Consider the following 72,089-nt stretch of genomic DNA (forward strand, 5'->3'; position numbering starts at 1 on the left):
ATCGCAGTATTATAAGGATAAAAAACATCTCCGATGCCTCAAGCGGAACCAATTTTCGATGCTGGTACTCTCTTGGTCGCCTTCTCTTCTCCTCCTGATGGATCGGCCCTTCTGCGCTCCCTCACAGTTCGAAACATACTGAATGCGTTTCACCACCAGAATATCGCCTCAGTATGCTTTTGGTTCGTGATTGAATCGAGAGAAGGTGTGGTTTACTATGGTAATTTGGAAGGCAAACTGGAGGCGAATGAACTCTCTGAGTTCGAAACATTCAGCGACTGAGCAATAATCGATGAAAAATTATGATTTTCGCGATGCGAAATATTTTCCGTTTTTCACTTCATGCATCCAATATTGGAAACGAAAATATTCTACTAATGGGGAAGAATGATCTTCAGAAGTTTCCTGCTAATTGACTTGATTGAAAAATCACAAAACAAAATGTATTTGGTCGCATTATTATATGAATAGAAAACGTTAAAATAAACTCTTTCACTTGAATGTAATTTACTGTCCCAAGGGACGACTGGCAGATTTTTTTTAGCAACGATGACATTTTTCCGGATTCTTTTCGAAGAGTTGCGCGTGTGTATGTGTGTGCGTGGTGGCTGCTCTGATGCCTCAAGCGGAACCAATTTTCGATGCTGTTACTATCTTGGTCGCCTTTTCAGTGGCATCACTCTCTTCCTGATGGATTCCCTTCTGCCCTAAGGTACACAAACAGGCTCTTGGTGACAACGTTCATCAGCGCTTCCATGATGAATGAAGTTAGCTTCACCTCAACAGCGACAACATGCTCCAATCGCTGTTCAATTATAACTGAGTGGATTTCGGTTCGGCTCTTGTTTTTAAAGGGACTTTAACCCAAAGGTCATTCGTCGCTACTGAGTGGATTTCCGAGCGGTACTCGCTTATATACCGAATGGTGATTTCAATAGCCTGTTTTGAAAGCAATTTCAAGGCTATTGAAACAAGTTTTTGGGTGAAAATCAAAAGGTATATAACGCGTAGACATTTTATCTTTCGAATGAATATCATTTCGTTCAGTTGTTTAGGAGCTATTAACGCTCAAAATCTCGTCCTCCAGCGTAACGCTTTCGTTTTCGAAACTTTGAATTTACATCCGGTATAGAAATGAAAGACATAGTCCTTCGTCAAAATATAGCGCCCTTAGTGTCGAAAACATGTAAACTCAGAATGGCTGATATAATATTTTTTTATAATTCACTTCTGCCCGTCAGTGCAAGCTCTGCATTATGCTCATCACGCGTATATTCTGAGAATTCATTCAGAGGCGTAAAATTTTACACGTCCGTTTAACACGGCGAAATAGAAACTGAGGTTGACCAAGGCGAAATCTACGTTTATTTACGTAATCACCGACCAATCTTGAATTCGATGGATCTTCAAGCATATTTATAGATTTTTGGGATTTCAACAGCTGACTTTCAAAGCAGTTTTTGAGCTCTGGAAGAATGTTTTTAGGTCAATCAGTAACTAATATAAATTGAAAACGGGCGGAGATTAAAATGCAATATTTTCTCTATCCACATTGTCCGTAGAACGAACGCTGCATTTGCTATTTCTATTTCATAAAAATGTGTCCTGTTTTCCTATTTGGCACCATTACTGAAAGACGTAGACTTAGTTAACAAAAATAGGTAATTATTATTAGTAGCACTAGAACATATCGGGCATTTTTAGGAAGTGTAAACGTTTCTAATTGTGCTCAGTATATGTCATCATTTGTTCCAACAAAGATGCACTTGCGGAAGCTTTGCTATATTGTTTTAATCTGAAGAAAAGAGAAGTAAAAAGACAATCCAGCTCTTTCAATACTTATTTAGACAGTTCAAAAGAGGAAATTTCGACAACAATTTCGGTGTCGGTTCGGTGTCAGTCTCGAGAGGAATCCGCCAAATGTTTGAGAGTAACTCAAAAATCCATAACATTGCATCTGAAAGCATTAGTAAGTGGACACGTGGCAGTCCCGAAGTTCGTTATCAATTAACTGTGAATAATAAGGATTAAATGGATGCAATGAAACAACAAAACGAAAATTTTCCTTGATTTCCAATTTTAATTTCATAACATTTACCAAGGTTATCTCAACAAAACCTAGTTTATAGAATAGTATGTTTTGCTTTGAATTCTTTGTCATATTGATTAGTTCTCCGGGATTGAACCATTTGTTCGGAAGGAAACGGGAGAAAACGACAAAACTTCAAAGAGTTGTGTTGTACTCATGTTTGTTTCATCGTTTCCGCATGTCTCCTTCTGCTTCATGATTCGTATGAATTATTGTATTTTCAATGGAAAGGACTTGTGTTTACTTACTTCAGCTTAGTTAACTTTGCCTACTAGAACTGAATCTGCCTCGCAAACGTTGAAATATCAACGATCGGATTATTATAGATCGCACACTCTTACTGTTATCATCTCATGCACACGCACTCAGACACGATGCTCTACTGGACATTTGTTTGTAAATTATTTAAATATTCATCTTCTCTCACGTAACGTAAAACTGATTAGGACTTATGTGTCTCTGGAACTAAACTTTAAAATAAAAACACGAGGGACAATGTTATTGGCGCACGATTGATTTAACTTAACGTCGTTGTTAAAAACAAAAATTGACTAAACCCAGTTTGGACTATATTCGTTTTCAATTATCTTGATTAGTGTTCTTTTCATAAATAAGGAATAAACTGGATATATGCTCTTATGAAATTGAAGTATACTCAGTTTTTTTTTGTTTCTCCACCAGCAGAACTTAATAGTTTAATGTATAGCGTCCATTCCCACTACTTGTTAAGTGCTGTTTACTTTCTTATTCATAAATACATCTCCATGCATTTGCATTGAACTTCCCGCTCGGCTTCTACGTCTTGGTGGTCACTAATGGTAGCTATCTGTGTCCGTGTACTCGCGTGTGTTTCTGTGTTTTATATGTAGGTGTATCTGTTCGTGTTTTCAGAGCTGCATTATTTTTTGTTTGTTTAATATCGGTTACTTTCATCTATTTGCTAATTACTATCCTTCTGCTTTGTAGCTCTTTAATCAATAGAGTGTGTGTCAATGCCGTCCATCCGATATCCATTCCATCTCAAACCAAGCACTGCACATTATATGATACCCAAATACCATTATATTCGCTGCTCCGTTCTATTTAATCCGACTCGGCTCGCATGCCACGCACCTCACCAACGTGGCGCTGTTTGTCCAACTCTTCTTTGGTTTTATCCTCCAGCTGACGGATATCCTCCATGGTCAGACCGTGCCAGCTGTCCATCCAGCAGAATACTTGTCTAGAATTAAAAGGAGAGTAATTAGAAACCTGTTAAGATTAGGAAAATTTATTTATAATAGTCGTTGGATTAACCATTATTATTTGCCGTCAACAAAAAAAACAATTTTTCATCCCTTCCTGATGTTTTTCTCCACAACACATACATCAGGTTAAAAATATGTACTTACGGAATTTTTAGACTGAACCTCTTCGGAATAACGCATATCTCATCTTCATGTGTTCATTTTTCACGAAGCTTCAGCGTTTCAAAAATAGTGAGAATTTCGGGTACTTTGACTTTGAATATATTAAACTAACCACACGATGAATGTTTTTTGTCTGTGGTTACTAAAGAGTGACAATAACAAGGCTAAATTTCATATAATACACAACAATTTTACAGTCAAAAATAGCGCTGAATAGTTGTACTTGACTTGAATTGACTTGAATTTTATGCCATTCATGATTTGAATAAAATGTTATTAAAAAAATATTATTAACCCTTTGCGTTCGGAATTAATTTCTCTTGAAAGAGATCCTCATATCTATCTTCGCTAATAAAATTTTGTTTACACCGATTATTGTTATCGATAATCCATAGAAATTGAGTATTAATTCGTGAACAAGTTCATGAGATATTAAAACTCGTTTAGAAAAAGGGTGAACTGTTATATATGATTGGATAAAGTTATTTGTGAGAATCCTTGCTGTGGTGGCTGAGAGCAGACATACGACCGCAAAGGGTAAAATTCCCTATTCACAATAGCTGTGCCATCATTTAGCATTTTAGGAAAAGTTAAGTATTCTACCATACCAATCAATGCACACCGAACCCTGAGTTTCTGTGGGTACAATGGTAAATCATAAATCACTTGTGGGATTTCATCCTTCCAAAGCTCAAAGCCTTCCATCTATTCCAAACCCCAATCTAGGACCTCTTGAAACAATCTTATTTTAAATGCAAACTGAGAATGTAAACAATGATTGCCGATGTCAAATTTATAGAATTTCAGATGTACCCTATCCGCGTTGACGGCATTGAGCTTCGTATTACGAAATGGGGGAGTAGGCATGACAATATGGGTTTGCAGAAGGAATGAACAATTTTTTAAAATAAAAATTCTGAATGAAAATTATTTTTCCCAAATCAAATTAGTACTCTATATAAATGAAAATCACTTTTGATTGCACGAAGTGAAAAAGTATCATACAACAATTGTGTCTAAAGATAATTTTACATTGGGCCTGACCACAAACGTCACTTCACGGTGAAAACGGAGTGAATTGTATACAACCTTATTACGGCTGCCACCGTGTACAGAATCCGGAAGAGTTCATCCGTCGCGACAACTTTGATGAACTCGGTGTTGTTATGAATACCACGTTACTGTCATGTCACGGAGAAAAACAGGTATATTTGTCACTTGTGTTTTGGATAGTGAAAGCTAGTCACGCAAATGGAGTAAGTTTAATTTCGTATTTGTTTAGCTTTCTTGCTAACATTTTGAATCAAGTCTTGTGTTGTTTAGGAAAGAAAAGATAAACAAACAGCAATTTACCCGCTTGGTGGCATTTTTAGACGGAATCCTGACGTATCCAGAGGACGTAAATTTGTTTATTTGGACTCGGATGATTATTGTTATTGATGATGTATAATATTGATTTGTTTATATTTTGAGTATTGAATAATAATCGTGAAGTTTTTTCAACATTGTAGAGCAGGTTTTTGTAATTCAAACATTCGCATGATAGTTATAACGGACGATAGTTTTAAAGAATTAGGCCATTTTTTTTCCTTTTTACGTAATAAATATTTTCAACGATATTGTTTTGAAGACATGTTTCGAATAAAAAAATATTTGAAAAGTGACAATAGATTTAGGAGCCAAATGAACTGCAGAGTTTAATGTTTCTTGAAAACAAAGGACTACTGAACTGAATGATAATAAGTTTCAAACAAGAGAAAAATGAGTCTATCATTGCAAAGCATTCACAAGATACGGTTTTGAAATTAAAGAAAATCTGTCTTGAAATTTGAAATTAAAGAAAATCTGCTTTGAAAAAAATCCTAGAAATCCATCAGATGCTTTATATGAAGATATGTTTCTGACCGATGCCGTTAAAATAATTAAATCAAACCTCGTATCCCGTATATCAATTTACACGAGAATAGGAAGGATAAAAGGATTGAAATTCATAATCACATATGGAAGTAGCTCAGATTGTACTGATCGTGATTCGGGTTTTCTATGAGTTAAAGAAGGTATTATTATTTACAACAAAATTGTAGAAATGGTTCTTACGAAATGATTCTAACCTTGACCTATACTAAATGCTTCTCACTATCCAAAAGAGTTAAGATAAAAAATATGCCAAATGTTCATTATTATACGTAATAGTCATGTTTTATCTCTAGAGTAATTTATAGAAAGAGAACATAAAATTACATTCCCATATATTCAACAACTACATTATTCACGATCAACCAAGTTTTCTTCCTCGTCTTCGAATCAGCATTTGATTCAGCAAACTAACGCACCAAACAAATCAATCATGGGATGCGCTCGAATCGTTGGCATTGAAATACCAATTCATCGAGGTATAATCGAAAACTTGTCATTCTAAAACATACGCTTAATTAAATGGAATATTATTTCATACCCTGTATTAATTTTACCTACATAACGTTTAAACGTCCGAAATTATGTAACCGACATAACGTTCGAACGCTCGAAATTATGCAACTGGCATGTCTCTTATAAACGGGAATGAACACTTTCACTTCACTGAGTTTATTTTTACACGCAACTGTCTGTGACAATGATGACATACACAAAAAGATGTGAAAAGAAAGTGAAATGTAAGTGACGTGAAAGCGTAAGTGGCAGTGATGTTCGTGATCAGGCCCATTATAATGGTAAGTTTTGATGAGAATATCTGAAAATTCATACAAAATAGTTTAATTTATGGCCAGAACATCGTACTTCTCGTAGATAATTAACACATAGAAAAATCTTTCATACAAATTTTAGCAATTTAAAACTGCCTTAGGGCCGACTTGATAGAGAATAGTTGGCCTCATACAAACTAATGTCGTATCCAGATGGCGACACCATTCCGCCATCAACGCGAATGAGCAATCAGAATCTTGTTATCCCCCATCCGCGTTGACGGCATTGAGCTTCGTATTACGAAATGGGGGAGTAGGCATAATAGTATGGATTTGCGGAAGAAAAAAATACACTTTTAAAATCAAAATTATGAATGAAAATTATTTTTTCCAAATCAATTTAGTGCTCTATGTAAATGAAAATCACTTTTGCTTGCGAGTAGTGAAAAAATATCATACAAAAATTGTGTCTAAAGATAATGTTATATTATAATGGTAAGTTTTGGTGAGAATATCTGTAAATTCATAGAAAATAATTGAAACTGGGGTCAGACAAACGTATTTATAGTGGGCAAATAACGCAAAGAAAAAAATTTCATACATATTTTAACAAATTAAAACTGTCTTAGACCCGACTAATCTGATAGAGAATAGTTAGCCTCGTACAAACTATTATCGTATCTAGATGTCGACACCATTCCGCCGTCAACGCGAATAGGTAAACACCGAGAACCGAGATGTAGATGAATTCACCATAGTTCACCGACCTCGGTGAACGTGAACGTGAAAACAGTGGTGAATATAGACGTCAAAATATTCTCCGTTCTTGTTCACGTTCGAATGTCCCAAGGCATTTTATTTCGCCGTGAACTGGATGGATATTAGGGTGCCAATAAAAATGGTCATCTCGAGTTTCAAAAAGTTACCCCATAAAAAATGTTCACCACCTCAAATCAAAACACCCTATGCAAAATATCAGCTCAATCGGACTTAAAGGAGAGTGTTTCAAAATTTGAAATTGTTATAATCCAGACCTTCTCTGGATTATAACATTTTCAAATATTGTAAACATCATTCTTGCACACCATTTGTATCAGATTTACATAGCTAAACGATTATATGAACGTATTTCGATGACCTCAATTCTGATCATGAGTTGTCCAATTCAATAATGTTGTTCTGTCCTCATAATTTCTATGGTAACCGCTTGGCGCGCTGCAGTTTGTTTATGGTGTCCTTCGCGCATAGCAGAATTAAAGTTTCTCTGTATTGAGTGCGTCGAGGTGAACACCTTTGAAATGTCCAAGAAAATGCAATATTCTGAAGAATGCATAATTTATGAATGGATCAATATAATGACCGTAAACTCAAACAATGATAAATGCAACATCTACTTGAAAATTCGTATTTTTTTTATTCAAAAATGGTGATATTTAAAACCGGACAAACTATGATCATTTTTTGGACAAACCATGATCATAATTTCTCTTTGAGGAAAATCTTTAAAAACATAAAAATTGGAATAATTTCAACCCGTTATGGTAGTATTAGCAACTAGAGGCTTGGGGCTTTTCAACAAACCCAAACTCTGATTTTCATGAAGAAAAATCGATTTGCATTTACTTGCGTAAAAGAGCCTAAATCGGACAAACCAAGATCATTTACCCTACATCAGTTGAGATATGAAATAACTTTCAACAATTTAATACAGGTAAACCTTTTTTGTGTGGAGGATATGGATATGAGATTTATCATTTGAAGGAAAATTTATGCAAAAAAAACTTTGATGATGACGTTAATACTGAACAATTTGAACTTGGTTCTTCAAGGTAAATCAGTTCACAACTCAACCAGATAAAAAAAAGAAAGCAAATTCATGTTGTTCGAAAAACAAATTGGAAAATTAAATTTTGCCTATTTTCTGACACTGAGAGTTTACAAAGTATCTTCAGCAAGGTCATCACTACAATAGATCATATTAATGATCGCGGTGGTTACAGGCTCCTACAGAAGAAGAACGTCAGCTAGGAAATACGTTGACGCACCCCAGGCGACGAAGACTGATTTTTCTCACAGATTTGTGAATTTCAAAGCATAAGAAATATTTCTCGAAACTTTTTCTATTTCATTCAGTTTCCTTGATAAACAAACCTTGAAAAAAGCAGATGTAACTCATTAAAATGCAGTGTGATTCAGAACATAATAAATTTGATAACCATGATGTCATCTCTAAATTTGTTCCGAAAGCGCGATTCCCAGAACTAAGAAAACATTCTTTTGTTATTGTTTCTTTATCTGGATCCATTTGTATGAACATTTGTGAGAAGTTGAGTTTTTCGTTATGAAACAAGTAAAATCGAAATCAATGAGCAAAATAACTGACGATCATATTCGCTTCGCTTGGGGTCCAATAAACTGGCTCAAAAAAGTTGTCCAGGTAAAATCGAAACGGCGTTGGAGTATGTTTGTATTTCAACTTTTTCTATATTGAAATAAATTAATGAATATTGTGAAAAAAATTTAATGACTGAAAGAACACTCAATTTAACCCTTTTGTTACGAGTGGCATACTTTTCGGCGCAGTGCTCCGTACAGGGGTCACACTGCCGTAATGAAAGGGTTAACCGGGTTAACCGTGAACGAATTTCTTCAGTGTTATCGAATCGTTGACCACTGAACGCCTGTTCCATCACCGGGAATAAGTGATAGCCGGTAGGGGCGAGGTCTGGGGAGTAAGGATGATGAACCTAGTCCATTTGAATTTTTGACGTAGAACTACGTCTTTCATTAAGGGTGCCAAATCGGAAAACAGGTCACGTTTTTATGAAATAAAGTTAACGTTAATAACTAATTTTGCCGCGAACAGATTTAGGCGATTTATATAGTAAACGAATCGGAAATTCCCTAAGATTTGTTTAATATGCTATACATTATAATCTCCTGGTTTGTAAATGGTTAAAGTACATGAAAACTTTAAGCGTTTCCATTTTACCATACATTTGTTCTGTCCATTTGTGTGCTTTCCCGAACAGAGTTGTCAATAACGAGCAACTTATCGACGAGCAACGAAGGGGAAATCGTAGGTAGTGATCCCCGATTTTTGAAATTAATCGTTCATCAGCTAATCGAATACTTTTCAGCAGTTTGTTATTCGATACGATTAATCGCCTCAAATAATCTATTAATCGTTACACTAAGAGGAATAATTAGTTAGACTAATATTTCTCATTTGCTAGAGAGCCATCTGGAATCAAAAAAGTGTTCATTCCGTCTGAAAATCAATTCTTATCTTTTACGCTCCCCTAACTCGTAAACGAAACGTTGATGGCGTTGAGCTTCGTTTACGAGTTTAGGTGAGCGTAAAAAATAATGATTGTTTTTCAGGATAAAACCGCGGCAGTCGTAGGTTTTTTTCTCTCTGGGTTTGGATCGATTAATCGACGTAAATTATTCGTTCGTTTCGATTATTGGTTGCGCAGTATTCGTTCGACTAATAATCGATTTCTCTAGGAAGTATTCGATTAATCGATTAATCGAACGATTATCGGGGATCACTAATCGTAGGATTCAAAGTCTCCGTGAACAAAGGAAAAGAAGTAGAATGAAGGGGAATATTTGCCTAGAGTATAAACAGTGGATCTCGCTGAGGCAAACTTTCATTCGGCATCGGACTGTTGAGCAATCCAGTTCACTTTGCTTTCGCTGCGCTTCGATCCAAGATTGGACCCCACCAGTGGTAATTCAACTCGGATATCGTCGTGTGGTTTTTCCAATTCGTTTTTTTTTCGCGTTATTCGTATCGTTTCTTTCCGCGTTATAAATTGGACACTTCGGGTGTTGTGTGATGAGCAAGTAGGAGAGGCAGGCTGGCTCGAGCCCTGCTAAAAACGAAGGGTCATCCAATGATGCACGCCATGTTGGTGCAGTGAAAAGCGCTCGAACCGAGCCTTCGCGAGTGACACCGCATCGAACGACAGCGAAATAGGCGACTTCGGCGCGTCGGTCGAAAATGTAAATGTCATTACCCAGGCAGCAATTGAATTCAAGCTCCCTCCGCTGGTGGTGAAGGCGGTCGCTCTTGACGAACAATTCAGCGAATTCGCATCGATGGGTGTTACAGCAGAGTACAAGCTGTGTGGCCATAATTAAGTCTTTTTCCAAGCAGTTAACATTGTTTGTTTTTCGTCATCATAAGGGCTTCGGTGGTGCCTTTGACATTGCATGAATGCATTAAACTGACGTTATGGCGAAGCAGACATTAAGGTTGTGCGCCAAAAAATCCATTGGGGAATACCAAGCATCTTGAATGTCGTACTGGAATGTTATAAGTTATTTGGGTTCGCGTGCCAGTCGCAAAACTGAAGCAATGCTACTGTTTTCGAGGTTGTTGATATCAACAAAAAGAGTTTATTTCGCTTGTAGAGTCACCGTCGTTCTGGAATTTTGTATGTGATTAGGTTTCGCTTGCCAGTAGCGAAACTTCCTCCACTAAGGGTGTCAGCTGCGCTTATCTCGAGCATGAGAAAGTAACTTTTTCGAGGCCAGTAATATAAACAGAAGCGTTTCTTTTGAGAATAGCGCAAAATGATGAGAAGTGTTTATATTCCTAGTAGTTTGAAGCCACCAATGTATGGCTATGTATGCATGCTATGGCGAACGCTTGTTTGGCGCTTGGTTTACGTTGTACGAAAGATGCCTAAAGGTGCAATTCCACTGAGGCAATACTAAATAACATGTAGCATGATATTTGATACTTGCAAGTGTTGTCATTGTTGTTGTTTCCTCGCAGTGCCAAAGATATATTGATGTAGTTATGAGATGCGGAATAATGGTGCTGGTGCAACATGTATTTAATCGACTGTGGCCTAGTCTATGTCAATTGCGAAAAAGGCTACCGAAATAGCGTTCGAGGAAAATTTTCAATGCATTGACAGCATTATAGAATAATATCAGAATATATAAACAAGCGACTTTTATAAAATAACAGCGAAGTTCTACGTCAACAATGCGGTCGTATCTTGGACACAACCTCCTATAATTTTTTCAATGGCTCTTGAGTTACGCGAGCAGAATTGGGCCGTGCATTATCGTGGATGAGGAACAGTCCTTTCGTCAATAAACCTGGCCTTTTGTTCTTAATCGCAGTTCCTAATCGGTCCAAAACTTCACAATAGTACGACGATGAAACAGGCGTTCGGCGGTCAACGGTTCGATAACATTGAAGAAATTCGTGACGCAGTTTCATCGTACTTCAAAAAGTTGGACGCTACTCACTTCGTGCTCGGAATAGAAAAACTCATGCCACGCTATGAAAAATGCCTCGAACGTTACGGCGATTATGTAGAAAAATAGAAAATAAAACGTAGATTACGAAAATCACCATGTTTTTTGTCCTAACTTTATTTTTCCGCGATTTCTGAGGCACTGAAACTTATTTTTTGAACGACCCTCGTATCTTTTATCCTTGCATCAGTATGTGCAACTTGAAGTAGAGAAACGTGATCCTAGGCTTGAGTGTGCAAAAAAACTAAGATCTCAAGGGACATTTAGAAACCTTAAAAGATTTTCAACTGGACACTTTAATAAGCATAAATCGCCGTGTATAGGAACAAGGTGGTCCTAAAACTCATCCAACATCACAGTTGGGTCTGAAATAGGTAAATCTACAGGAGCTGGGTTTACTGGACCAGGGATTGACATGTAAATTCCAATGGAACATTGGCCTACAGGTTTTTAAGCAAAAGTACATGCTATTCGTACATATAGGGGAAGTGGGGGTAAGACGAACATGTTAAGAAGAACTTCAATTGTTTCTTTGGAAACTCGTGTTTTCCAAAACCGTAAATCAGTTTCTTACAGTTTCATACACTGGTTTTCGAAATAATTGGCCAAATAATGTTTTTACTGAAATTAAAACATGCCGAAAAGTAGAACATTTTTATCGATGCTGATATAATAGGCATGTAGTGGGGGGAATATGGACAGGTAGAAGTTTATCGCTCGCGAGAGAAATAATTTCGCTCTCTGTGTTTGTGTTTCCAGTAACTGAAATAGAACAAACAGAGAAAGCAATAGAAAAAAGAGTTGAATATTCTTCCCTTCACTTTCCATCATGCATTGGATATGATTTTGAATGTGACTGTTCATTTCAACCCCACCAGTGCAATTATTTCAATAATTCAAATTTACCACTCACGAATGAATTTACTTTTACGTACATACCTAATATCGCTTCTTTGTTAACTCACAAACCGAAATATCACCATCAGCGAATTCAATTTTGCAATTAAACCACTCAAAATGCTTAATATCGAAGCCTCAAAAATTACATACGCCATTCATCGGAATCATGTTTGATTTTCGGTTTTTGTTTCCCTCTTCCACTTTCGGTCAGTATTAATAGGTTGGTTTAAATATTAGCTCACATCTCTCGCTTGTGCCCCCTCAGAGTATACGACGGTAAATAATGCTTGTGACGGAACTTAATGCTTATGACGGAAATAAATGCCGCACCCTATCACGATTCTCACGTGGATTTTAGGTGACCTGTTTTTTATGCGGATTTTCGAATTATCGCGGTATTTTCCACCCGGATATTCCAATTAACGTGGTTTTCCCCCGCGTAAAAAAACCTTGCTGTTCAAATACCAAAAAAACAACCAATTTCATGTTTTTCGAGGAACAAGAGAAAAAAAATAATTTTCTTTTCTATTAGTTAAACAAGAGCACGGATTTTATCTGTATTGAGGTATTGAACTACCAAACCGATGTTCCACTAAATTTATTCGATTCAATTGTGTTGACGCAACTTACCGATGGAATATCGTGAACAGCCGTCGTTCCGATTTTTGGATGAAGTTCTCTATTCTAGATTGCAGCCCAAACCACTTAAACTCGCAAGTCACCAGCTTATAACAAGTCATGACCGGCTGGACATTCTTCTTCCAGTCAGGACCGACCAGCGGTCCTCGGCCAGTTTTCACTGATTTGAATCTGAAAACGTAGAGATATAGCATGAGATGATTGTTCCACCATCATTTCCAACAATTCGGCCGTACTTGGTAGGGTCTTCACTCTCTTTGTAGTCAGCGGGAGTCACTGGATCGTTGGCAATGTCAATGTGTATCACTTCACGCTGTTTCAACTTTTCTGCCGGCAGCTCGTGGGCCTGTTGAGAGTGCGCAATAAATCGGGAAGAGAGTAGGGTTTGAGTTAGAGTCCAGTGTTACGGGTCAATAGCATGTGATGGTGTCTAATCGAATTTGAAGATGGAACTACATCACTGTGTGAAGTTGTGCCGAAATAAAAATAATTCATGGTCGGAGAATGGTACAACCCATTTTGTTAATTCTATGCGGGTCGTATCGCCAATCGTTACAATGTTTACTTGTATATTTTATTGTTCACGAATGGGTTATGAGGAAAAACTACATTTTTCATCGAGTAGGATGATAATGGATTTAGATTTACTGCAAGTTTGAGAAGTATTTTAGAATAGAGCATTGTATGTTAAAAGATTAAGCTAAAACTGACTACGAATACAAACAATACTCATGAAAATGCGAAAGTAAAAACAAAAGCGAAATTATATACATACAGTCGAGAAGAGAACAACGTTTGACTACGTGTGTGTTAGTTAAAAGCTACGTTTTTGTGAATGTTAGGAAAGTTCAATAGAGAGTTCGATTGTGCTCGAAATTGAGAACACTCACATTGTTTTGATCGCCCACGTCAGCGACGTGTAATGATTCGATACAAATGATGAAATTTTCTTTCATATATCCCGGATTCTTGATAGGCGCGTTAATAGTGCGTTTCGTTACGATTCCATATACCACAGTGCAAACGAAGCAACAAACCAGTTCCGGTTATGCAGTTTACCATAATTTGCGTTGTTATAGAAAGCAGGTTATGTTTACACATTTACACACACCGTACACCAATAGTTTGATTAATGAGTAATATACACGAAGTGAAAGATTATCGAGAAGAAATGAACGTTGGTTTGGCGGCAAATTGAACACGTTAGACACAATCGCATCGTCCACCATATTTCCCAGAGTTCAAAGCGAAGGTATTTTATTATGCATGTAAAGAGAACAGAAAAGGAAGAAAAAAAAACGATTAGACTTTTCAAGTCTGCACAAATTACTTACGTTCTCCATCTCTCCATCCCCTTCCGCGTGGAGCGTTTCCACCATTAGGATCATCTTCTCCTTCATCCATTTGGGATTCTGTGTGTGTGGTTTAGGAGTTTGTTAAGTTTCACATATAATGGTTCACTTTTTGGGATCTCGATTGTTTTAAATTATGTATCCAATACTTAGAGCGTGACGTTTTTCACCGTTGGCAATGAAGTTTTGGAAGAATCTAATCTGTTTCAGGTATCCAAATGTAAGAATCAAAGTCGAAAATGTACAGAGAGAAAATTAAACTGAGTTAAACTATCTTATGACACATACATATGAATGCTTCAATCTCCAAATGATTGTATTTGGAGTGATGCTATTTCGAAGAACTGTATAAAATTTATATATACCATACTCTACTGTGTCATTAATGATGTTTTTTATTTTTGTATAACTTATATGCAATTTATCTTGTCTGAGTAATTTATCACTTATTTCTCTCCTTGTAATAAATTGAATTATTCAATGAAGTTCATTCCTTGTATGAAAAACGAGCTCAATACGATTTATATCAACCTTCAACAAACGACAAACAACTCTTCCTCGTTAGTTCACTCGAATTAAATAAATATCATCATCGATTGAAGTCTTAAATATTGATGCATATATCTCTCTGTACCATTTCGATGAAAACCATCCAGTTTTTCAAAAAAAACCAATCCACTTTTTCATAGGTATACTTGAAAATGATTCTGGAATCATCTCTACGAAGAGTCTGAGAACTATTTTAATATACAACTCTATTGCTAAATTGCTAAACATTGGACAACTTCTCTTCTCTTCAAGCGTTCCCCCCCCCTCCCAACTTCAATCGATTCCAAAATCATTCCCAAATGCAGCTCTCATGCTCTATACGTACGGTTATAACTGTCCGGCAGTAGGGATATGCATTCCAAGCCTCCTCGTGCACTTCCAGAGATCCTTTGGGTGCCAGTAACCGGATGAATGCCGGTACCTTTGATGCAAGGTGGTAAATTTTGTAGGTGTATTGGCCGGAAGAGTATTTTCCTCCTGTAACGTTACGAAAAAAACGGAAGAAATAAAACGAAAGTGTAACCAAAACTACTTCACCGTGCGCTTCCTCGCTCGCATCGCTCACCTAACAGTGGATAATTTGTGAAGGGTTCATTTTTAAGCACCTCTATCCCTTCTCCACCACCGGTTTCATTTTTCGAAACCTCTGCCACTGAGTAAAGTTGTGCCACTTGATACTGGAATAGAAGGAAATAAAATAGAAACATAATCAGAGACAAGAAATAATTGGGGTGTAAATTCGTATGGAACCTTTTTCTGGGACAGTCAAAAATTAACAGTGGTTTGAAGGTTTCGCTAATATAATGTACTGCAAAAGATTAAATTTCTGCTTTTTCCGGCGTAAAATTCTTCTTTTTTGACAAAGAGGCTTCCCACAAATACAAATGCAAACATCTATAGGATTCCCAAAATTTAATGCGTTATTTTTGTATAGCTCGTGTATTTAGATTCATTCTGAGAGATAAAAAAAACACTGCCGCTGTTTGCAGTGCGCTGTAAAGAGGAAGAAAAGTAAAATACCGATATAGATACGAGACATTCCCTTGAATGATATCAATTGAACTTTGACTGGTTGTCTCAGCCTCAATCGGTTCGTTGGAAATTCCCGTTGGCATGAATCGACAATAATGCGTTGAGAAGTGAATTATTATCCTATGGAATTGCATCTTATTATACCATAAAGAGCAAGCGAAATGGCGGGTTTACATTAGGGAGATCTATAGCTATAGATGGATTTATTCACGTGAAAATAGGTGTAAACGGATGAGAATAAATATGATACACTTATTCGAGGTATATATAACTTGAGTAAATTCAGCATATGTAAACGCTTGTGAATTTCTCACTGGTGAGAAATCACTAAAGTTGGACGCAGTTCTACTTCAGGTGAATAAATTCACCGAAGATATGAATATATTCATTATAGAAGTTCACGCTAGTGTAAACGGGTGATGCGATTTCTATAAATCTCATCATATTTCTTCACATGAATATATCCCTAGTCTAAACCCACCCAAAGGTTAAATGTAGATGACTTTAACATTAATTTAAGCCGTTTTGTGCCAAGCGTTCGAAAAATCGAACAGCAACTTCGATAATTTTTCATGGTTTTAGAAAGCAACCATATGGTGAGGTTTTGGCATCAAATGATAGCTTAGTCTATTAGCTAAGTCAATGTGTGAACTTTATTGGGCATAAAAATCGGTTTCAAGCAACTACATATGTGCGGAGTGTACATAACCTCATATAACCTAACAAAAAACAAAACCTTACAAAATTTAAGAATATGTACATTTTTCTACAATATTACTTTAATAAAAGATTACACATTGTGATGTAGGAAAAAGACCATTGGATTGAACTTCCTACAGGAATAAAAATGTAGGTTTAGGCCAATGTTTTTGTTTGGCTTTTTTTATTTTTTGTCAATTTCCGCAAAACGGAAGAACAGAAAAAAACTATTCTTGAAGATTGGGGTTTCTGTAACGCCAATTATCAAAATTACACCAATGGCTCTTGTTAAAAAAATATTTTTTAGAGCTTGGTCGTTAATGGGACAACCAAACGAAGGTGTGCACATTCAATGGCAATTATGAATTAAAGCCGGGATAGTGATGAATTTGAGAAACAAATTTTGTATGAGTGATATTTCTACAGCCATCAAGTGATAAACAAGTCCATCAGAGTGCCATCGCTAATTGGAAGTACAGAAAAATCTGTTTTTCGTAACAACTATAATTTTCAAAAATCAGGAAGAATGAAAATAAAAATCAGAACAAATCAGGATAGCTGGGTTGTTCGAAAAGTTAATGTTGATATTTGGGAAAACAAAAACATGATGTTCAATCGAAGCATTATAATTTAATTTTATATCCATAGTTCTGTTTCCCAATATTTCGCCATCTTTCACAAAGCTTAAATATTATATCCTCCCAGAACATGTTTGCTTCCTCGTCGAAAACTGCTGCGAGCCATACATGTGAGGAACAGTCTGCTTGGTTGTAGCTCATAATACAGAATCCATTCCAAATCCCACCACAAACAGTGTATATCTTTCTTCGGACGAAGACCGGATATGTCGTTTATATTTTTTCCGAAAACCCTACAGCATCACTACAGTCAATTGCAGAGAAATCAATATTCATGTTTTCACTGAATTCATCATCCATGCTTTGGAATGAATCTTTACTCACCAAATGAGGAAAGCATATCAGCAGTGGAAGACTTGTTGAATGTTTATGATATTTAGTACGGTTATAGATATATTTACCATAGTCCCATAATTAAAGTTGATTCTACTTTGAATCAGACGAACAAATAACATATAAAAAGTTTTTGTATTGACAATTTTACACTCTGAAATGTATTTCTACACTATTAACTCTGGGGATACATCTACATACACGTTATCCTCAATAAAGCAATGTTGTTCCTCAAACTTAATCTCGTTATAATTTCATAATTCATCATGGCTTCATAAAAAAATCCAAGCACTGTTTTGGAAAGCCAGAAAACAATTGAGGGTGGAGATAAAAAAAGTTAAGTACAGCTTTGCGTTTTTGTGTGCGTTTTTTTGTACGGTCCCTATTCCCCGCACAAAAGAGTGCACATTTCATCTATCGGTGCAAATGTGGGTCCTTCCTTCCAAAAGGGAAAGTATTATCTCAACATGGTAACATGGTAATCCTTTGTGCACCTACCTACAAGTGTAAGAATTTCAACAACACAGATTGGTACAGATTTTTTCCAAGTGTCAAATTCTGTTCGGATCAAAAATCGGTACTCGGAACCGACAACCGAGTACCGATTTTTGGTCCGAACAGAATTTGACACGCGGAAAAAATCTGTACCAATCTGTGCCTTATGACACCGACATCGTTCGATGATTCCAATTGACGATGAAGAATATATTTCTCTTCGAGTGTTAATAATTCTTTTCCGGCTAAACGATATAGTATGATGATCACCTTATTCGAAAGATAAAATGTCTAAGAGTTCTATGCTTGTTAATTATTGACCCGAAACCTTGATTCAACAGCTTCAAAATTGCTTTGAAAACAGACTATTGAAAACACAAAAATCATTATATAAACTAGTGTCCGCTCGAAAATCCACTCTCAGGGAAGAATGACTTTCGGCCAAAGTCCCTTAAAAAATAATAACAGAACGAAAATTCACTAAATTATGATTTCTAGTGGTAGGAGAATGTTCTTGCTGACAGCCAAAACACTGTGATCAATCCCGTTTCTATTTTGCTACTGATCTGAACGACGAATCGACAATAATTTTGAGCTAAGCGGTTATCCTATTGAGACTGCGAATTGTGCCGTGGACGATAGATAGAGGCGTATCGTCCGCCTGTTCATAGGACAGGTAGACAATCTCAGAGTAAAATGTATATTATTTCACATTTGTAACATGGATGAGGAATTATCGAAGGTATTTTTTTTTTGTGATTTCCATGTTATCCCGAATATCCTTATAATATTTTCTATTTTGGTGGAACTCAAACCCACCGTGAAGAACATAATCTGATAATTACATTTGAATACAACCCAATCCGTGCGCAACACAGCCTTAACACTACAACATAAGCAGTAATGACTACCGGGTTCAAACCATTCATCTGAACCCGCCGTCATCCAAACACAGGGCAAACACAGCCAACTACGTATGAAACGATCACTACTACTAATGCGCCGCCTTGCGTAAAAATGACGTTTTCGGTTCAATATTTCTGCTGAACAAAACCGATGCAAACGATGGAAAATACACACCACCATTCTTCAGTGTTTGTTCGTAGTTGTTATCGTTTCCCTTTCTGTTTCTCTTTCTATTCCTGACGTCATAAAAATTTGAGAGAGGGCACGAGACACGGAGAGTACACAGCACCAAACACCCCGAGCGAGCATGATGCAAATAAATAAAAGAACAAATTCATGTTTTGCTGATTTAATTCAAGCGTTTTTTTTCGATTTTGTTCATTCGACAACTTGAACCCGGTACATATAGTACACGTATGTCTGCTTACATTTCAAAACCTCCGCTGCATTGGCCGGACATTTGGATGAAATAGCTGCGTACTTTGGTCTTAATGCTGGCAAAATTATGGCCCAGAGCTATGATGGCACTACTGTAATGTCCGGAAATAAATCTGGTGTGCAAACATTGGTGAAACAATGGTTATTCACTGTCGCGCACACGTATTGAACTTGGTTTTGCCTCACCCGTACACAAACAACAAGAAAACGTCAAGGTTTTTCAATACGATCTTATCTCTTGCAGCATTTTTCTCGCAGTCGTCAATACGCAGCGAGACATCGAAGCAATTTATGGAGACCAAAATACCAAATGTTAGCAAAAATAGATGATTTGAATTATGAACCTATCAATGAATGTTTGGGTGAGATTTACCTTGGCGACAGTGTCTTTGATGCTGAAACTTTTACTACATCCAGAGGTCCTCACGCATTCATGCTTGAGTTCAACATTGTATTCCTGCTAAAACTTTTTGCGAATATTTTTGCACATACGGATGTTCTTTATCAAATTTTGCAAAAAAAGGAATTAGACGTCGTAGAATTTGTGCGTAACGTCAAGGCTTGCCTTGCTTCTATAGAGGAGCTCAAAGCAGATCATCATTGACTGTGGAAAAAGATTACCTCTATGACATAAGGCAGATGTCTTTAGTTTATGAGGAAATCATTGATAAGTTTGCGCTCATAGTTGACCGTAGGATTCTTTTGTTATACAGGCAAACTTGTTTTTGTGCAGGTGATAGGGACCGCACAAAAAAATCGGGCTTATCAATTTGAAACAAAACTTTTTGTTATGTGGTGGATATTTCTGCATAAAAAAAGTTTCCCTAAGAGAATAATCTAAATCCTAATGATTCCATTCATGATCAACATTTGATTTCGCAGTCAGTTTTCTTTATTGCGAGAGTGAAGTGATAAGTAATCACAACCAGCGGGAGGGAGAAGTCCTCCACTGCGGGCGCTGTGAGCGTGTGCCGTTCCATCGTCATCGTATTGTGGTGCGATACACCATTGCTGTTGTGCCAAGCGATCATCACGTGGTTCGATTGGAGCACCGTTACAAATCATCCGCACCGTGCGCTTCAAGTATTTTAGTTTATATATATATATATATATATATATATATATATATATATATATATATATATATATATATATATATATATATATATATATATATATATATATATATATATATATATATATATATTAGGTTAAGGATTTAAAAAAAATAAAAAGTATAATTGTATATCTGCCATAATGGCAGAGTGCGATCCTCTTGATATGGACATTGAATCTGATGTTTCCTCCTCACTAACTACTGGGAAGTCGCTTAAACGCGTTCCCCCCTCAGACGATGTTTTTTCAGAGGAAGAGTTAATCAACCTCAACAAGCCCCCTTCAAGAAAATTGGCAAACTTTTCCACTTCGCCCCCTCAATCTCCCGCTCCCGCTTCCGATTATCTCCCGAACTTGCTTCCCAGCCCAACTGTTCCCGCTCCCGCTCAACAATCGACCTCGTCCTCCCCCTCAGTTGTCCCCTCTCCTCGTGTCAAGGTCTATCCAGAAGATGCATCTGGATCTGGCCCATGGGTTGTTTTCTTCCGGCCAAAACCCAACGGGAAATCGCTCAACGTCATTCAGATCATGAAAGATCTGACAAAAAATTATTCCTCCGTGGTCGAAATTAGAAAGGTTCGACCGAACAAACTGCGTGTTGTCGTGGCTGATCGGAAGCAAGCTAACGAGATTGTTGTCGACAATAGGTTCGTACTAGAATATCGCGTCTATGTGCCCTGCCATAACGTAGAAATTTCGGGGGTGATTACAGAAACGGGTCTGACGAGCGCATCATAAAAAAGAGGGAGATGGCAGATTTAAAAAGCTCCCTTTGACGAAAGTTAAAATTTTGGACTGCCATCAATTAGGAAAAGTGTCCCAGGAAGAGGGAAAAACAAAATTCACGCCGTCCGACTCGTTTCGAGTAACTTTTGCTGGTTCCGCCCTCCCTGACTACGTTATGGTGAACAAATTGAGGCTTCCGCTGCGTCTCTTCGTGCCAAAGCCCATGACTTGCAACAAATGCAAGTCAGTTGGTCACACAGCAGACTACTGCGCCAACAAGGAGCGCTGTGCCACTTGCGGAGAGCAACATGTGGGCAAATCCTGCAGTGCGACTGAGCATAAGTGTCCATATTGCGGGGGGACCCCACATGAGCTCTCAGCTTGTGAAACTTACGAGAGTCGCTGGGAGAAACAGAAGCGCTCTTTAAAGGAACGCTCGAAACGCACTTTTGCGGAAATTTTAAAGGGCGCTTCTCCACAGGCCCAACAACAACTACATCCAATCTCCTCACACAATATCTTTTCCACGTTGCCAGCTGACGAAATGGAAGCGAACACAGCTCACGGGGGTACACCGTTTATTTTCCAAGGGAATTCCCGGCGCAAAAATGTGACCACTCCCAAAATTTAATCACAAGTCCCTCCGGTGATATCCCCTGTTAGCTTGCCTAAAAAAACGAGTGCAGCGGACAAGCAAAATCAGGTTCCTCCTGGCTTCCGTGGGAATAGTTCACCTTCGAACGACCCAGCACTCGAGGGGACATCAAAAACTCCAACTGTCCCTATTTTTCCGTCCAGCTCAACTTCCCAATCGAGATTTATAAAGTTGTCTGACCTTTTGGATCAAATCTTCAAGTGTTTTAACGTTTCCGACTCCATCAGAACCATTGTCATTTCAATGCTTCCAGTATTAAAGACAATTTTGCAACAATTGATGCGAACATGGCCCCTCCTTGCAATGATTATCTCTCTTGATGTCTAATTTAAATAGAGAGGTCGGAGATATCACTGTTTTACAGTGGAATTGTCGTAGTCTTATCCCTAAATTGGATACATTCAAATTATTAATTCATAAGTTCAATTGTGATGTTTTTGCTCTGTCCGAAACTTTGCTTTCTTCGCGAGATGATCTCTTTCCATGATTTCAATATTATACGCTTGGACCGTGATGACAGATACGGAGGGGTGCTATTGGGGATCAATAAGTGCCACTCATTTTTTCGAATTGACCTTCCACCTATTGAAGGGATTGAAGCTGTTGCTTGTCATGCAAACATCAGAGGCAAAGACCTCTGTATTGTCAGCTTGTATTGGCCTCCGAGAGCTGCGGTTAGCCGCAAGCAACTTGTTGGCATGTGCTCACTCCTTCCTGAGCCACGATTGATCTTGGGAGACTTCAACTCTCACGGAACTGCCTGGGGGGAACAGTACGACGACAATCGTTCATTGTTGATATATGACCTTTGTAACAGCTTCAATATGACCGTTTTGAACACTGGGGAAACAACACGTGTACCTAAACCTCCTGCTAACCCAAGTGCTCTTGACCTCTCGCTTTGCTCGAATTCACTATCGTTAGATTGCAAGTGGAATGTAATCCAGGACCCCAACGGTAGTGATCACTTGCCAATCAAAATTTCCATCAAAATTTTGATGAGAGAAATTCTTCTGAATCTATAAACATGGCATATGACCTCACAAGACACATTGACTGGAAAAAATATGCGGACGCGATTACTCTAGCCATCAATTCCAGAGATGGTTTACCTCCATTGGAGGAGTATAACTTCCTTTCTCGTTTGATCTATGACAGCGCGGTTCGCGCTCAAACGAAACCCATTCCAGGTTCCACCATTTCCCGAAGGCCTCCCAATCTATGGTGGAATAGCCAATGTTCCAAGCTTTATGTAGAAAAATCGAATGCATTTAAAGCTTTTCGGAAACGTGGAACTCCTGAAAATTTTCAAACGTATTTAGCCCTTGAGTATCAGTTCAAAAATTTGATCAAAGGGAAAAAACGCGCTTATTGGCGAAATTTCGTAGGAGGTTTGTCACGAGAAACGTCAATGAAAAAATTATGGAAAGTGGCTCGAAACATGAGAAATCGCTCTTCATCGAATGAAAGCGAAGAATATTCACATCGATGGATTTTTAATTTTGCACGAAAGGTTTGTCCCGATTCCGCTCCCGTGCAAAAAATTGTTCGAGATATACCACAAGATAGGTGCGATCTTGATTCTGAGTTTTCGATGGTAGAATTCTCTCTTGCTCTCCTTTCATGTAACAATTCTGCTCCGGGATCGGATCGAATTAAGTTCAACTTGTTGAAAAACCTCCCTGATGTGGCGAAACATCGCTTGTTGAATTTATTCAATCGGTTTCTGGAACATAATATTGTTCCAGATGATTGGAGACAAGTACGAGTTATAGCTATTCAAAAACCCGGAAAACCCGCGTCCGACTTCAATTCGTACCGCCCAATAGCAATGCTGTCTTGTATACGGAAATTGTTGGAGAAAATGGCCTACTCTCAGATACACAATATGGGTTCCGCAGGAGCAAGGGGACGAATGATTGTCTTGCGTTGCTTTCTTCAGAAATTCAAATGGCTTACGCCGAAAAAAAACAAATGGCTTCAGTATTCTTGGACATAAAGGGGGCCTTTGATTCAGTTTCAATAGAGGTCCTGTCAGACAAATTATACTCTCGGGGTCTGCCGCCTCTATTGAATAATATGTTATATAACTTGCTTTGTGAGAAACATTTGAATTTTTCTCACGGGGATTCGACAGTAAGTCGGGTCTCCTACATGGCCAGGGCTCATGTTTAAGCCCCCTTTTGTACAACTTCTATGTAAGCGACATCGACAATTGCCTTACACAAAATTGCAGCCTAAGACAACTTGCAGATGATGGAGTGGTGTCTGTCGTAGGATCAAACGAATCCGACCTGCAAGGACCCTTACAAGATACTTTGAACAATTTTTCAACCTGGGCCATTGGGCTAGGGATCGAATTCTTCACGGAGAAAACAGAGATGGTAGTTTTTTCTAGGAAGCATAGACCAGCAAAACCAAAGCTTCAACTTTTGGGTAAACCGATCACTCATGCTATGTCTTTCAAGTATCTTGGGGTCTGGTTCGACTCCAAATGTACTTGGGGGCCCATATTAGGTATCTGAGTAAAAAATGTCAACAAAGAATAAACTTTCTCCGTACAATTACCGGCACCTGGTGGGGAGCCCATCCCGAGGATCTTATTATGTTGTATCGAACAACTATTCTCTCAGTGATAGAGTATGGCAGTTTCTGTTTTCAATCAGCTGCCAAAACACACCTCATTAAACTCGAGCGAATTCAGTAACTTTGTCTCCGTATTGCGTTGGGATGTATGCCCTCAACGCATACCATGAGCCTCGAGGGTTTGGCAGGCGTACTCCCACTAAAAGATCGCTTCAATTTATTATCTCTTCGGTTCCTCATCCGGTGTAAGGTTATGAACCCATTGGTGATCGGAAATTTTGAGCAGCTGATCGAGCTAAATTTTCATTCTGGATTCATGAATTCGTCTCCATGCAGGTTGATCCTTCTTCGTATATTCCCAACCGTGTTTGTTTTCCTGACTACATCAATTCCTCTGTGCATTTTGATCTGTCCATGAAGCAGGATATCCATGGAATTCCAGATTATCATCGATCGGGGATCGTTCCTACGATTTTCGAAGCAAAGTATGGGCGTGTCAATTGTGATAATATGTACTTTACTGATGGGTCCTCTATGAATGAGTCCACAGGATTTGGAGTGTTCAACAATTTTTTTAGCACCTCACACAGTCTTCAGTATCATTGCTCAGTGTATATTGCTGAATTGGCAGCAATACACTGGGCGCTGGACAGCGTCGCCTCACGACCTGTTGAACACTATTACATTGTAACGGATAGTCTGAGCTCTGTCGAAGCTATCCGTTCAGTGAGGCCGGAAAAGCACTCGCCGTACTTCCTTGAGAGAATACGAGAAATTTTGAGTGCTTTATCCAGACGCTGTTATGTCATTACCTTTGTCTGGGTCCCTTCACATTGCTCAATTCCGGGTAATGAGAGGGCTGACTCATTAGCAAAGGTAGGTGCAATTGAAGGCGAAATTTATCAGCGTCAAATCGCCTTCAATGAATTTTATTCTTTAGTTCGTAAAAATACCATTGTTAACTGGCAACGCAAATGGAACGAAGATGAATTGGGCCGGTGGCTCCGCTCAATTATCCCTAAGGTTAGCCACAAACCATGGTTCAAAAGTCTGGGCTTGAGTCGGGACTTTATTCGCACCTTCTCCCGACTCATGTCCAATCACTGTTCGTTAAACGCGCTACTCTTTCGTTTTGATCTCGCCGACAGCAATATCTGTGCCTGTGGCCAAGGTTACCACGACATCGAACACGTTGTTTGGTCGTGCGAGGAGTATCTTGTTGCCAGATCGAATTTAGAAAACTCTCTTCGGGCTAGAGGAAGGCAGCCCAATGTGCCGGTGAGAGATGTGTTGGCTGGTTTAGACCTTGATTACATGTCCCAAATATATGTCTTCCTAAAAGTTATCGATCTTCGTGTCTGATTGTCCTTATATCCTTATATTCTCCTTTTCCTTTTCCTTCGCGAGAAATCAAATCCCTTCTCATTAAGAATAGAATAAGGTGAAATGTAAATACATATTAGATATAAGATAGGCTTAAGAATTGAGTGTAATGAATGTGAGTGTGAATGTGAGAGTGAACATTGTTAACATATACTTTTATCCCTTCCTTTTCCTGAAGAAAATATGTCACCCTTCTAAACTCGAGTAGACCGCGAGTAATCGGTTTTCTACACCATTAACATTAGAATTAAGGAAAAATGTTTATATATACTTGTAACAATACAGTCAGGAGTTTGGCTCCTTTAAACTTATGTAACTGAGCCTGTAAAAATAAACGATTTAATAAAAAAAAATCGCCTTCAATGAATTTTATTCTTTAGTTCGTAAAAATACCATCGTTAACTGGCAACGCAAATGGAACGAAGATGAATTGGGCCGGTGGCTCCACTCAATTATCCCTAAGGTTAGCCTCAATCCGTGGTACAAAAGTCTGGACTTGAGTCGGGACTTTATTCGCACCTTCTCCCGACTCATGTCCAATCACTGTTCGTTAGACGCGCTGCTTTTTCGTTTTAATCTTGCCGACAGCAATCTCTGCGGTTGTGGCCATGGTTACCACGACATCGAACACGTTGTTTGGTCGTGCGAGTTGTATCTTGTCGCCAGATCGAATTTAGAAAACTCCCTTCGGGCTGGAGGAAAGCAGTCCAATGTGCCGGTGAGAGATGTGTTGGCTCGGCCCAAATATATGTTTTCCATAAAGCTATCGATCTTCGAGTGTGATTGATCATACATCCTTTTCCCCTCCTTTTCGTCCTTCGCGAGCTATCGGTTCCCTTCCTACTAACATTAGAATAAGTTAAATTATAAATACATATTAGATGTAAGGATAGTTTTAAGAATTGAGTGTGAAGTGTCAGTGTGAATGAGAATGTGAATGTGAATATGAGTGCGAGTGTAAACACACATCTCCTCACATCCCATCCTTTTCCTAATGAAAATGTGTCACCCTTCTAAACTCGAGTCGACCGCGAGTAATCGGTTTCCTATTTCATTAACCATAGAATTAAGGAAACAACATGTTGATATATGCTAGTTGAAATATAGTTAAGAGTTTGGCTCCTTTAAACTTATGTAACTGAGCCTGTAAAAATAAACGGATTAATAAAAAAAAAAAATTCGATTTCCTTTTTTCCATTTCATAAGCGGCCTACTCACTTGCGCAGATCATAAAATCAACTCTTTAATCATGTCAATAAGCTCCTACGACACCTTAAAACAAACAAAACAAAACATGAGAATGGGAATTAACTGACACAGTCCCTATGTAGAGCGATAAAATACATATCAAGGATAGTAAAAAAATGATCGATGACTTCATTTTTTTCAAATACTGCGCAAAAAAAGTCGCACAAAAAAAATCGCATAAAAAACCGCACAAAAACTGGTTTTACTGTATAGATAAATGTTGAGAAATAAAAATGTTAAAATCTGCCATCGCAATACTGTTGTTTTAATGTTGCAAATGAAATTGAACAGGTAGCACAGTTGGTCACGCGTCGCCTCTGACGATAGATAATGCGAACAATACGTAATGTTTCATATCACGGGTAGGGATAGAGAATATTTACAATGTGAAAGAAACAGCCTTGCTTGACGCAAGCAACAGTACCAATGTTGAATGTTCACGAATGGTTAAATCGATCGTTGATTCGAATTAGTGGAGATATAATTTACGCTAGGTATTTCTAGAATAAGGAATCGATTCTTGTACTGGAGGTTCTGGTGGACTGCTGGTTTGCCGCAAACTTCACTATAGATTAGTTAGCTATGGAAAGGATCATTCTGGTTAAGTTAATGTTTAATGATTATTCCAACGTTAAAAACTTTGAGTAAATTGGTGTGGAAGTTTTTATGGATTCCGTACATCATTGGTTTTCATACCATTAGGTGCAGTGCTTGTGAATGATTGAAATGCACGTGAGCGTTGTTGGTTTTATACGTTGTCAAAGATATTTAAAGGCTTGGGGGTCTTCGTAGCCACTTGGTTACACGTTCACTTACTGAGCGATCGATCGTGAGTTCAAACTCAGGGCCCTCAATTGACCATCTTTGTGTTGTTATAGAATAATTACGTCCACGCAACCATCATCAGCGATGGAGATCGATCCACGGTGGAACAAAGATCGATTCATCCATACAACTGCTCTGCTCTGCAAGAACATCGGGCTGCTGTACTATTAATAACCCAACAATGATCAATATCAACTGTCTCCGCTGTCCGGTCTGCTGAACAATGGAAGGAGAGAAAGAATACCCTTACGCCTAAATGACTACTACTGTGTAATTTACCATAATGTAATGGAACAGAAAACCTAACGCCTAAATCGCTACTACTACTGTATAATTTACAATTTATAGCAACATAAAAACCAGGGTCTGTTACAGCTAAACTGCTAATGAGCCTAATAAATAAATAAATGGGATAAAAAAAGATATATAATGGTGGTGGTGGAACTAATATAAAATCGCCTGTAGCGGCAAAGAAATGTTTAGAAGAAGAGATACATACTGGCAAGAAGAACACAAATCTCGTATATTGTTCCTACGAGAATAAGAATAAATCATGTCAACCATCCTCAGTTGTTTCTACAAAGTCACGCAAACCCTTCGATCCTTTTCAGAACCACCATCCAGTTCAAACTTTATGTATTTCCCTGTATCAGTTATAATTCAATACATATACCCATCCACTCACACATTTACAAACGCACTTACAAGAAGCATGTTCAACAAGCTTTAAAAATATCCATTCATTCATTCATTGAGAATTGATTCAGATGCAACTTCAAACAAATGATTACTAAGCAAACGGTAGTCCTACGTCTACCTTGCGGTTATATCAGAGATATAATCTACCTATAATTTTTGTTCAAAATATCAAATCCGAGGTAGGGGCTCGATTAAATTATGCATCGTGTCAGTTTTCGTGTCGTCCAATGGAGAGCGCTTGTATATTTTTGCATGACAGGCGAATATTGTTGTTTTTACGTATTGTCAAAGTTTTGTTGATATGTATAACACAGTGTTGTGTTTTGTTTATGAGAAATGTGAGACAATGATGTTGGTGGGAAAAATATGTAATAGTCTATGAACGTAGTGTGTCAGCTGCGAAAAAGACCACCGTGTTAGCTGGTTGGTTTTGATTTTAATAATTGACCTTTTTGAAGGCTAGAGGTGATAAACTCTATAAAACAAAAAAACAATAAGGATAAAAATTTCGATATTCGCACAGGTTCTATATTGTTCTGGCGACGGCAAAAATTAATCATGAAGCAACCAATCTTCAGCTTTTTCTACATGAAATTTGAATTATCTTAAAATTTTGTAATCCTACGTCAACAATGCGGTCCACGACACAACTCTCTAATCATTTCATATTTTGTCACGGACTACTCTTAGATATCCAAACCATGAGCTCTAGTTCTGCAATCATCATCATCGAAATAACGTATGTTATAATATCCATGATATTATCAAAAAAAAACTGGATGTTCCCAGAAGGTCACTGTGGGAAACAAACACGAAGGGAAGTCCCTTGAAGCGCAAACATCATACATACAAATGCTTCTTCAGCTAATACCTCGCCAGGACGAATTGGTACACATTTACCTTACGGCAAATGAAAAATACCAGATGAGAAATGGTTACATACAACATCAGAACTTACCTCCTCAACTGTCAGTGGTAGCGTTACCCGGCTAGAAAGAGAGAATAATAAAAAGATAAGTAAAATTTGAAATTTTGTTGTTATTTAAATTTTAATTAATAGCACACCCAGGCTAAACATGTTTCATCCGGCGGTGAAATTTTATCGTGAAGAGTTGTATTATGAAAAGTTACTTTTTTTCTAGAAGTGCGCCCTAGATTAGAATCAAAACATGATGTTCAAACAGGATTGTTCTATTTGCACTTTGATTTAATGGCACCTCTTTATAGCAGTATTAGTGTTGCCACCTAACAACGACATAAAAAAAAACTAGCGAAATATTGATAAAGTCGCCAACCAATTCTATTGTTCTTCTTCCTTGATGTGCTCATAATTTCGCCCAGCTGTTGAGCGGACTGTGCCTAGAGGCAGTGTTATCTTCCAATTTGTGGTTGAATTGATATAAGCTATCGTTAACGCTGTAACAGCAACAAGTTGTTGCACCAACAAGTGTTTCGCCGATTCACGGCAGAAATAATGTCATAACATCGCTTACTCTGTGACCGCTATAATTGGTTCAGGTACAGGTAGGTAAAAAATTACGTTGATGAGTCAAAAGATGGAACACCAAAAGCATTATATTCATTTATTTTGTGTAAGCGTTCGTAATCTCAATTTATTCGAAGGTCTCTGCTATATTATTGAACACTTTGATCGGCCCGTCACCCAGATCTGGGTGACGGGTGATTTCCTGGGAGGCCCCATCACCAAGATGTGGGTGACACTTTTCTCGTTCAATTTGAATAGGATTTTTAAACGGAATTTGATAGAATAGGCACCTAAATGTAAGTATGGGATACGTAGAATGAAAAAAACAGGAAGTGGGTTATATCTATGGTATAACCGCAACGGTGACGTAGGACTATCGTTGATTTAGTGATCATTTGTTTGAAGTCGAATCTGAATCCATTCTAAATGAATGAATAAATGAATATTTGGGGGACTTCGAAAACGAGAGCGTTACGTTGGAGGTACAATGTTTTATGCATCCAATATTGGATACGAAAATATCCTACGGATATTATAAATCACAGAACCAAATGTAATTGGTCACAGTGTTATATGTTTAGAAAACATTAAAATAAACTCTTTCGCTTGCATGTTATTTTCAATGCCAAGGGGAACTGGCAGATCATTTTGCAGCAGCCATATCTTTCCGGATTCTTCCCGAAGTCCACCACCAGTGGTTAATACTAACTCGATAACAACCTGTTAATTGCACTTGATTGAAAAATCACAAGACCAAATGTATTTGGTCGCAGCGTTATATGTTAGAAAACATTTAAAAAAAACTCTTTCGCATGAATGTATTCTTCAATTCCCAGGGGAACTGGCAGATTATTTTTCAGCAACGATAATATCTTTCCGTAATCTTCTCGATGCTGGATGGAATTTAAACGAAAGAAGTTCCGCACGTATTTATATGTGTGTATGGCGGCTGCTTCGATATCTCAAATGGAATCGTTTTTCGGTGCTGATACTCTCTCGGTCGTCTTTTCTTCTTCTGATAAATCGGCTTTTCTGCGCTCTCTCACAGTTCCAAACAAATTGAATGCGTGTCAGGTCAGGCCAGGTGATGAATCCCTCGATCCCTCGCCGTCCAGCTCGTCCAGCTCGTTCCGCTAATTCAGCTCGTTCAATAACGATGTTGTCTTGTCGATGTCCTCACGAAAAATGATTCCGTTTCACTACCAGTAAATCGCTTAAGTATGCTTTTTGTGCGTGATTGAATAGAGAGAAGGTGTGGTTTACGATGGCAATTTGGAAGGCAAACTAGAGGGGAATGAACTCTCTGAGTTTGAAACTTTCGGCGACTGAGCAATAATCGATTGAAAATTATATGTTTTTCGCGATGCGAAACATTTTCCGTTGCGCGCGCATACAATATTGGATACGAAAATTTTCTACTGATGGGGAAGAATAATTTTCAGAAGCTTTCCTGTTAATTGCGATTGATTGAAAAATCACAAAACCAAATGTATTTGGTTGCAGTGTTATATGGTTAGAAAACATTTCGCATCAATGTATTTTTCAATTCCCAGGGGAACTGGCAGAGTATTTATCAGCAACGATTAGTTCTTTCCAGATTTTCCTCGATACTCGAAGCCCACCAGTGGTTAATGCTAACTCGATAACCACCTGTTAATAGCACTTAATTGAAAAATATTTGGTCGCAGTGTTACATGGATAGAAAACATTAAAATAAACTCTTTCGCATGAATGTATTTTTCAATTCCCAGGGGAACTGGCAGATTATTTTTCAGCAACAATTGAATCTTTCCGGAATTTTCTCGATGCTGAATGGCATCCAAACGAAGAGTTCCGCGCGTGTATGTGTGTGTGGCGGCTGCTCCGATCTCTTCCCGGGGAACCGTTTGTGGCATCACTCTCCTCCTGATGGCCTAAGGTGCACAAACAGGCTCTTGGTGACACCGTTCATCCGCGCTTTCATGATAAACGAAAAGCTTCACCACAACAGCGACAACATGCTCCCATCGCTGTTCAATTCGAACTGAGTGGATTTCCGAGCGGCACTCGCTTATATACCGATTGGTGATTTCAAAAGCCTGTTTTGAAGGCAATTTTAAGACTATTGGAACAAGTTTCCGGATCAAAAAGTAACAAGTATATAACGCGTAGACATTTTATCTTTCGAATGAAGTGTTTATCATACTATTTCGTTCAGTTGTTTAGGAGCTATTAACGCTCAAAATCTCGGTCTCCGGCGTAACGCTTTCGTTTTCGAAACTTTGATTTTACACCCCGGTATAGAAATGAAAGACGTAGTCCTACGTCAAAATCAAAAACATAAATAATATAGTTTTTATACTATACTTTTAGACGGTTTTATTTATTTAGCATGACTTATTGTAAGCAGGGTTACCATATCTACAGAATAGTCTGTATTTCTACAGATTTTTTCAGACTTTTTGAGACCAAGAATCTGTAGATAAAGATTACAGATTTTTGAAGTTTCATACAGAATATACAGATTTTTAACAGAAAGTTTTAATAAAAGTAACGGCTTGATGTTAATAAAATTTTCCCATCTCACCCATTTTAATCATACAGCCTTCGTATCTGTTCAAATGAGAATCATCTGTTTTCGAGATTCATATGTAGTATGATGTCTAACATTCTTATGCAAACATCTACGTTATTGGTTAGCGTTATCTATATGAATCAAAATGGAACGCCAAATGTGTTGGTAAGCGCAAAACTCGAGTATGGAATGGTCCGATTTGAGCCGGTTTTATCTTGTTGTATTCGTCTTTGCCCGTAGATTTTTTTTTAAACTTTGAGTTCGAAAGAAATCAATTATATGAGAGAATGACATCGTTGTTAGTTCAATTGAATTTTGCGTTTGCGTGTTCCGTTGGTGTGAGACGAAAATAGCAATGGATTCTCAGGTAAAATAACGCGCATTGAAAATAAAAATTATGAATGAAAACTTACTTTTCTGTATCAAACATGTATTCCATGTAACGAAGAAACATGTTATTTGCAAGTGAATCAAGAATCTTGAGCGAAAATTGTGTTTGAAAACAAATTTATATTATAACTAGCTGACCCGGCAAGCTTCATCCTGCCAAAAAAATTGTGTTTTGCTATCAATACCTTCAAACATTCACGTTTTCTTACTACGAGCAAGTTTATGGGTCCAATCGCAGAACGGTTCATTGATTGATCTTCTGATCGATCCCGTTGAATTTACCTTTTACTATAAAATTCCTAGTATTTCTAACAAAACTCATCATTATAATATCAGATTATTTTCAGACACAATTCAGCGATACTTTTTTATCGGTATAGATAGAAGCAGATATAGGATATTTTTATGGGACCCCTTCTCCATTCCAGAGGAGGGAGGGGTGTCATACCATCATGGAAACATTTCTCATACCCAAAAACACTCACATCCCAAATTGTGCCTGATTAGCTTTTGAGTTATACAGAAATTTGTGTTTCATTTGTATGACAGACCACCCTTAGAGAGCGGGAGGTGTGTCTAACCACCGTAGAAATATTTATTGCATCCTAAAACCTCCACATGTCAAGTTTAGTTTCGTTTGCTTGATTAATTCTCGAGTAATGCCGAAATTTGTGTTCCATTTGTATGGCAACCCCCCCTTAGAGAGGGGGTTGAGAGTCTAACCATCATAGAAATATTTATTGCACCCTAAAACCTCCATATGCTATATTTGGTTTCATTTGCTTGATTAACTCGCGAGTAATGTAGAAATTTGTGTTCATTTGTATGGCAGCCCCCCCTTAGAGAGGGGGTGGATAGTCTAACCATAGAAACATTTATTGCATCCTAAAACATGCACATGCAAAATTTGGTTTCATTTGCTTAATTAGTTCTCGAGTAATGCAGAAATTTGTGTTTCATTTGTATGGCAGCCCCCCTTAAAGAGGAGAGTGGAGAGTCTAACCATCATAGAAACATTTATTACACCCTAAAACCTCCATAAGCTTAATTTGATTGCATTTGCTTGATTAGTTCTCGAGTTATGCAGAAATTTGTGTTTAGAAACATTTATTGCACCCTAAAACCTCCATAAGCTTAATTTGATTGCATTTGCTGGATTAGTTCTCGAGTTATGCAGAAATTTGTGTTTAGAAACATTTATTGCATTTGTATGGCAAAATTCATGAAATTTCATTTGCTTTCAAAGTTTTTCAAATATTAAAAAAAAATCTAAAAGAAAGATCGAGACGTTTCGACAGGATTACGTTTCCGATGTAAAAAATTGTCTTCCTGTTGGCCGATTGATCAGAAATTTGGAAAACGCCTTTATCTCTGCTGTCGTTATAAAACCGCGTATTCCATGATCTTGAAAATCCAAGATGGCGGTATCAAATGAAAGGGCTTGACTAGTAGAACATAGTTATTTGTGAAAATGCAAATCCAAAAAATCAAATGAAAAGGCATTAGATCATGAAAAATCCAAAAGTCAATCAAAATGGTCAACTACTTTTATTCATACAACTCTCTTACAGAGCAATTCCACCCCAACGCAACCGACCCGACCCCATACGATTTTTTTAAAACTTTGTACTAAACTACCTAAATTACAATTTTCGTTACTTAATTACGACTGATTTTTTTAAAGGGCGTAATTAAAATGATTGGTCTTTTTTTCAAAAATTGTAACTCAAAAACCAGATGTCTGATTAAAATATGATGTTTGACAAAGTTATGAGAAAAATCACATTTTGAATGTACTGTTAAAAAAATCATTCTCAAAAATAATATTAAAAACTTTCATATCTTTACGTCGTCTACAATAAGTTCTTCTAACATATCGTCCAGGTCTTCACTTGCGTATAGTTCCTCAATATCCGAATCGGAACTCGACGAGATAATACTCGAAACTTTTCTTCTAATGCTTCGCACTATTTCATCGTCACTACTTCCCTTCCCAGACAGGAGACCAAGACGGCGTTGAGGAGGACTACTCCGGTGCAATGAACAACGACGACGTACCACCCCCGACGATGGGTGAAGTTAAGGAGGTCATTAATCAGCTCAAGAACCACAATAAAAAAAAATATAAAAAAGGCGACAAGTTGGATTGTGGGAATTATCGTGCCAACACAATTCTGAATGGTGCCCACAAAATTTTGTCTCAGATCCTCTTCCGCCATCTATCGCCAATAGTAAGTAGATTTGTGGGAAGTTATAAGGCCGGATTCATGCCCGGTTGCTCGACGACGGACCAGATTTTTACACTGCGGCAGATCCTCCAAAAGTGCCCCGAGTATCAGGTCCCAACACACCTTCGTCGACTTCAAGGCCGCATATGATACAATCGACCGACGGCAGCTATGGAGGATCATGGACGAACACGGCTTTCCCCGAAAGCTGACAAGACTGATTCAGGCAACGATGAACGGTGTGCGGATCTCAGGTGAGCTGTCGACAAGGCGATGGACTCTCCTGTCTGCTTTTCAACGTGGCACTGGAAGCTGTTATGCGGAGAGCGGGCTTCAACATGCGGGGCACGATTTTCAACAAGTCTAGTCAGTTTATTTGCTTCGCCGACGACGTGGACATAATCGGAAGAACACATGCAACGGTAGTCGACTTGTATACCCGACTGAAACACGAAGCAGGGCTGATTGGGCTTGGAATCAATGCGTCTAAGACTAAATACATGCTAGCTGGAGGGACTGATCGCAACAGAGTTCTTCTTGGTAGTAGTGTTGTGATCGACGGCGACGAGCTCGAGGTGGTGGAGGAATTTGTCTACCTTGGCTCGTTGATAACAACTGACAACAACAATAGTCGTGAAATTCGAAGACGCATTGTCAATGGAAGTCGTGCCTACTATGGGCTCCGCAAATCCTTGAGGTCCAACAAGCTCCGACCCCGTACGAAGCGTACCATGTACAAATCCCTAATTCGACCGGTTGTTCTCTATGGGCACGAAGCATGGACGATGCTTGAAGAGGACTCACAAGCGCTTGGAGTTTTCGAACGCCGAGTGCTCAGAACAATGTACGGTGGTGTACAGGAAAACGGAGTATGGAGAAGGAGAATGAACCACGAACTGGTGCAACTCTACGGCGAACCCAGCATCCAGCAAGTCTAACGGTTCGCTACCATCCCGCAGAGAAACAACGAGCAAAGATGGACGATTCTAGTTATATTCACTTTATTATTAATGAATGAGTATCTTGTGAACGCGATGTTTCAAGCTTTGTTTTGACTCTGGCAACACTTCTGCAGTCACCTTACTGCTTCGACATGGCTCCAATTCAACTTGTTTTTGTACTCCCAAGAATGGCATGAGAGGAAAACGATAGTTTTCGGCATAAAGTTCACTGTACGGATGCTGTAAGTGAGTAGTTTGTTCGACTTCCGGAAATTTTGATTTCGAAGATTCACCTCGCTGTGCTCGACCAATCACTTAAAAAGTCTAAGCTGTAATATCATAATTTAATTTAAGAACAACTACGACCATCAATGCAGCTATTGCTGCAAGATTCCCAGTGCGAATAGTAACAAACCAAAGTCATATCCATTCGCTATATCAAGTAGCACGTGTCGATTTTGAAGTTCACTTATCTTTCCCCATAGAAACACTTTACAACAGATGGTTCTTGACTATGAATCGATGATGCAAGCATGAATCGATCGAACTAAAATGCAGGTTGACTGTGACCATGATTTGTGTAAACTGCTGAAACAAGCAGCTACAATCCATACAGCAACAACAGTTTACTGGACGGAAACTATGAGGTAGCTGCAGTTTTTTTATTCGGTGGAAACACGATGCAAAAAATGAAAACATGCGTAAACACACATGTATCGCATACGCACCGTTTTGTAAAAACAGATATTTAACATTCAGTGCATTATAGTGCAACAATGTTGAACTCTAGTGAAACAATTTTGCGCGATATCTCTATTTATAGTTTTGTTCGGCTTTTCAATGATATTTTTAACCTCTTACATCTCTGAAGCTATCTTATTTACCTAAGTCAGAGTTCTTTAGTTCGTATAGCGCATCGAGTTTCGAAACGATCGCTGGTAATGTTGCTGTTGAATTTATTCGAATCAATACCGCAAAATAGGCCTCGGACAGCTTGATATTAATATATTTTCCTAGTGTTTTGAGCACGTACGTGCTTATTCACGTTACTCAAGGGCGAGAGAGGTAGCTTGTAGCTAATACTACAATCGATTGAATTAACGTAGAAATACATATTGCTTGCGCGCTAGCCATTATGAGAAAAAGGTGAGAATAGTGTTGTGAACCTACAGTTCGAATTACCATATACATTTCCCATCGTAAGATCCGCCAGTTAGTTAACCGTGATAGTGGTTTCAATGTTTACTCGATCATTATTAATTCTCTCTTAATATGCGTGCGTGAGCAGAATGTCCGCATATAGTATGTTGCATCTGCACAATATTGATGGCTAGTACGCTAATGGAATATAAAATGTTTTCCAAAAAGTGCTATAGCATATAAAATTGAATAGCATTATTGAATGTCATTAATGATTTGGAAAAAAAAGTTATTCAAATGATCATCGCTACATTTTGTGTATTGGTGTATAAAGGGTGTGTCACATCAAATTGCATCACGGAAAAAACGCTGTAGAAATTCGCCCAGTAGACCGATCCTTTTGAAAATTTTAGACAGTCAAATAAAAACTATTAAACAACTTTTGGCATTTTCTTTTTATTCATACTTCGAGCCCAAGCCCGTATGCTCGCACCTTCCTCTTTACCCCGTCCATAAGGTTCTGTACAACGTCAGGTTGTAGTTTTTTTTGGACAGAAATCCATTTTCTTTTGAAGTCCGCCTCCGATTTGACAACTTTTGGGTTCTTCCGGAGGTCCTGCTTCATAATCGCCCAATATTTCTCTATTGGGCGAAGCTCCGGCGCGTTGGGCGGGTTAATTTCCTTTGGCACGAAGGTGACTCCGTTCCCTTCGTACCACTCCAACACGTCATTTGAATAGTGGCACGAAGCGAGATCCGGCCAGAAGATGGTCGGGCCCTCGTGCTGCTTCAATAGTGGTAGTAAACGCTTCTGTAGGCACTCCTTAAGGTAAACCTGCCCGTTTACCGTGCCGGTCATCACGGAGGGGGCGCTCCGCTTTCCGCAAGAGCAGATCGCTTGCCACACCATGTACTTTTTGGCAAACTTGGATAGTTTCTGCTTGCGAATCTCCTCCGGAACGCTGAATTTGTCCTCTGCGGAGAAGAACAACAGGCCCGGCAGATGACGAAAGTCCGCTTTGACGTAGGTTTCGTCGTCCATTACCAGGCAATGCGGCTTCGTCAGCATTTCGGTGTACAGCTTCCGGTCTCCCGTCTTCCCCACCATGTTTTGCCTTTCGTCGCGGTTAGGAGCCTTCTGAACCTTGTATGTACGCAGGCCCTCCCGCTGCTTGGTCCGCTGGACGAATGAACTTGACAAATTCAGCTTATTGGCGACATCCCGGACCGAACTTCTCGGATCACGTCTAAACTGCTTAACTACGCGCTTGTGATCTTTTTCACTGACGGAGCATCCGTTTTTGCCGGTCTTCACCTTCCGGTCGATGGTTAGGTTCTCGAAGTATCGTTTTAGTACTCTGCTGATCGTGGATTGGACGATTCCCAGCATCTTACCGATGTCCCGATGTGACAACTCCGGATTCTCGAAATGAGTGCACAGGATTAATTCACGACGCTCTTTTTCGTTCGACGACGTTTTTCCAAATTTACGAAAAATTGACAGTGAAGCATGGCCAACGTGATCTATACACTCTTATCTGATTATGAGCGAAAGCTGAAGATATAATTCCTAAAAATTAAATTTCTACAGCGTTTTTTCCGTGATGCAATTTGATGTGACACACCCTTTACGTGTGCTCTAATTTTCGATGTCCCACGTTTCCGCAGATTTCCGTATTAAGTTCATCAAGAATTGCATGAATTAAAATCAAGAGTTGCAATTGCATATTTTTAAGCGTTTCTTAAATGTTTCCCAAAGAAAAATATCAGGGACGCAAACCTAAACAAAATAATTCTCTGAAAATATGCAACGAGCAAACTAACCAACTCGAAAAATTATGACAGTTACAATGAAAGCTTTCACTCGGTCGATGCTATCGACCTGCTCGATATCTAAATAGTCAAATAGAGCTAACGAGCAAAATTCTTATCGACTCGATTTCTTTAGTTATTTATATTTATTTATCGATAAGTCCAATGTTAATTAGGATTAGAAAAACATATAAACAACATGGCTTTGCCGAGGCCCGAACCAAACTTATCGACGCCAAACATAAAACGTATTTTAACGTATTTTCGATTAGAAAACATGAAGTTTTCACTTTTTCAATGTTTTTTAATTCCGACCAGGATCAGAAGTTTGTCCTTCGCCTGCTAGATCTTAACAACCGTTTTTATGAGCTCCTTAATACCAATAACCGTCGTCTGACTTCTAACCAAAATCCCAGCTATTCCGTCCGCGAACCTACATCAGGAGCGAGAGCTATGGGGTTCAATAAGCCAACCGTGAAAAACCTTTTGTTTGCAGTCGAAATACATTAATTCGTTTGTTTTTTTTATCACCCAGATTACGCATCATTTGCATCTATCCCCTCTCACCCCTTTTCCAAGTGTCCACATAGTATCTAGCATAGTTTCGTAGCACTTTGAAATTGTTGTAATAAGTCACTTTAAGATATTTTCCGCAATCACGTTGATTTCAGAAAGTTCACTTTTTATTTCATAATGTTATGTGATAAACAAAAAAAAGATATGAAAATGGTCCTACTAAAATCATGCCGGGTAGGGTTTACCATCACTAGGGGTGACATTAAATACCTCGTGATTTTAGTCGTATAGAGAATTATTATTGTTTCTATTATTGTTTCTGGCATAATTGTACTACAGATCAAGGGCTTTGTACTATTGATCAAGCGTGACAACAGTGGGTTATTTTATTCTGAACTACCTAGAACGAGCTTAATGGAACTTAACAACCACCTTGTAGACGAATTTTGCGGTATTTTTGTCAGATAGTTTGATAAACGAGATTCTCTTCTAGAATCCAGATCCTCGAACACATCAGGAAATGTTTTACCGTTGAGTTATCAACGGTACAGAATGTCGATGAACAAAATCGATCAAAACAGATAGATCCTATTAAAAAATTGAACGTGATATCGTTTATGGCAAACCACATCTCTTACAATAGTGGCCGTCTTACCCCCGATATGAGCCAAGCAAAAGTGCCTCAATAATTCCATGAAATGCTTAAAAAACATACCATGTACTTTTTAAACATACTTCGCAGACTGGAGTTTACTATCATAACTTTGGTTTCACGGGACATGTACATTAGGGTGCCAATGAATGTATGCGAAAAAATCGACACCAAAATTTCAAAAAGTTACCCTTTACAAAATGTTCACTACCTCGAAAAACACCCTATGCCTAATATCAGCTCAATCGGACTTAAAACAGAGTGGCACAAAGCGGTCACAGTTTGAAAATCGGGGTTTTCGAAAAAAAAATTTGGATGCCAAATATCTTAAAATTGCATGAAACGTCGAGATCTAGTGTCATCGCGAAAAAAAAAGTTTGTCAAAAATCGACACTCTGGGACTTTTTTTTAAATACGAGACGGAACGTATGGTTTTAAGTGCAAATAAAAATAGTTATCTCGATTTTTCATTCGGAACTTGCTACGAAATGTTGATTTGAACAATAATATACCCTATTCAAAATAAAGGGTGTGTCACATCAAATTGCATCACGGAAAAACGCTGTAGAAATTTAATTTTTTGGAAATATATCTTCAGCTTTCGCTTATAATCAGATAAGAGTGTATAGATCACGTTGGCCATGCTTCACTGTCAATTTGGAAAAATGTCGTCGAACGAAAAAGAGCGTCGTGAATTAATCCTGCGCACTCATTTCGAGAATCCGAAGTTGTCACATCCGGACATCGGTAAGATGCTGGGAATCGTCCAATCCACGGTTAGCAGAGTACTAAAACGATACTTCGAGAACCTAACCATCGACCGGAAGGTGAAGAACGGTAAAAATGGATGATCCGTCAGTGAAAAAGATCACAAGCGCGTAGTTAAGCAGTTTAGACGTGATCCGAGAAGTTCGGTCCGGGATGTCGCCAATAAGCTGAATTTGTCAAGTTCATTCGTCCAGCGGACCAAGCAGCGGGAGGGCCTGCGTACATACAAGGTTCAGAAGGCTCCTAACCGCGACGAAAGGCAAAACATGGTGGGGAAGACGCGAGCCCGGAAGCTGTACACCGAAATGCTGACGAAGCCGCATTGCCTGGTAATGGACGACGAAACCTACGTCAAAGCGGACTTTCGTCAGCTGCCGGGCCTGTTGTTCTTCTCCGCAGAGGACAAATTCAGCGTTCCGGAGGAGATTCGCAAGCAGAAACTATCCAAGTTTGCCAAAAAGTACATGGTGTGGCAAGCGATCTGCTCTTGCGGAAAGCGGAGCGCCCCCTTCGTGATGACCGGCACGGTAAACGGGCAGGTTTACCTTAAGGAGTGCCTACAGAAGCGCTTACTACCACTATTGAAGCAGCACGAGGGCCCGACCATCTTCTGGCCGGATCTCGCTTCGTGCCACTATTCAAAGGACGTGTTGGAGTGGTACGAAGCCAACGGGGTCACCTTCGTGCCAAAGGAAATGAACCCGCCCAACGCGCCGGAGCTTCGCCCAATAGAGAAATATTATGAATAGATTATGAAGCAGGCCCTCCGGAAGAACCCAAAAGTTGTCAAATCGGAGGCGGACTTCAAGAGAAAATGGATTTCTGTTCAAAAAAAACTATAACCTGACGTTGTACAGAACCTTATGGACGGGGTAAAGAGGAAGGTGCGAGCATACGAGCTTGGGCTCGAAGTATGAATAAAAAGAAAATGCCAAAAGTTGTTTAATAGTTTTTATTTGACTGTCTAAAATTTTCAAAAGGATCGGTCTACTGGGCGAATTTCTACAGCGTTTTTTCCGTGATGCAATTTGATGTGACACACCCTTTATTAGCTCATACGGACTTCATTTACTGGGGTCACAAACGTTGAAATTTGAGTTTTTTTGGAAAACGAAAAATCACCGGAGATCGAGGTTTTAATTTTTTTTTGATGCCAAATGTGTTAAAATTGCATTATTCGTCGAGATTTTGTTTTTGTTTTTTTTGGTACTTAAACGACCAAGTAAGTCCGTCTGAAAAATTGATTTTTGTTAAAAAAAAAATTTGAGACAACTGTAATTAAGACTTTTGGCATATTTTTTTTTAACCTCGATTTCCGCTGATTTTTCTATTTTCAAAAACTCAAATTTTAACGTCTACGACACCAGTAAATGAAGTCCGAATGAGCTAATATTTTGCATAGGGTATATTATTGTGCAAATCAACATTTCGTAGCAAGTTCCGTCTGGCCGTGTGTCATGCAATTTTAGAACATTTGGCACAAAAAAAAGTTTTTGAAAACCCCGATTTCCGGTGATTTTTCGATTTTCAAAAAACTCAAATTTGAACGTCTGCAACACGAAAAAAATGAAGTTCGAATGAGCTAATATTTTGCGTAGACTATATTCTCGTGCAAATCAACACTTCGCAACAAGTTCCGAATAAAAGATTGAGATAATTATTTTTATTGCAACCTAAATCCATACGTTTCGTCTCGTACTCCGAAAAAAAAAACTTTGTCCCAGAGTGTCGATTTTTGACAAAATGACACTAGATCTCGACGTTTCATGCCATTTTAAGACATTTGGAATCAAAAATTTTTTTTTCGAAAACTTCGATTTCCTTTACTCCCCCCTTGGGTGATTTTCGATTTTCAAAAAACTCAAACTTTGACCGCTTTGCTCTCTCTCTTGAGTCCGATTGAGCAGATATTTGCATAGGGTGTTTTTTCGAGGTGGTAAACATTTTGTATAGGGTAACTCAAGACGGGTCTATGGTACTAGGTGAGGCCGTTTCGTCACTAAGTTGGTTAGGGGAGTGGGATATGAAAACAGTACGGAAGAAAGCAGAAGGGGAATTATTTGCATGTAGCGCGAAAGAGACAGACTGATCACGAGCGAGCTTCGGCACTAGCGTATTGTGTTTTGTTTACAAACAAAACACAGTAGACTTCCAATATGGCTGAAGAGTGGTTTTAGCAAGTTGGCCCACCTTAGGATATACTTCTAGGCGCCTTGGGGTAACTTTTTTAAATTTTAGGGTCAATTTTTTCCCATACATTCATTGGCACCCTAATGTACATATTCACCACATTAAATTTTTAGCAAGCAAAATAATAAATCGGTGCTCGTCGTGATCGAAAAGTTTGTTTTTGTTATTTATCATGACGTTTCACCTATACACATGGGTATACATAATTGAGGGTAATGCAATACATTAAAATGATTTATTATAATTGTCCAATAGTTGATTGTTTCAATAATCTAGAAAGTGGCCGTCTTACCCCGCCTTCCCCTACGTGTTTAAAATTTTTCGATAATGAGTAGATATCCAAGGTTTGGGCAAAATCCGAGCAAATATTTTTCTTCAGTAGATCTTTTTTTTCCATTGAATTGCGAAACGTTTGTAAAAGCTGTTACGGAGGATCGTAATCCTCACTCAGTTTCGTTTAAGAACATTAAATGACGAAAATTTTAGGCAATAATTTTTTCCTCCATGCTTTTAGTTTATTTAGTAATACATCGTGCGCTATCTCCGACGTTTCAGCCAGAGGTGTTCTTGCGCTATCTTCAATTACAGCTAAAACCGGTGTTGATTGACGCACAGCACACGGCCTCATCGGCGGTCAAGGTAGAGTTTGTTAGCCGGTTTTATTTGCCATGCCATACAGTCGTAAATGATTTGGCCGGGTCAGTGCAGGGATTTCAAGTTTATATTTACATTTGTGCGCACTTTACTAATTTTGTTGGCTTCCACACACTTCATGGGCCATGTCGACTTTTGGTACTTTATAGGGCATTAAAGGTAGCTTTTAGTGAGAATTTTTTTCTTGGTCATTTTGTGGGTTATGTAAACTCAGATGAGTTGCATGAATAACGGATAGCCGATTACCTTACCATTAGAACGTTGTTCATTATAAGTAAGCTGACCAGACGTCCCGCATTTCAATAAAATGTCCCGCGTAAAATTCCGTCCCGCGAAAAGTTCCACATTTGGCAAAAGAAACGAAAATGTCGCGCAATAACAATATATTTCAATATCACAATTTGATCATGCTGATTTTCTTAAATGGATGAACCTCAAAAAAACTTTTATTTGGCAGACTGTTCAAGAGCGCTTCTAATGCATCCAAAGATTAATACGTTGATCTGTTTTCATCGCACCGACATTGGGCTTTTTGTTTAGAGAGTGTCAACTGGAAGCGACAGCAACAAAATTGGAAAATGATTTTTATAAAAGTCCCCTACTGATCCGCAGGGACCAACGTGATTCAGACGAAAAGTTCATCTTCAAGTTCCCCTAGCTCGGTCAGGGCTTTACGTTTTAAATAAGCCGGAAGAACTAGTGTATACTCGACAGAAAGAGGCAGAATTGTTTGATGAATTATCGTAAATGAAGCGCTGGGTGGTCTTACGGTAGTTGGCCGGAACCTGAACCATGGCCGATGAAAAGATGTATATCGGCGTGTTATTTTACCTTTTCGTGGTTTTGGTGGTCGTCTGTCTCTCTATTTTGGCCATTCGCCCAAAAGTTTTCTATCGGGCGCTGCTGGGGAATGTTGGGAAGGTTGGTGGTCTTTGTGACAATGTTTATCTCCAGCCGATCCATCCTCCAGTGATCTTTTGGCATAATGGGCTGATCCCATTCGACATAATGACCACATCACCTTCCCAACTCCGGCAAGCACTTCGTACTATATATTTCCCCGTTCACCATATGACTCGAATGAAGAGCGGCTTGGACATTCCCTTCAAGTCTGTCAGAGAAGAACCTTCTTCGAGAACTTGATGTGAATGATATATTCGACATCATCGCTTACCTTACGTAAAGTACCCGGTCCCCTGCCATTCGTTGAATTCTAGCATCAAGTACGTCTCGTCTTTCATTAGGAGTACGAAAACAAGCTTTTCACTTCTTTCGCCGGAAAGAAGTTTTTCACCATCACCTCAAGCTACTCCTTCTGGGTGATTGTCTGCCGCTCAGATATGGCCGGTCTCGTCTGACGCTTCTTCTCCACCGTTTGGCCGGTCGCTTCGGCCTCCCGGCTTAAGGAGCGGCAAAGAAATGATATTGTAAATACCAGATCGGCTATATTTAGCGGACACGAAGTGCCTCAGGATGTCCAACTCTAACGCTGTGGGGTGGAGCTTGCAGTATAGAAAAATCATCAAGTTGCTTGACAGTGCTGCTGCAGCGAATCAACAGCCTTGAATCATTTTTGTTGTAGACTTAATAAACGTAAGATTTAAAGAAAATTTGTTCCTATAAATTATCTTTCATCGCCATCCGAAATTAGTCAATTTTTTGGATGCATACGTTAACACTAAATTCGATGAAAAATGAATTGGAATTTTCGAGCATTCGGTAATTCGAAGAAAATTGTAGAATTTGAATCGTGCTTGCCAGACGTAAATGCTCTGATCGAGCGAGTGATTTTCGGGCGTAAACAAAATCTAAACCACCGAAAAATCACAACTGAGTGCCGAGACTCAGAAAGAAATAATACTGATCAGTTTAGACTCGCTAAACTATGGTTTATGTTCACATAACGTTTTGATCTTGTGTCCCGCGTTAGACCTTACCGCGTTACTTTAATTATAAGCTATATAATAAGTATTCAAGTGTTTTTCGGCTTCACCGTAAGAATACTTCTGATTCACGGTAAACAATCTCGAAAGTTGTGAAATATAAAATGAATATAAAGCCTAAATGTTCAAATTATGAATAGACATAATTGAATCTTTTCTAATACGACTGTTTTTTGGATCAAGTGTGACTCCTCATATTTTCTTTTTCAACTCCTGGGCTGAAAAATCATTTCCACGTTGATAATCAAACATTTGTCAAATATATTCACAACTTCTGTTATTTTCGTAAAAAAACAGTTGCCTATTTTGATAGAACCAGTATAACGGCAACGTTTTTGAGGGAGAACTCGTAGAATAAAAATTGAGGAAGAGCATTTATTTCAACTCCAAGTTTGCGGTGATAATGTTTATTAATTTTCAATAGAAAACCGTCATATCACTGCCACTGATATCACTTTGAATTCATTATCCCTAAACGCCCGTTACCAAACGAATAGTCTTGACCTAAATCGAATCTTAACAATTGGCTGAATGGGATGCAACTTCTGTGCCTCTATCCCACGCTCTGCGCTCTCTCACCCATTCCGAGCCAAGTGTCAACCAAGTGCAAAACCCATAGTATAACACAGAAAGAGAAAAAAGGACGCAATTGAAAATATGTACGTATTCAAATATATGCAGCTTTATGCACGTCCCACCACCGCCCACCGTGTGGGATGATGCCAGCCAGGATCAGTATAACGGCGCTTGTGTGGGAATAGCCTCGAATGAGTCTACATAATTCCATCAGCCAAAACACAATCAGGATCATTGGCTGCAACAAAGCGGAGCGAGAATGCGGACGAGCCCTGACCTAAAACGGTGCAATATGTTTTCGTTTAATTGACATCTGTTAATTCGGCTATGTTTCGTAGAGGCTGAGTGAATTTGTGGTGCTTGGTTCATGAGAGAATATCTTCTAAGTGCTATTATAGAATTAGCTACGTGCTTAATACTAAAAAGAGGATCGTTAATTGGGCCGCGCGAATGAAAATAAGTTAATGTACAAAGCGGTTCATGTCCAATTGTTTTTATATAAGTATAGATAACATACTCATAAACGCTAAAAGGTGTTCGCGTTCATGATGTTCACCAAGGTTGTGCGATTTATCAGGAGTTTGAATAATAACCATTATCTGGCGATTTGTTAGATAAGAAAAATTCTTAAATCCACTGATTGAAACTATCGCGATGAGGAAGGAAATGATATCGTTTAGCAACGCACCTACTTATCAGCTATGTCAGGGATGCCAGATGTGAAGAGATATCTTCGTTTTGGCTATTGTGAAAGCATTCAATTTTGTGAAGAAATTCATGAATAATTTTGTATTTTTTCATGAAAATACCAATTGGAGGCCATAAAAAATGATAATGAAAAGAATCATTATCATTTTTTATTTTTCATTCCTCAATCTAAGGTTTATCGCGACAATTTTCAAATTCATAATAGAGCAATAATATCATGCCAAATTGGCCTAAAAACAGCCAATTTTGACCCGAACCTCTTTAAAACTAATGTCGCATTCCATATCACACAAAGCTTTCCCGGGACGTTGAATGGTAAGTACCAACCCTTTTCTGGTTTTGCTAAGCTCAACTCTCTCTTCATTGCCTTGTGAATTGCCTTCAGAGATGCCAACCTTCCTGATTTTTCAGGATTTCCCAGACTTTTTAGCACGCTCCCTGATATCCTAACGAACACTCAATTTATCCTGATTTTTCAGAAATGATCCTGATTTTTCCTGATTTTTCTACTCTTTACATTATTCGTTATAAATATACTGGTTTCCATGCCAAAGTTTTCTGTCATGATAGTTTTCCGGTTCACTTGTATATATCTTACATAAAGTTAAATTATCTAGACGCATAGCTTTTTTTTATCTCTACCCTCAATTGTTTCCAAAACAGTGCTAGAAAATTTTATGAAACCAGATTGTCTGACGAAATTATGAAATTACAACGAGATTAAGTTTGAGGTGCAACATTGCTTTATTGAGGATAATTTTTATGTAGATGTATCCCAGAGTTATTAATGTAGGAATACGTTTAAGAGTGTAAAATTACTCAAGAGAAAATTTTTGAATCCACAGTCAATGTACAAACACTTTATATGTAGTTTGTTCGACTGGTTCAAAGTAGAATCAACTATAATGATGGGACTATGGAAAATATATCTATAACCGTACTAAATATAATAAAAATTAGGAAAAATTCAACAAGTCTTCCACTGCTTATATGCTTTCCATATTTGATTAATTAAAGATTCATTCCAAAGCATGGATGATGAATTCAGTGAAAATTTGAATATTGATTTCTCTGCATTGACTGTAGTGATGCTGTAGGTTTTTCGGAAAAAAATATAAACGATCAAAAAGTCAGGCGAAACACTAGCATTTCCGCTTATGCGAGGATTTATACCATGCTTATTAATTGTTTTACTTATCCGGTCTTCTCCTGAGGGGAGATATACTCTGTTTCTGGTGGGATTTGGAATGGATTCCGTATGATGAGCTACTACCGAGTAACCTGTTTCTCACATGTATGGTTCGCAGCAGTTTTCGACGAGGAAAAATACATGTTCTGGGAGGATAGAATATTTAATCTATATGAACGATTGTGGAACAGGACTATGAATATAAAATTAAATTATAATGCTTTGATTGAAAATGATGTTTTTGTTGTCCCAAAAATCGACATTAACTTTTCGGACAACCCAATATGAACTATCCTGATTTATCCTAATTTTTATTTTCATTTCTCCTGATTTTTTAAAATTAAAGTTGGCGACCCTGCTTGTGATAGTAGTCTGCCTGCCTGGACGATCTTCTGCCTTACTGCCCCTTCCAATGATGTACCCATCAATATATTCTTCTTCAAACTCTTCATGCTTCACAGTGCCATTGGCACTGCAGTTTCCTTGTCAACGAACTATTTACGAGCGAATACGACGATCTCTAATCTAGAAACGCAGCTGTAGTAACACTTTCGCCATCGTTGAAAATCCTAACGGTTACCATCCTGTACAGAACCGAATACTTGTAGAAATACACCATCTGTGTCGCTCCCAGCTTCCAGATATACACTTCATTCCGTGTTCATCGTGAAGTAGCGTTCGTGATCAGGCCCCTTTTTATTACCCAAGTATAACCCACAAATTTCATTATCACAATCATGGCACAAATGATTGTAGTCGATTTTGAATGACCGTTATTTTATCTCATGGATAACCAGCGATCGTTGTTCTATATCCTGTATAAAACAAACTAAACATATGCATATAAAGTGTGAAGAACAATTGGATAGTATTTCTGCTGCAAAAAAAGTAGTCGTAAGTAAATAACTTTATAAATTCTCATATAATATCCAGTGGTCTAAAGATCGCGCACGGTAGACAACGCTAGTGTAGGGGAAGTGGGGGTAATACGGACCTGTTAAGAAGAACTTCAATTATATTTTTGGAAACTCATGTTTCGGTTTAGTTTTGTTAGTTTTTTTTTTTTGATCCTCGGAAATCTTCCAAGGGGGGAGTAAAGGAAATTAGGAAAATCGAAATTTTTTTTCGATGCCAAATGACTTAAAAATGGATGAAACGTCGAGATTTGGTGTCATATCGAAAAAAAATATTTTTGGCCGAAAATCGACCTTTAATGTTTTTGAAATTTTACTTTACCATTTTCGCTGCCACTCTAATGGATATATAGTGAGAAGGATGGACAAGTTGGTAATATACGAAACGTAGTGGTTTATCGCTCTTGAGAGGGATTGTTTTATTTAACCAAGGTCTTAACTCACCACGAATGCCGGCTAAATGATGTAAAAATCGAATTAATCCATCTAGAAGTGATTTTGTGCTCTTCAATAGTGTAAACGGACAGATCCTCAACTATTTTGCTTTTGGCTCCGGTCAGCTTCTAGACAATCCATCTTCGGCGATATGATTTCCGTTTATAGATGCAAGGCATTGCTTGTCCATCTCACTCCCTCTGGCAACTGTCCGTTTCACCCCACCGATACAATTATTCTAATAATTTAAAATTTTCACTCACAGATGAATTTACATTACATACCTAATATCACTTCTCTGTTGATCCACAAATCGAAATATAACCATCAGCGAATTGAATTTTGATATTAGACCACTCAAAATGCTTTAAAAAATTACATCCACACGCGGAATCATGAATGATTTTTGGTTTTTTGTTTCCCTTTTCCACTTTTGCTCAGTATTCAATGCCATAGGGTGGTTTAAATATTATAGAATAACATGTAGGTGTTCTCATTAACAGAAATCTGAAATTCAAAATGTAACTATACAAATCAACCTGTCCATATTACCCCCACCCGCAGTTCCTCTACATGTGATTTTCCAGAAAAACAAAGAATGAAGAGATTGAAAAAATAAGTAGCTTTATACTAATAGAAAAAGTGATGCATTAAGTAAAAATAAACATAGCAAGTGAACTCCATTAATTTGGTTGAAGTTACAAAAGAGGTCATTTGCGGTGATAAAATATTTTATATTTATCACGAAAGATACTTAACACTAAACCTACCACGAGGGATCAAATGACCCATTTCAAACTTTTTGTTAAAATTTTCTTGCAAATTACATTGTCACACCATCATTTGCCTACACTACTTGTCTTAAAACAGAATGTATTTTTCAGTGTTATTTTTTTTACTGAGAAATGTATGTAATCTGCCCTAACTACCGCAACGGGTCATTTGACCCGTGCAAACATTCATATGATATCAGAATGATTTGTATGCGTGGTTGTGATACAAAACCATTAGTTGTATTTGTGAATGAATAGTGAATGAGCGTGAATGAATTAATTGAATTGCTGACTATCCAAGCGAGCTAACAGTAACCATTCCAAGCTACAGTGCTATTTTGCGTTTCAAAAATTGTAGTTTCATTATTTTGCTAATAATTGTTATCCCAAAAAGGTCGAAATATACAGGAGAAAGATGGTATGCCACGTTTCTCAACAAAACTATATAAATCGACTCATTGTTCACCAACTATTCATGAAGGGTCACTTGACCCGCTGTGGTAGGGATAGGTATACAAGAAACATCGGTAGGTTTAGTGTTAAACACAAGATTCATTCTTATTTTACTTCGGATCAATTTCACGAAACTCTTATGAATTCAACGAAACGATTTTTTCTTGCAAAGTTCCGGCTACCAATTTCGCTTCTACTTGTAGCCGTTTCATCAACGTTGATTCAATTGACACAAGAGTTTGTTTCTTCCGACTTTTCTTGCTTTTTCATAGTCAAATACTTCTCAAATTTTCTTCAGTCAATTTTGGATCGGTATCAATGACGGAAGGGTCAAAAGTATGCGGCTTTCGTCACAGGATACATTAACGACGATCGTTTCATGAGCCTCAAAACCAGTAGGGGTAGTGGGGGTAATGTGGTCACGTGGTCACCTGCTTGTTTGGTAGTATAGCTATTGACTATTGACATCGTATTGATAGTCATTTTATGTTTGAAGAATTTCATGACTTTTGAGTCAGCCTGTACTACAGTGAATCTGTCGCATGTCAAGATATATTTTTGATATTTGCGACAAATCAACAGTTTGGACGACTGTTCACATATTCTAGGGGAGGTGAACAGCTTTTTTTCAATTTCAGCGATTATTTCGCATTTCGTTGTATGGGGGGCAAAGTGGTTAGTGGAGGATTACTACTGGCAATGTTCTGTTTTCAAAAGCTGATATACCTTATCACCTTCTGCTTTTAACCCTTTCGCTACGAGCGTCGTCTATAGACGACGCTGTGATACTGCACATCGATCACACCAGCGCGTGAAAATGTTCACGCTTGTCCAGCGCAAGAAAATGTTCACGCTTGTCCACGGGAGGGGGTATAGACTGAGTCCACGTGAACAGTAAGAATAAATATTTTTTAAATACAATAACCTGTACATTCAACATTAAATAAAAAACATATTCAAAAATTTCAACACTCTCCGTATTTATCAATAAACGGATAGAGCCGCCTGAGCGTGCTGCCCAGTCAAACGATTATATTTTTTTCTCAACTCATTGAACTTTTTGAGAAATCTGTATACTAAAAATATATCACGTAAACACGTGTGAATGATCAAACTATTTCCTATGGTCGAACTTTTCTGGTTACGGGGTATGCATAGACCCTCATAGCCCAAAACTATAAAAATTAAAGATTACATAATGGTTAAGATTTCATGATATGCGTAAATGGTTTTCCATCAAATATAATTTTCTATACATATTGTTATATCTCGAGAACAGTGACTATTAGGGTAATAATGTCTGTTAACGCGTTATGTAATTTATGGAACGACTACTGCTCGATATCATTGTTATCGATATTGTATCACCGGTTGTTTCAATAATTACCTGTGTAGTAGTTTTCCCGCATAACTATAAAAAGCCAAACTGCACAGTCGATCTCTCAGTGGTGAAAAAATTCACATACGCATCACACCAAATATCGTAGTACTTATACTCGGCGGAGCAATAAAGCTAAGGATTTTCGCAACGCTAATCTGGAGTACTTATTTGCCAGTCAAATTTAATGCCAATATTCTAATGAAAATATACATGGAATTAGGTAGCTGATTTGATATTTCAGGAAATAATAGAGAAAAATTTTCTACGCATAAGGTCAATTCTCAGCTAGGACAGAGTTGTTGAACTTTTCTTGAGCACAATTTTATGCCCGACTGACTCTAATTTAGAAAGTACGGTACTCAAAATGATTATACTACTGATCTGAATGATCAGAAACTTTTGCACAGAATGTAGTTGAAAAACATTTAAACTAATGAAACCAAGTACTTTTCAGAAGTAAAGAAGAAACTTCAAACTGTATTTTTATGGGTTTCTATTAATTTTCCAAAAATGCATGATAAACTGGACTGTTTCTATCAATTAAGTTGAAGCTCTCCAACTACTCTTGAATTCCTTCCTTGGAACCACGTTGTTATCATTTTTGTTAACTTCCACTAACATGTTTTACAACAGAATTTTATGCAAAATTTCCTCATCTTTCAAATGAAAGCAATTAAATGACTGATAGTTACAAAATAAGAAAATAAGAAAAACATACGGTTTGTTCTCGAATGTTTTACAAAATCTGACTACTTACAAGTCGAATTTCTGACTATTTTCTATTCATGCAATAAGTATCTTGGGACCGACACTGATATTGTGCAAACGCTCTTGATGCGGGCGCGCAGTAATAAAATTTTAATAAACTTTTACTGTTTTAAATAAATACTAATAACGCCTATAAATAAACAATAGCAAAATTACAGAGACAAGCACGGTCTGTAATACCGAACGCGAGTATACGGGTTATGATTTTACGCGCGAGTACAGGAGGGTTAAAACTTTATTTTAATCTCTAGTACTACATTCATTTTCACATTTGAACAATTAGTCGCCCGTAATGCCCAAAAGTTTAGCCACCCCTGCAATATACAATCCACTTCCAGGATTGTTGTTGGTACTGCCAACGCATCAGGAAGTTTTAAGATTTCGAATTGGAATAAGCACAATTTTGAAATAAAGTTGTGAATGTAAATTAACTCCCTGGTATTGAATATGTTGCTCAGGATCAATTTTTGGAATTCTGTGCTTTATATTCGGATGCGGATTGTTCAAATTTATATTGCGCGTTCCTGTGTTGGCAAACCAGATAACCTTTATATAAGCGTGGCAGGGTGCAGCTAGTAAAATTTTAAACAAAATAAACATAAATTGAATTCAAATCCAATTTATGCACAACTCACTTATTTCCTCAATTATTATAATAAAATAAGAAAAAATGTCCACGTGGACAACAGGGGGAGGGGTATGAAAATGTTCACGCTTGTCCACAGAGGGGGAAGGCAGAGTCTAAAACCGTGCTTTTTCATCCACGTGGTATGTGGACAGCCCCTGAGCAACTGAAATTTTCAAAATCTCTTCGCACTGTGACATCAATTGATATTCTGTATTTCGTTCTTCACTCTTATTTATTATTATTGTTGCCGTTGTTTGGTACATGAAATTTGGAAAATCGAACTTTTTTTTCGATACCAATGATTTAAAAATGCGTAAAACGTCGAGATCTGTGTCATCCCGAAAAAAAATTTTGGCCAAAAATCGACCTACTGGGACTTTTTTTTATTAGCCCAAAAAATGACCTGTGCAAAATTTTAGCTCAATCGGACATGATTTAGGGGTGCCGCAAAGCACTCAAAGTTCCGATTTTTTGGCCACTTGATTCAAAAAATCCCAAAAGGTCGATTTTCGGCCATTTTTTTTTTAGATAACACCAGGACGCTTAACGTTTTATGCTTTTATGCATTTTTAAGTTATTTGGCATCAACAACATTCTTTCGATTTTCCTGATTACTTAACCTAAAACTTAACTTAAATCACCGCTCAGCAGGAAGAGATTGGTTTGGCGCATTCATGAAGCACCTAAAATGTCACATTCAACAATCATTATCTCCGAATATCTGGGATATGCTACATGTTGGGTAATGTCATCCTTTTGTACCATAAAATTTCGTTGGTGAAAAAGGAATTGCATGGTCTCAATGCAATTTTTCCAGTCTGGCTTCTGGCCAAGGCACCTGGTATCGATCCAGGAACACTGTTACTGATTGAAATATCCTTCATGAGTTACTTCACATGTTTTTTTTTATGAAACACACACATGACCAAATCACCCTACGGACTGTCCAAATCCCCCCACATCAAATTTGTCCAAAAATCATCTCTTTTATTTAATTATATATTTCGTAGTTTGAAGATTAAACATTATTGATTGAGAGAAAACAAGTGTAGCTCAGTGTACAATGTCACTTTTTTCATTTAAACCGTATTGATTTAGAAGAAATAAAGCGATTTGCTCAGGGGTTCAAATTACCCCCACTTACCATAGGTCTTGTCATTTTATAGAATCGTGCAGCTTGCGGTAGGAATATTTTTTGTCGGTTTTGTGACTTTTTTGTTGTATTTTTTTCTATTTTTAAAAAAGTAGATATTGGTACTACACAATGAAATAAATGTTACGTTTCTAAGTGACCGTTATACCGTCCTTGTAAGGTAAATGATTTTGGTTTGTCCAGTCGAAAATATGATCATGGTTTGTCCACTTTTTAGCACACCTTAGTCAAATCAGGTGTTCGAATGTTTCAAAACATATAAATAAAATTGACTTTTTCATGATTTACAGTAGTTTTATAGTATATTTCTACGGAATCACATGTTTTAAAGGATTATAAAATACACCTTCTATTTGTGTCAATGCGCCCCTCATTCGAGCTAACTTTTAATCGATCACCAGATGATTATTTGGCACGTATTCAGACCTTTTCTGGATTACAACACTTATAAATATTGTAAACATCATGCTTGCTCACCATTTGTATCGGATTTACATAGCTAAACCATTAAATTAACGCATTTTGATGAACTCAATTCTGATCATGAGTTGTCCAATTCAATAATGTTGTTTTGTCCACATGATTTCTATGGTCACCGCTTGGCGGGCTGCAGTTTGTTTATTGTGTCCTACGCGCATAGCAGAAATAAAGTTTATCTGTGTTGAGCGTGTTGAGAGTAACACTTTTAAAATACCCAAGTAAAGGCAATATTCTGAAGAAAGCCTAAATTATGAATGGATCAATATGATGACAGTAAACTCAAACAATGATAAATGCAACATCTACTTGAGAATTCGAATGTTTTCATTAAAAAATAGTGATTTCTAAAACCGGATAAACCATGATCATTTTTTGGACAAACCATGATCAGAGGTGGTCAAACCATGATCATAATTCCTCTTTGAGGAAAATCGTTAAAAAACATTAAAATTTGAATAATTTCAACACCTTGTGGTAGTATTAGCAACTAGAGACTTGAGGCTTTTCAACAAACCCCAAACTTGTATCGATTATATGTGATTTTCATGAAGGAAAATCGATTTGCATTTACTAGATGCGTGAAAACACCAAAATCGGACAAACCAAGATCATTTACCCTACTATTAAATATTACTTTCTCAATCGGAAAGACGCTGTCATTCGTGAATAGTTATGTAATACGTTCGATTCGAACTAGAGTAAACCATAAACAGAGCCCTTGTGAGACAAAACAATCACTTCCGCTGTATAGGCTTCTTCATTGTAACATATGATACCAAGAGAATGATGCAAAATATAAATAAGCGACAAAACACCCCACAACGAATGTTTTCTTATAAGCCACTAACTTTGTCCTGTTCGTATTCGTACGATTTTCCCCATTCATTCATATTTTTGTTGTACTTCTTCGTAGGCTCTGCAAACGTAGGCTTCTAATGCAAACACGAATTCACAAGGCGTCCCTCAAAACCACTTTCCGCGATAAGCGCTCGGCACACTCACGGATTCACGGCACTCTATTCTCTCACTCTCAACCAACACTTGCTCGGGAGTGAGTGTTCCTTCTGACAGTTTGCACAGCCGGACAGAACAGAAATTACATACACTGTCATCGTGACTTCTTGTTGTGTTGCCAATGCCAATGTTGTACAAGAAGGTCTGACTCAGCAGTTGCGACGTCATTCCGTTCATTCATTTCATTCAGGGAAATCATTGTCAAGCATTTATCCAAAGTACGTAGAATAGAAGGTAAGGGATATTTCCTGTGTGTGCGCATGTGTTACAAACACAACGAAGTTAGTAATAACAAATCCTCAATTAGTTCGCAGTTCTGAAGTTTTTTCAATATTTCTCGATTTTAAAAGTTCCAAAAATTCTGAAGAGACAAAATCGCAAGTCGTGCCGAAGGTAATCACGATAATGTGCCGCTTTTTCAGTGCAAGTAAGTTTTTATGTGGTTTTTTTTATCGATTTCATACTGAACAGGGTTTATTTACTACAGCGAAATGTTGAAGTACCACGTCCCGCGATGCCGGAACAAAATAATTTCGAATGAGATAAACTAATCGGAGATGTTTTCAGCTATCCCATGGACTCGCTCCTTGGATCGGGAACGGGAACGACACTGCTTGGATATAACCTCTCAACACATTTGTTTATCGGATTGCATTATTTTTTTATAGTACAGGTGCGATAATTTTAGTTTTTAATTTTAAAATAATTAAGTAAACTGCTATTTCATCATTTCGAAACATTTTTGGAGACAGTTCTTGTATTATAATTTGAAAAATTAAAAACTGTTTAAATTTATATGGATTCGATCGATGGTTTATTACTATTTCTTGCTTTTTTCCTTTGCCTACCACACTTGAACAAAGCAGGGAGTAGACTACCTTCTTATTCCACGTACTTTGGCATTTATCCAATTAACAGTGCTGTCATTTCATCAAAAAAAATCGATAGCCTTATGTGCATTTACGTTTGCTTTAATGGCACAACATTAATAGAAACAACGATTTTGTTAAATGAAACCCACTCGGGTATTTGAATGTATACATCCCTCCGGAAGTCCAAACAACATGACGAGATGAATGAAATCACATTCATTTTACCGCTAACCGCATGGCAGCACTGACAACCTACAATTCGCAATGCTCTCGCAACCACTCGGGGTCGAGAAAAATCAATTTTCATTCCAAAATCGTTCCAAGATTTTTTTCTTCCCCAGAATTCAATATAAACTGGGGATGATTTAGATGAATACACCGTTTTGATGGTATATGCATTTGAACAGCTCACTTCCTGATAAGACCAGAAACGAAAGAAGAATCGATGACAAGTTCAATAACTTTTTAAATAATATAAATTACGAGTTATTGGTCTACTTACAACTCCTTGATCAGCATATTACTTCGTCTATTGACTTTTTCGAGAAGCCGGAACTAATACTCCAAAGTGAGATGAGTCACAGTGCAATTCTACTGACCGCCCCCGGAGATCTCAGAGATCGGTAGTTGAATTATTTCACACCAGGCACTTCTGCCGCGATGGTAGACAACCACAAAGGACCCTTCCGCTTCACGACTCCGTGCGATCCGCAACTATCACCGCAATAAATCGAATCAATGCCACGAATCAGAGCAATCTACTTTTTTTTCATTCGGCGAAAGGTCACCACCGAATCTTGCACATGGGCGTCGGTAACAGCAGAAAGCAAACGCTGGAAATTTTCGGAATCTTATTGCAACCCACAGCAAGGTTACTTTTCCTCTCACTTCCTTGGCACGACAAACCGACACGTCACGGGTAATAGACTCGGCACAGCAAAAAGTTCCGCGCGGGGTTAAAATTTGTGTACAACTGAAGGATGGCTTTTACACCTTCCAAATAAGCTTATGTGAAGTTGATGATATGACAATGATGACGAACCACCAAGCAGACCCGAGCAACACTATGAACTGAACTCTGTTCACAAAATTTTTGCCGCTCGGGGTAACTCACGAATTGGTTTGAAGGCGACGTGAGTGGCATATGAGGGGTCCCTTAATACGTATCTATATGGTTGATTTGTTATTACCTTTTGATTGAAAACTAAAAGATATAGAAATGGATGTATGTTGAATTCTGATTCAAAATTTCAGATGCGTTTGTATGGAATTCGATTAGAGAGTTTGAAAAGGAGAAGTTCTTACTCTGCAAGTATATATTAATGAATAAATGTAAAAAATGTAATGAATTGTTTCCCTGACATGGACTTTAAAATCAAGTAGCCTGGGAAAATCGGCATTGTAAATACATGCAAGTAGATATATTGTACTTGCTAGCATTTGTACAAAACAGAATGTGTTTTCCCAAAAGGACTTCAAACCAAGGAGCCTGGGGAAATCATCATTACAGACAAGGCGGTATAATCAATTCCAGCTCCTTGATTACAGATACTAGAGGCGAATGCAATGAGGTACATATAGAGGTGAAGCAGTAGGCGAAGTGTGTCTGTATTGGCAAGCAAAATATCATGTCGTCATTATTTGCATTCAATATGGAATGTATATGGAAGAAACAAAACAATGTTGAAAGTAATCACGGTTGCATGATAATTGGAGTCAAAATTCTCATGGTTGTTTTTTAACAGATGACAATTATATCGTGGCTTATTTCGATTATTCATGTGATAAAAAGGTCCAGAGAGCAGTCGTATGTTTAATTCTCGAAAGCAGTAACATTCGGTTAAATTTTGATTAATTGGCGATTATTATCTCACAACATACACACCGACACTGAGAGCCTTCGAAACATCAACTTCATAACGGTGAAGTTTAACTTGTTGTAAAAAATCTTGACAAATGCTGTACTATTTCCTTTTCAATGGTCTTCTGTACTGTTTCGTCGTCAGTTCCATCATCATTCACTGACGGAAGTCTTTCAAACATTGTGAAGTGGTTCAATTGAACATTACATTTCAGTTCTGAAAATGTTTGCTGAAGATCGCAAACTTTAGCGTATCCAAGAAGGTTTTGTGACAATTTTAGCTAATCCTTGTAATCTTTAATGCGAAATAAATGTGCAATATTCACTTGCACAATTCCCCCCTTCTGATGATCAAATTCCCCACTAGGGGGGAATTCCCCATCGGTTGAAAATCACTGCGGTAGCAACATATTGATTTATGCAAACTGATGGTATGTACTCGTATGCATTTTGGCACTCCTGGATGTGTTTTCCTAACACGAACTACAACAGCTGTTACGAACACAACGCTTTGGCTCGGTTATTCAAGACGGAATTGGAAGATATCCCTTCATATCTTCAGCTCACTGAAGTTCTACCCATAACGTTTGATGATTAGGCAAAAAATTAATAATCATTTGCTGTGATATCGTCAATTGATTCAACAATATGCGTTCCACTATGGAAATGTAAGATACAATGATCGTTTGTCAATTCTTCCGTTCGCATATTTTCGTAGTCCACGATAAATTAACGAGATGATCAAGACATCATGCCATACGCAAAGGACAACGGATGGTCAGACAACGGTTATGAAACTTACTTGTAACGAAGACCGCAATCTATCACAATGCATTAACCCTTCAGCGGGCCGTCAGAACTGGGCATGCAATCAACGCTAACTTCAATCCAACAACATGTTTACATGCTAAAATACACAAAATATTGTTTTCCAATACGCAAAACAATCAAAAACATTGAAAAAAATAGTGGCAATATAGCTGGCACTGCCGGTTTGGCGTAATGGCGGGTTTACATTAGGGAGATCTATAGCTATAGATGGATTTATTCACCCGAAAATGTAAAAGATGTAAAAGGGTGATAATATATATGATACACTTCTTCGAGGTATATATGTATAGAATGTAGAGTATAAATTCAGGCCTGTGTAAAGTGACCAGATGGTCAGAGGCCTAACGCGGGACACAAAAAAACAAAACGTTATGTATATACGTTATGTGAACATAAATCATAATTTAGCGAGTCTCATTTATTCGTGAAACTCTTAACATGTGTCCTTGCAATTAAACCTGATCTGTATTAATTCTTTCTAAGTATCGGAACTCAGTTGTGATTTTTCGGTAGTTTAGATTTTGTTTACGCCTGAAAATCACTCGTTCAGTCAGACCGTTTAAGCTTGGCAAGCACGATTCGAATTCTATGATTTTCTTCAAATTACCGAATGGAAAGCTCGAAAATTCCAATCCATTTTTCATCGATTTTAGTGCTAACGTATGCATTGAAAAATGAACTAATTTCGGATGGCTATTAAAAAAACTACAAAAGATAATTTAATGGAACAAATTTTCCTTTAATCTTACGTTTATGAGGCCTATAACAAAAATGATTCAAGGCTGTTGATTCGCAGCCTTGCACTGTCAAGCATCTTGAGCTCCACTCTACAGCGAAGGAGTTGAACATCCTGAGGCACTTTGTGTCCGCCAGATATAACCGATCTGGTATTTACAACATCCTCTCCCTGCCGCTCTTTAAGCCGGGAGATCGAAGCAACTGGCCAAACGGTGAAGGAGAATCTGACCAAAATGGTCATTTTTATGTGGAAAGGTCAGACTTTTCCGGCGAAAGAAGTAAAAACTTCTTTTCTTGATCATAATGAAAGACTAGACGTACTTGATACTAGAATTCAACGAATGGCAGGGGACCGCGTACTTTACGTTCCCCAGGTAAGCAATGACGTCGAATATATCATTCACATTAAGTTCTTGAAGAAGGTCCTTCTCTGATAGATGAGAAGGGATATCCAAGTCGGTCTTCTTTCGAGTCACATGGTGAACGGGGAGATATACAGTACGAAGTGCTTGCCGGAAATTGCGAAGGTGATGTGGTCTTTATGCCGAATCTGGGATCAGCCCATCCTGCCAAAATATCACTGGAGGATGGATCGGTTGGAGATAAATATCGTCGCCCGATAGAAAACTTTTGGGCGAAGGCCAAAATGGAGAGACAGCTGACCACCCACGAAAAGGTAAAAGAACACGCGGACATTCATTTTTTCATCGGCCATGGCTGAGATTCCGGCCAACTTCCGTCAGGCCGCCCAGTGCTTCATTTACGATACTTCATCAAACAATCTTGCCTCTTCCTGTCCAGTATACACTAGTTCTTCCGGCTTATTCAACACGATAAGCCCTGACCGAGCTAGAGGACCAAAGATGAACTTTTCGTCTGACTCACGTTGGTCACTGTGGATCAATAGGAGACTTTTATAAAAACCATTTTCCAATTTTGTTGCTGTCTCTAAACAAGACAAGTACACTGTTGGTGCGATGAAATCATTGGAAGTGCTCTTGAACAGTCTGCCAAATAAAAGTTTTTTTTTTTGAGGTCAACAATCAACGTGATCAAATCGTAATATTGAAATATATTGATATCGCGGGACATTTTCGCTTCTTTTGCCAAATGCGGGACGTTTCGCGGGACGCAATCTTACGCGGGAAATTTTGTTGAAATGCGGGACAGTCCCGCGTAACGCGGGACGTCTGGTCACTTTAGGCATGTGTCAACGCTGGAATATATTCATTTTATAAGTTCGCGGTTGATGCTATTTCTATAAATCTCATCATATTTCTTCACACGAATATCACTAGTCTAAACCCACCCTAAAATGTTGGTGACAATATAGTTGCAATCTAGTTGCCACCTGCCCGGCTAGCGTAAAATGTGGGTAGCAATATAGTTGCCACCTGCCCGTCTAGCGCAAAACACTGGATGGTAAAAATGTTTTTTTTATATTCGTTTTTTTTGCTGTTTGTTTCAACGAAAGAGCTAATAAAATTCATGATCAGACTCAGCAGGTCCTAAACAATTTATATGCATTGAAAATTTCAACAAAATGACTGTTTCAATGACCTTACTTCAAAATGAATAGTTTTTTATTTTTCCGTGCTCAAAAAAATCAGGCATGTTGCTAGACATCAGAACAAGTTACCACATAATGTTGGAAGAGATAATTTAATGTTAAAGAAGAGAAAACAATAGAATCGTTGGTGGCAATATAGTTGCCAGTACCCGTTAAAGGGTTAATAGACCCAATATGGGATTGGTTCAAACTCTTCACACACAAAGTATAACAGTAGTAAAGTAGTAAAAGTCATTTGAATTCGAAAATTGTTTCATGTAATCAATACAAACAAATGATTACTAAGCCAACGGTAGTCCAACGTAAACATTGCAGTTATAACCCACCTATTTTTTCCAACACAAAAGTTTCAAAAAGATCGTCATCATAAAGTGAATGAATAATGCTTTTTTTCAATGTATTTACTCCATCGGTCCAATGGTTTGCATCTCTTAGAAATAGTTCAACTTAATTAAATATCGTTAATAGTAATGATAAGTTGTGTGTTAGTCGGATGGTTCTCCGCGTTACTCACCATACAAAATACATCCAAATGTTGAACGCACACATGTCACTCTATGCTTTAAAAATGGGTTCAGCCGCCTTTTTCTTCTATGTGCCTTTATCATTCTTCAAGCGTTTTAAAGGAGTTTTGATTGCTGCTTGCTCACTCATGTGTCGTGGCACTGTAATGACACCTAGCATACGAAAAATTTTGTTTATCCTAATTTGCGCAACAATAGAAACTTCAGAAAATAAATAGTCTAAAGGAGAATCGCGTGCATTTATTTTTGCTTATTCTACCATCGTTGTAGGGACTATATCTTTTGAGTATGTAAAAGTGTGATGAACAAAGGGTGGGGACTACAGTGTTCATATCTGAATAGTATGAAACATTACTTCGAGTTCACTTAAACTCTACCAGTCATTGACTTATTAGGCTTCAAAGGATAAATTTCATAGAACATTCCCGGCAGCTTTAACAACCTTACATAAAAAAACAATCCTTTCGCTCTCATAATTTTCCGTTAGGTTCCGTTCGTTTTTTAACTGTCTCGGTTATTAAATTGCTTTGGGGAACAACTTCAATTTGTCTTTCAGTAACTTTCTCAGTTCTTTGATCTCCCCAGAATGACTGTCCATCAGCTTAACTCGCACCACAAATTCGCTTTTGGCTTCGAGTGACATCTGATCGAGGGCTGTGGCCAGCGAATCCGACAACAGCGGCATTTCCCAAGAAGCTGCAATGATGACAATATTAGTGGTGAGTAGCCGTCGTAAGTGAACATTGATTTACACAACTACTTACCCAATACAGCATCGCATTCACCAAAATTGTGTTTAAGCGCCCGTAAAATATCCGCTATCAGCTGGTGACGATTCTTCTCGGACATCACTACTAATGCATGCTCGTGATTGTTCTGCTCCGAGTCTTTCTTTTTCACCTTCCGTGTTGGTTGCGGGGCGGGTGCTTGCGAGTATTTGTCATAGCAAATGGTTAATACGAATAGTAATAGGGATGCAATCTGGAAAAAAGCAAAAATATATCATCGATAGCATACAAAGAATCATAAACGAATAAGTTTTTACTAAGTACGAAATTAACAATCAAATACACAAATACATTTAGTATTTCGTCATGTGTATTTTGGGCAGCGGTTTCCTGAATAGAATCTCCGATAAATGATGTCTAGTTCTAGGCTATTTTCAAGGAAAGATATTCTTCAAGAGAAAAAGGAATATGTTAGTAGAAGAATAACCTCATATAGTCCAACTAGGACAATACACTGTTGGAGCAGCTTGACAAATGATCCAAAGTAGGGTACGAACGATGTTTTTTCCATGCTTCGTTTCCAAAAACCGCTGTGAACTTTTAGCTTTGAAGATGAATCTCGTCAAATTTAACCAAATCGTTAGTTTGAAATCAAACGCACAATAACAGTTCGGCTGAAAAGTTCATAGGGTTGACGTCTAGATGGCGCCTCTTGCAAAAATATAAATTTGACAGCAATCGGTCGATTGGTTCGTGAGTTACAGCATTGAGAGTGAATCAACTTTTGTTATTGTGAAAAAAATGGAAAAATCCGAATTTCGTGTGTGATTGCATGAATTGGACTTCGAATTGCTCCCGCTTCCACCTTATTCACCAGATCTACCCCCCAGCGTGTATTTTCTGTTCGCAGACCTGAAGAGAATGCTCGCTGGCAAGAAATTTAAGACCGATGATGAAGTGATTATCGGAACTGAGGCCTATTTTGAGGAAAAACTGTTAATAACCAGTCATGCTTTACAACTCTTCTATTCACACGAATATCATGGGCTCATGAACTGATTTAACGAATGGGCAATGTTCCATTCATACAGGTCTCTTCTCGCTGTATCCCTTCCATTCGATTGAATAACCGCACCTTCATTCAACCCGCTTATGGTTTGTTTTCAGAGAGAAACAGAGAAACATTTGGTTTGATGAAAGTGATTTTTTTGTTTCTTTCATTCTTACGCTTCTAGTCAGGGTTGCCAATGATATTTTTCAGAAAAACTGGAAGAAAACTGGATCCTGTAAAAATCTTTTATCTTAAGAATAACGGCTTTCAGACGGCGCCAGTGGTTGTATGGTTAGCGTAATAGCCTCACAATCCGATCGGCCTGGGTTCAATCCCAGCTGGCACCGTTGGGATTTTCGGAGGCGAAAAATCTCTGGTTACGTCTTCCTTCGGAGGGGAACTAAAAGAAGTTGGCCCGGCTCATGAGTTGTTGAGTCTGATAGGTAGGAACAGGTGGAGTCGCCTCCCTGATGTCGGTGATTGGCACTAAAGTGGCGGAAATAGGCCGAGGAAAAATAAGCGAAGATAAAAAAGAAAAAGAATAACGGCTTTGATTTATCTAAAACGATGTTTTAACTTATTTCAATGCATAAGAAATTGCATTTCCTTCAAAACTTTGTATACCATTATGGTTCCCGGATTAAATCGCCTCAGGAGACGACTGTAACAGAAACAACCACTCAGAAAAAGGTATTGTATTAAAAAAATAAATAAATAACTGAGCAAACGTAATGCACCAGGCAAACTTATGCCGTCCGACGCTCGCTAAAGCTCGGTCATTGCTTAAGGCACGTATCCTTTGTTTCAAGCTAACCGGGAAATCAGTGGAATGTTCGATTTTTCACCTTTTTATCTAATGATGAAAACTGTACTATTTCGAATTTTCATAGTAAAATCCGTTTGCTATTTTGAACAACCATGAGTTGAACTATAATATTCTTCGAGAAACGGGAATTGAAGCGGACGCTGGGATTGGGCATATTCCTTAGGGTGACCACTATGCCACAACTAAAAACAACACAGCCACGCGCAATCGCAAAGCAGGGAAACAAAAGGAAATCTAACGGTGAACGGCGTGAATTTGAGTTATTTTCTTGGGGGAAACTATGCGGTCTCTATCTACCGCACAAAAAAAGTTTTTTTCAAATTGTGTACCGAACACGATTGCACGATTTTTTCTATGCGTTTGCCTGGTTTGCCTGTTGTTCATAAAATGGTGAAGTAAACCATTAATTTATCATATCATTCGGGCAGATGAAAAAAAAACAGATCTGCTTGAGATTTTGTTAACGATCCTAGCATCAATCATAGCACCCGGATGGTTTTCACTCACAGAGAAAAGTCGTTGAGGAAATATTGGACCTGATCACAAACGTCACTTCACGGTGAAAACGGAATGATTTGTATGCAAGGTTATATGCACTTCGTTTTGTTTTCACCGTGAAGTGACGTTCGTGATCAGACCCATTATTCGCCCACTTCGATGTTCGCGAGAATCGCAAAACCGGTATTTTTTTTCGGCAAGCTATGATTATTCAAAAAATTGTTTCGTTTTCACAATCTAGTTTCTTGCACGAACCTTGCACGCCAATAACAGTTCTGATATGACAGATTAGGTTAAGCAAACCAACGTGGTTCAAGTTAGCTTTGATTCTTCGCTCCTTGTTTCAATTTCCATGTTTTCAGCACTAAATGAGAAATAAAAATTTTCGTAGGGCTTCAGGAAACCATTTTCCGGTTTCGTCAGTGATCAAAGTTATACCAATGGCTTTTAACAAAAAAAAAAATTTTTCAGCTCGTTTAAATATCGTGTTAATAGCAGCAGCAGTGAATGGTAGCAGACCTACCTCGATACAAGCGTTGACATCATCATGAACCTGTTTCCGATTCCAAAGCATATCGGGCGATTTATTGTATTCGCTAATTGTACTGCTGATCAGCGCAAACAAATCGTTTATACATTTTAGGCAACTATCGGCACTTGTTCGTATCTCATCATGCTTCTCGCCCTTCCACAATAGCAGCAGGAAATTTGCCACATCCAGGAACACGCTTTCGTATGGTATTCGTAACACTAAATGCAATCGTGACGGCAGACAATTGACTAGAAATTTACCACTCGTGGGTTTCGAACCCTTCGTTCGTATTGTTCTAAACAGTTCCTCCCAGTGTTGGCGCAGATCTACTGCAGTGTTGAAGTCCTCTTCCGTTCCCTTCGTGTGCAATTCCAGAAGTGAGGAAACCAGCCTTAACATTCCGGAACGTAGCTGAAGCAGTTGCGTTTCCTGATCGTAACTATCCTTCCGATCTTCTTCCCGTTGCTGTTCAACCGTTTTAGGCTCCAATACAACCTTGTTATTCAGTGTGGTTTCAGCATCATCGGGAGGAAGCACTTTCGAGTAGTCTACAACCGGATCCCAGTGGACAAATATCGTCATATCGCGATTGTCACTTAACTCGCTCCATTTAATCCGATCCTCGTGTGGTTTCACCCGCATCAACCGATAGGCAGCAAGATTCTGTGCCAGTGTTCCGCTGAAGCAAACCATCTCCAGCAGTAGTGCTTCCACGGAAATAAGCGTAAAGTGCAAACTGTTCGATAACCGATCCCTGAAGTCAAGGAATTCAATCAGTTTGGAGAACGAGCCAAAGTTGTAGGAAGTCTTTAGGAACTCCACGCTGTTCTGGTGGATGAAGAAGTGTAGCGTCTGATCGTACACCTGCTTGGCCAATCCCGGAAAGCCACCATTGCACAGTTGGCCACAGTGCAGATAGCCGAGCGAGTCGAGTTGGATGTGTTTGATGTCAAGTGATTCGTACGCTCGGTGGGCCGCTTCGACGAGACCCAACCTGTGGTACAACTGCATGCAGAGCAGCTTGGCGTGGAAGTTGTTTATACTGTTGGACAGTAAGTGCGTGAGTAGGCAGAGGGCCTCCACCAGGGGCTCCGAACGTTGCAGTTTCCAGGAGCGATCATACATAATATTGACTGTAACGGAAAGAAAAAAAACGTAATCAATGTTTTTATCCATTAATTATTGACAATGCGCCTTGCGTTAGCTAGGCGGTTCGAGCACTCATAGCCAAATATCTTCTTTTGTTGATGATACAACCATAGTATTACTACATAGTATCACTAGCCTATATACAACTTATTGATTAAAAATTAGACTGAATGCTATATCGAGATAGATGCCAATCAGGAACAATCTGTCTGATGAAATTTATAGTCCTGATCGGTGACACAAACTAAACCTCCTCGGGCTCTAGAATACCCTTATCAAGGTGTTGAAGTCTGCGTCTCCGCGATTGCAGAACAAATGTTCCGAGGTTTCGCATTCGGAATTACAAAAGTTAGGTAACAAAATTCAATTTTTATTCCTAAATAAATTCAGCTCCCCTATATGCTTAAGCAGTTAGCTTCGATTCTGGGACCGAATGTGGTGTGTTTCCTGAGTCAAGATGATACAGCACGTGTTGTAATGGGCTAAACCGCGGTCAATAGGTAGGCACTGATTAATGCATCTCGAATATCGCGTTAATCTTCCAGATCATTATTTTTCTTGGCTGCTAAACATAAGCTGATTCCATCGGTTATCACTGGCGCAGAAAGAAGCTAGAGCACTTTGGTCATTCTGAACCAGTTGGATACAGTGATCCAATGTACGCTGCAGTTTATTCAGGAAGGCACTGTTCTTAAAATTTATGGGCTCGATTTAAAAAAAAAAGTAGCGAGCTCCCTGAATTCGAAATTATTCGATATCGAAGATTTATTAAGCCAGTAATCATAAATAATGTGGATGGAGGACCAGAGGATCCGAAACTGGAAGCGAAACATTTTGAGTATGCAGCGAAATCGTTAGATGATCTGTGGAGCAACCTAGCAATCGATGGATATCTCGTTAAAGCCGAATATATTAAGCCCGAAAATTCCCAAATTGAGAAAGTGGAATTTGTAGGATATTCAGCCGAATGATTTTCCTCGTCACGTGAGAACATCCCGGTACTCTTTACAAGTAGTCGAACGACAGGAACCGCTGCCTTGAAACAAGGAGTAGTCACTGTTGGAATTTATACAAAGTTGTTTAGTCCCGATGGAAACCAAATATGGCTCAATCTGACCATTCCCGATTATATCTGTTATTCTGTCCCGCACACACACCCACATACAAGATTAGGCATCTCAATGTGAATACAGCGCAGATGAGTTGATCTGAAACAGGACCCATCAGTGGAACGACAGACAGCATCCAAAATCATACGGGCATGAACTTTAAATTCAGTCAAATATATAGGGGAAGATTGCAAATGCGTTCCGTTGATGTTAAACACATGAGGGAACGTGTTAAATAACTACGAAGCAAACACAGAGGGCTGGTTCAGGACCACCGTAACTTTTTCAATTAACGGTATGCTGTTTACTTCAAGCATCAGGTAAATTCAATCTATATAACTTGTCTTGAAAAGCAGACCATAAACAATCGAAATAGTTTAGTATTGTAATGTTTCATCGTCTGAAAGAACATTTAACTCAAAATCAGTACTGGTTAAAAATCTATCTTTCCCTTTTTTAAGCATTGAAAACACGGTATGTCACCAAAACGTTGGAATAAAAGGAGCAAGAAAATGGTCATCATACGTTAAAATCCTCAGTTTTATGACACCTTTCATTTGACACTGCTAGAAGTTCGGTAGGTGGCGCCATTTCCGAAATCCAAGAGGAGGTCGGTTCAAGACCATCGGTCGGATTAGGACTACTTCCCCCTATTCTTTCAATTTGAGAACGTATTTTTTAAATTCCTAAGAAAGTGACCCTTTTGTTGAGCAGTGACAAATCTCGATGCTCGATTCAGTCTCGAACTTCTGAAAACCAGCTCCTGTTCCTCTCAGTCAAACACTAGATGGTTTGGTCCGAACTATGAATCAATAAAAAGTATAGTATAAACATTATAATAATATGGTTATCATTTAATTATTTTTCTACATATCCTGTAGTTACACTTAGGTACCTACTCTATCAAATTCCATTTAAAAATCTTATTTAATTTGAACGATGAATGTGCCACCCATATCTGGGTGACGGGGCGTCGAGCGTGTTAAGCGATAAGCGGCGCATAATTTATGACGCACGAAATTAGGGAAGAAATAATGAGGCATATAAGATAAGAAACAGGAATAGGAAATTCCCACGCCGGCAGAAAGGAATAGAAACCGCACAGATAAGCGGATAGAATTAGGCAGGCAAACCGACACGGTCTCGGTTGTCTGAGTAGGGGAGGCAGATCTTTTCTCTCCTTCACAAATTTAGGCTGGGTAAGAATTTCGGGTATATAAACTTAAGATTCTTGCCCATAAGTTCAGTTCAATTCATAAGTTCAAATTATAAACAATTCAATTCGTTAAAATCTAAAATAAAGCGTTGAGTTCAAGTTGGGCCATATTCAGTAATCCGAAATTTATCAAGGAAACCATTCCGAGCGTTGGCAACTAGGCGCCACGCTCTATAAGGAAAGGTATAAATCGAAAGATATCCCAAACCGAAAAGTGATCGTAAGTTTCACTCGGACGGACCAATCTGGAGCCGTCTGATACTGGAACGTATTTACGATCACGGGATATTTTTCCTTCGGGCTTAGCCCATAAGAGACCTCAAACAGTGAAAATAAATCCATGGAATTAGTTTCTCTGGTGGCTCCAGAGAGGACGAGCTAAAAGTCTTGCTTCAATAGCAAGCATCTAGAGAATTTAGAGTTCCCTAGATCACACAGTTATTTATCTAGCTATTACCCTGCTATAATCGTTTGAGGCTTTCCTATATTGAGACCAATTAGAAGTAAATTTAGCTCTGTTGAACAGTTTCCGTGCTGTTTTCCGAAGCCGCTTGAGCGTCTTGTTCCACCAAGGAACGTTTCTTGTAGAAGATACTCTCTTTAGTAGACAATTACTGTTACAGACGAGACTATCGTATCGTTTAATTCTTTTGAAGTTGATTCAAGCTGTTGAGTAGACCTTATTCTTGTATTGAGAATTTTGTGTTATGTGTCTGTGATCATACAAAGACGCCTCTTCCGAAACGTGCAAGTTGTGTATTCAAAAATTACCGGACTGTACAGTGCTAGGTCCAGGACTTCTTGTCTGATAGTGTTTGTAAACATTAATCCATTGCCTATATTGCCAATATCTATTCAAAAAAAATCACCTCGACAGTTAATTTCAGAACTACCCCACATAGTGTGATGAAGTCTTTGTTGACTTCTCTGCAGTAACTGACGAACGTTCGTTTGTTCGTTTGGGAGAGTCGGAATCCCGTCTTTTTCACAAAGCCTGATCGAAGTTCCTAACCCTCTTGCGGTAGCGGCTGAGTTGGTACCTCTCGGCCCAGGAACTACCAAATTGCCAAGCTTTGCGGATTTCGGAGGTTCACCTCGTAGAATCTTCTCTTTGTCAGAATTCTTGATGACGCCTCTTTGAACCACGGATATAACCACTACCCCTGATCACCTTTGCAAAGCGTAATGAAAACCATCCAGGGTACAATAAATGTACTTTTACTACCAGTTGTAACCGAATTCAAACATTCCTTACCTGCTAGCAGCGCGTACGGATCGGATGGACCCATATCGGTCGGCAGTAGTCCTTGGCCAAAGCTGTTGTATCCACGCTCGTAATGCAAACTGAGGGCAGTGTAGAGAGCCGACAGATGCTCTTCCGTAAGGGTAGCATGTGCCCCGCAAAACCGTGCTATCTGGAGCGAACAAATGTGTCTTTGCATGTGTTCTTTCTGAAACAAATAACAGATGGTTACTTGCTATTACTATTGTTAAGCACTTCGAAGGGTTGTCTAACTCTTACATTGCTAGGTAGAGTCACAGGATTGATGCGACATTCCTGCATCAATTTGGCGGCAAAACCGGGTCGTTCGGCCGGTTCAATGTACTCTAGAAACAGTTTCAGATCGTTCGCACAACACGTTTTATGACCAAACATACGGAAGTAATCCAAAAGCAAGTCAGACATATCACCAAAAAGTTGCTCTTTATCATATTGGCTTTGCACCATCAAACGATGTAGTTCTAATCGGGCAAGGTACGGACCACGATGTTTCCGGGACTGGGATTCCATAATCTATAAAATGGTGATGAAATAACACGGATCGACAAGAAAGATTTTGGGAAACATACCCCGCAAATGAACTCGTGACACATATCAACCGTATAATCAGTTTCGGGTGGTTTCTCTTGATTTTTGATGAGCTCAAACGTAGATTGTATATACTCCTGGTAATAATCCCAACGGTCCGGACTACGATTCAAAGGCATACAATTAAAGCTATGGGCGTTAAATATTAAATTAGTTCTTACTCATCCACAAGCAGTTCTTTCATCAGTTTATTGAGATCGGCCCATTTGTTAAGTTTTTTTAGTAGTTCGATTTTCGTCAAATGTGGCACACCGGGGTATAACTTATGACATACTGTTCCATCT

General features: G+C 38.4%; 2 protein-coding genes across 3 annotated transcripts in view; both read right to left on the minus strand.

Moving 5' to 3' along the window:
• Nucleotides 1-2,060: 2,060 nt before the first annotated feature.
• Nucleotides 2,061-58,379, minus strand: LOC129776167 (phosphatidylinositol transfer protein alpha isoform). Of its 2 annotated transcripts, none has more exons than XM_055781638.1 (8): nucleotides 57,805-58,379; nucleotides 29,643-29,673; nucleotides 15,471-15,582; nucleotides 15,231-15,382; nucleotides 13,895-13,972; nucleotides 13,241-13,350; nucleotides 12,996-13,175; nucleotides 2,061-3,311 (listed from the first exon to the last, which is right to left on the minus strand). In XM_055781638.1, exons 1-8 carry the CDS (start codon nucleotides 57,819-57,821, stop codon nucleotides 3,173-3,175), a joined length of 819 nt encoding a protein of 272 aa, XP_055637613.1. In that variant the 5' UTR covers nucleotides 57,822-58,379; the 3' UTR covers nucleotides 2,061-3,172. The 2 variants fall into 2 exon arrangements, with proteins under 2 accessions (XP_055637613.1, XP_055637614.1); XM_055781639.1 differs by lacking the exon at nucleotides 13,895-13,972 and adding an exon at nucleotides 14,339-14,416.
• A 4,328-nt stretch (nucleotides 58,380-62,707) lies between these two features.
• Nucleotides 62,708-72,089, minus strand: part of LOC129776145 (phagocyte signaling-impaired protein) — a 10,631-nt gene continuing 1,249 nt past the window's right edge. Inside the window, exons 2-8 of the mRNA XM_055781582.1 lie at nucleotides 71,967-72,089; nucleotides 71,787-71,907; nucleotides 71,458-71,730; nucleotides 71,191-71,386; nucleotides 66,453-67,594; nucleotides 63,591-63,807; nucleotides 62,708-63,522 (exon numbers count right to left, since the gene is read on the minus strand). The exon at nucleotides 71,967-72,089 is cut by the window's right edge and continues 595 nt beyond it. Coding sequence (XP_055637557.1) covers nucleotides 63,344-63,522; nucleotides 63,591-63,807; nucleotides 66,453-67,594; nucleotides 71,191-71,386; nucleotides 71,458-71,730; nucleotides 71,787-71,907; nucleotides 71,967-72,089 — 2,251 coding nt within the window. The 3' untranslated portion in view covers nucleotides 62,708-63,343. The remainder of the gene's footprint in view (nucleotides 63,523-63,590; nucleotides 63,808-66,452; nucleotides 67,595-71,190; nucleotides 71,387-71,457; nucleotides 71,731-71,786; nucleotides 71,908-71,966) is intronic.

Source organism: Toxorhynchites rutilus, chromosome 3 (assembly GCF_029784135.1).
Source record: "Toxorhynchites rutilus septentrionalis strain SRP chromosome 3, ASM2978413v1, whole genome shotgun sequence".
Classification (NCBI taxonomy): Eukaryota; Metazoa; Arthropoda; class Insecta; order Diptera; family Culicidae; genus Toxorhynchites; species Toxorhynchites rutilus.

Coding starts and splice junctions, on each gene's coding strand:
- LOC129776167 (XM_055781638.1), bottom strand. Junction 13,351..13,894: donor ACGTGGGCGATCAAAACAAT/GTGAGTGTTCTC, acceptor CACTCTCAACAG/GCCCACGAGCTGCCGGCAGA. Junction 13,176..13,240: donor GAGAGTGAAGACCCTACCAA/GTACGGCCGAAT, acceptor CTACGTTTTCAG/ATTCAAATCAGTGAAAACTG.